Raw genomic sequence first — 71,089 nt, forward strand, 5'->3', positions numbered from 1 at the left:
TTCCGGGTGGGGCCCACGTGATTTCCGGGTGGGCCCCACGTGATTTCCGGGTGTGGCCCACGTGATTTCCGGGTGGGGCCCACGTGATTTCCGGGTGGGTCCCACGTGATTTCCGGGTGGGGCCCACGTGATTTCCGGGTGGGGCCCACGTGATTTCCCCGTGGGGCCCACGTGATTTCCGGGTGGGGCCCACGTGATTTCCGGGTGGGGCCCACGTGATTTCCGGGTGGGGCCCACGTGATTTCCGGGTGGGTTCCACGTGATTTCCGGGTGGGGCCCACGTGATTTCCGGGTGGGGCCCACGTGATTTCCGGGTGGGGCCCACGTGATTTTCGGGTGGGGCCCACGTGATTTCCGGGTGGGGCCCACGTGATTTCCGGGTGGGGCCCACGTGATTTCCGGGTGGGGCCCACGTGATTTCCGGGTGGGGCCCACGTGATTTCCGGGTGGGGCCCACGTGATTTCCCCGTGGGGCCCACGTGATTTCCGGGTGGGGCCCACGTGATTTCCGGGTGGGGCCCACGTGATTTCCGGGTGGGGCCCACGTGATTTCCGGGTGGGGCCCACGTGATTTCCCCGTGGGGCCCACGTGATTTCCGGGTGGGGCCCACGTGATTTCCCCGTGGGGCCCACGTGATTTCCGGGTGGGGCCCACGTGATTTCCCCGTGGGGCCCACGTGATTTCCGGGTGGGGCCCATGGGATTTCCCCGTGGGGCCCACGTGATTTCCGGGTGGGGCCCACGTGATTTCCCCGTGAGGCCCACGTGATTTCCCCGTGGGGCCCACGTGATTTCCGGGTGGGGCCCACGTGATTTCCGGGTGGGGCCCACGTGATTTCCGGGTGGGGCCCACGTGATTTCCGGGTGGGGCCCACGTGATTTCCGGCTGTGGCCCACGTGATTTCCGGGTGGGGCCCACGTGATTTCCGGGTGGGGCCCACGTGATTTCCGGGTGGGGCCCACGTGATTTCCGGGTGGGTCCCACGGGATTTCCGGGTGGGGCCCACGTGATTTCCGGGTGGGCCCCACTTGATTTCCGGGTGGGGCCCACGTGATTTCCGGGTGGGGCCCACGTGATTTCCGGGTGGGGCCCACGTGATTTCCGGGTGGGGCCCACGTGATTTCCGGGTGGGGCCCACGTGATTTCCCCGTGGGGCCCACGTGATTTCCGGGTGGGGCCCACGTGATTTCCGGGTGGGGCCCACGTGATTTCCGGGTGGGGCCCACGTGATTTCCGGGTGGGGCCCACGTGATTTCCGGGTGGGGCCCACGTGATTTCCCCGTGGGGCCCACGTGATTTCCGGGTGGGGCCCACGTGATTTCCGGGTGGGGCCCACGTGATTTCCGGGTGGGGCCCACGTGATTTCCCCGTGGGGCCAACGTGATTTCCCCGTGGGGCCCACGTGATTTCCGGGTGGGGCCCACGTGATTTCCGGGTGGGGCCCACGTGATTTACGGGTGGGGCCCACGTGATTTCCGGGTGGGGCCCACGTGATTTCCGGGTTGGCCCCACGTGATTTCCGGGTGGGGCCCACGTGATTTCCGGGTGGGGCCCACGTGATTTCCGGGTGGGGCCCACGTGATTTCCGGGTGGGGCCCACGTGATTTCCGGGTGGGGCCCACGTGATTTCCGCGTGGGGCCCACGTGATTTCCCCGTGGGGCCCACGTGATTTCCCCGTGGGGCCCACGTGATTTCCGGGTGGGGCCCACGTGATTTCCGGGTGGGGCCCACGTGATTTCCGGGTGGGGCCCACGTGATTTCCGGGTGGGGCCCACGTGATTTCCGGGTGGGGCCCACGTGATTTCCGGGTGGGCCCCACGTGATTTCCGTGTGGGGCCCACGAGATTTCCGGGTGGGGCCCACGTGATTTCCGGGTGGGGCCCACGTGATTTCCGGGTGGGCCCCACGTGATTTCCGGGTGGGGCCCACGTGATTTCCGGGTGGGGCCCACGTGATTTCCGGGTGGGGCCCACGTGATTTCCGGGTGGGGCCCACGTGATTTCCGGGTGGGGCCCACGTGATTTCCCCGTGGGGCCCACGTGATTTCCGGCTGGGGCCCACGTGATTTCCGGGTGGGGACCACGTGATTTCCCCGTGGGGCCCACGTAATTTCCCCGTGGGGCCCACGTGATTTCCGGGTGGGGCCCACGTGATTTCCGGGTGGGGCCCACGTGATTTCCCCGTGGGGCCCACGTGATTTCCCCGTGGGGCCCACGTGATTTCCGGGTGGGGCCCACGTGATTTCAGGGTGGGGCCCACGTGATTTCCCCGTGGGGCCCACGTGATTTCCCCGTTGGGCCCACGTGATTTCCCCCTGGGGCCCACGTGATTTCCGGGTGGGGCCCACGTGATTTCCCCGTGGGGCCCACGTGATTTCCGGGTGGGCCCCACGTGATTACCGGGTGGGGCCCACGTGATTTCCGGGTGGGGCCCACGTGATTTCCGGGTGGGGCCCACGTGATTTCCGGGTGGGGCCCACGTGATTTCCGGGTGGGGCCCACGTGATTTCCGGGTGGGGCCCACGTGATTTCCGGGTGGGGCCCACATGATTTCCCCGTGGGGCCCACGTGTTTTCCGGGTGGGGCCCACGTGATTTCCGGGTGGGGCCCACATGATTTCCGGGTGGGGCCCACGTGATTTCCCCGTGGGGCCCACGTGATTTCCGGGTGGGCCCCACGTGATTTCCGGGTGTGGCCCACGTGATTTCCGGGTGGGGCCCACGTGATTTCCGGGTGGGGCCCACGTGATTTCCGGGTGGGGCCCACGTGATTTCCGGGTGGGGCCCACGTGATTTCCTCGTGGGGCCCACGTGATTTCCGGCTGGGGCCCACGTGATTTCCGGGTGGGGACCACGTGATTTCCCCGTGGGGCCCACGTGATTTCCCCGTGGGGCCCACGTGATTTCCGGGTGGGGCCCACGTGATTTCCGGGTGGGGCCCACGTGATTTCCCCGTGGGGCCCACGTGATTTCCCCGTGGGGCCCACGTGATTTCCGGGTGGGGCCCACGTGATTTCAGGGTGGGGCCCACGTGATTTCCCCGTGGGGCCCACGTGATTTCCCCGTTGGGCCCACGTGATTTCCGGGTGGGGCCCACGTGATTTCCGGGTGGGGCCCACGTGATTTCCGGGTGGGGCCCACGTGATTTCCGGGTGGGGCTCACGTGATTTCCGGGTGGGGCCCACGTGATTTCCCCGTGGGGCCCACGTGATTTCCAGGTGGGGCCCACGTGATTTCCGGGTGGGGCCCACGTGATTTCCCCGTGGGGCCCACGTGATTTCCCCGTGGGGCCCACGTGATTTCCCCGTGGGGCCCACGTGATTTCCGGCTGGGGCCCACGTGATTTCCGGGTGGGGCCCACGTGATTTCCGGGTGGGGCCCACGTGATTTCCGGGTGGGGCCCACGTGATTTCCGGGTGGGGCCCACGTGATTTCCGGGTGGGGCCCACGTGATTTCCGGGTGGGGCCCACGTGATTTCCGCGTGGGGCCCACGTGATTTCCCCGTGGGGCCCACGTGATTTCCCCGTGGGGCCCACGTGATTTCCGGGTGGGGCCCACGTGATTTCCGGGTGGGGCCCACGTGATTTCCGGGTGGGGCCCACGTGATTTCCGGGTGGGGCCCACGTGATTTCCCCGTGGGGCCCACGTGATTTCCGGGTGGGCCCCACGTGATTTCCGTGTGGGGCCCACGTGATTTCCGGGTGGGGCCCACGTGATTTCCGGGTGGGGCCCACGTGATTTCCGGGTGGGCCCACGTGATTTCCGGGTGGGGCCCACGTGATTTCCGGGTGGGGCCCACGTGATTTCCGGGTGGGGCCCACGTGATTTCCGGGTGGGGCCCACGTGATTTCCGGGTGGGGCCCACGTGATTTCCTCGTGGGGCCCACGTGATTTCCGGCTGGGGCCCACGTGATTTCCGGGTGGGGACCACGTGATTTCCCCGTGGGGCCCACGTGATTTCCCCGTGGGGCCCACGTGATTTCCGGGTGGGGCCCACGTGATTTCCGGGTGGGGCCCACGTGATTTCCCCGTGGGGCCCACGTGATTTCCCCGTGGGGCCCACGTGATTTCCGGGTGGGGCCCACGTGATTTCAGGGTGGGGCCCACGTGATTTCCCCGTGGGGCCCACGTGATTTCCCCGTTGGGCCCACGTGATTTCCCCGTGGGGCCCACGTGATTTCCGGGTGGGGCCCACGTGATTTCCGGGTGGGGCCCACGTGATTTCCCCGTGGGGCCCACGTGATTTCCGGGTGGGCCCCACGTGATTACCGGGTGGGGCCCACGTGATTTCCGGGTGGGGCCCACGTGATTTCCCCGTGGGGCCCACGTGATTTCCCCGTGGGGCCCACGTGATTTCCGGGTGGGCCCCACGTGATTTCCGGGTGTGGCCCACGTGATTTCCGGGTGGGGCCCACGTGATTTCCGGGTGGGGCCCACGTGATTTCCGGGTGGGGCCCACGTGATTTCCGGGTGGGGCCCACGTGATTTCCCCGTGGGGCCCACGTGATTTCCCCGTGGGGCCCACGTGATGTCCGGGTGGGGCCCACGTGATTTCCGGGTGGGGCCCACGTGATTTCCGGGTGGGGTCCACGTGATTTCCAGGTGTGGCCCACGTGATTTCCCGGTGGGGCCCACGTGATTTCCGGGTGGGGCCTTCGTGATTTCCGGGTGGGGCCCACGTGATTTCCGGGTGGGGCCCACGTGATTTCCGGGTGGGGCCCACGTGATTTCCGGGTGGGGCCCACGTGATTTCCGGGTGGGGCCCACGTGATTTCCGGGTGGGGCCCACGTGATTTCCGGGTGGGGTCCACGTGATTTCCGGGTGGGGCCCACGTGATTTCCCGGTGGGGCCCACGTGATTTCCGGGTGGGGCCCACGTGATTTCCGGGTGGGGCCCACGTGATTTCCGAGTGGGGCCCACGTGATTTCCGGGTGGGCCCCACGTGATTTCCGGGTGGGGTCCACGTGATTTCCGGGTGGGGCCCACGTGATTTCCCCGTGGGGCCCACGTGATTTCCGGGTGGGGCCCACGTGATTTCCCCGTGAGGCCCACGTGATTTCCCCGTGGGGCCCACGTGATTTCCGGGTGGGGCCCACGTGATTTCCGGGTGGGGCCCACGTGATTTCCGGGTGGGGCCCACGTGATGTCCGGTTGGGGCCCACGTGATTTCCGGCTGTGGCCCACGTGATTTCCGGGTGGGGTCCACGTGATTTCCGGGTGGGGCCCACGTGATTTCCCGGTGGGGCCCACGTGATTTCCGGGTGGGGCCCACGTGATTTCCGGGTGGGGCCCACGTGATTTCCGGGTGGGGCCCACGTGATTTCCGGGTGGGTCCCACGTGATTTCCCGGTGGGGCCCACGTGATTTCCGGGTGGGGCCCACGTGATTTCCGGGTGGGGCCCACGTGATTTCCGGGTGGGGCCCACGTGATTTCCGGGTGGGGCCCACGTGATTTCCGGCTGGGGCCCACGTGATTTCCGGGTGGGGCCCACGTGATTTCCGGGTGGGGCCCACGTGATTTCCGGGTGGGGCCCACGTGATTTCCGGGTGGGGCCCACGTGATTTCCGGGTGGGGCCCACGTGATTTCCGGGTGGGGCCCACGTGATTTCCCCGTGGGGCCCACGTGATTTCCGGGTGGGGCCCACGTGATTTCCGGGTGGGGCCCACGTGATTTCCGGGTGGGGCCCACGTGATTTCCCCGTGGGGCCCACGTGATTTCCCCGTGGGGCCCACGTGATTTCCGGGTGGGGCCCACGTGATTTCCGGGTGGGGCCCACGTGATTTCCCGGTGGGGCCCACGTGATTTCCCCGTGGGGCCCACGTGATTTCCGGGTGGGGCCCACATGATTTCCGGGTGGGGCCCACGTGATTTCCCGGTGGGGCCCACGTGATTTCCGGGTGGGGCCCACGTGATTTCCGGGTGGGGCCCACGTGATTTCCGGGTGGGCCCCACGTGATTTCCATGTGGGGCCCACGTGATTTCCGGGTGGGGCCCACGTGATTTCCGGGTGGGGCCCACGTGATTTCCGGGTGGGGCCCACGTGATTTCCGGCTGGGGCCCACGTGATTTCCGGGTGGTGCCCACGTGATTTCCCCGTGGGGCCCACGTGATTTCCCCGTGGGGCCCACGTGATTTCCGGGTGGGCCCCACGTGATTTCCGGGTGGGGCCCACGTGATTTCCCCATGGGGCCCACGTGATTTCCCCATGGGGCCCACGTGATTTCCGGGTGGGGCCCACGTGATTTCCGGGTGGGGCCCACGTGATTTCCGGGTGGGGCCCACGTGATTTCCGTTTGGGCCCCACGTGATTTCCGTGTGGGGCCCACGTGATTTCCGGGTGGGGCCCACGTGATTTCCGGGTGGGGCCCACGTGATTTCCGGGTGGGGCCCACGTGATTTCCGGGTGGGGCCCACGTGATTTCCGGGTGGGGCCCACGTGATTTCCGGGTGGGGCCCACGTGATTTCCGGGTGGGGCCCACGTGATTTCCCCGTGGGGCCCACGTGATTTCCCCGTGGGGCCCACGTGATTTCCGGCTGGGGCCCACGTGATTTCCGGGTGGGGCCCACGTGATTTCCGGGTGGGGCCCACGTGATTTCCGGGTGGGGCCCACGTGATTTCCGGGTGGGGCCCACGTGATTTCCGGGTGGGGCCCACGTGATTTCCGGGTGGGGCCCACGTGATTTCCGGGTGGGGCCCACGTGATTTCCGGGTGGGCCCCACGTGATTTCCGTGTGGGGCCCACGTGATTTCCGGGTGGGGCCCACGTGATTTCCGGGTGGGGCCCACGTGATTTCCGGGTGGGGCCCACGTGATTTCCGGGTGGGGCCCACGTGATTTCCGGGTGGGGCCCACGTGATTTCCCCGTGGGGCCCACGTGATTTCCCCGTGGGGCCCACGTGATTTCCCCGTGGGGCCCACGTGATTTCCGGCTGGGGCCCACGTGATTTCCGGGTGGGGCCCACGTGATTTCCGGGTGGGGCCCACGTGATTTCCGGGTGGGCCCCACGTGATTTCCGGGTGGGGCCCACGTGATTTCCGGGTGGGGCCCACGTGATTTCCGGGTGGGGCCCACGTGATTTCCGGGTGGGGCCCACGTGATTTCCGGGTGGGGCCCACGTGATTTCCCCGTGGGGCCCACGTGATTTCCGGCTGGGGCCCACGTGATTTCCGGGTGGGGACCACGTGATTTCCCCGTGGGGCCCACGTAATTTCCCCGTGGGGCCCACGTGATTTCCGGGTGGGGCCCACGTGATTTCCGGGTGGGGCCCACGTGATTTCCCCGTGGGGCCCACGTGATTTCCCCGTGGGGCCCACGTGATTTCCGGGTGGGGCCCACGTGATTTCAGGGTGGGGCCCACGTGATTTCCCCGTGGGGCCCACGTGATTTCCCCGTTGGGCCCACGTGATTTCCCCGTGGGGCCCACGTGATTTCCGGGTGGGCCCCACGTGATTTCCGGGTGGGGCCCACGTGATTTCCCCATGGGGCCCACGTGATTTCCCCATGGGGCCCACGTGATTTCCGGGTGGGGCCCACGTGATTTCCGGGTGGGGCCCACGTGATTTCCGGGTGGGGCCCACGTGATTTCCGGTTGGGCCCCACGTGATTTCCGTGTGGGGCCCACGTGATTTCCGGGTGGGGCCCACGTGATTTCCGGGTGGGGCCCACGTGATTTCCGGGTGGGGCCCACGTGATTTCCGGGTGGGGCCCACGTGATTTCCGGGTGGGGCCCACGTGATTTCCGGGTGGGGCCCACGTGATTTCCGGGTGGGGCCCACGTGATTTCCCCGTGGGGCCCACGTGATTTCCCCGTGGGGCCCACGTGATTTCCGGGTGGGGCCCACGTGATTTCCGGGTGGGGCCCACGTGATTTCCGGGTGGGGCCCACGTGATTTCCGGGTGGGGCCCACGTGATTTCCGGGTGGGGCCCACGTGATTTCCGGGTGGGGCCCACGTGATTTCCGGGTGGGCCCCACGTGATTTCCGGGTGGGGCCCACGTGATTTCCGGGTGGGGCCCACGTGATTTCCCCGTGGGGCCCACGTGATTTCCCCGTGGGGCCCACGTGATTTCCGGGTGGGGCCCACGTGATTTCCGGGTGGGGCCCACGTGATTTCCCGGTGGGGCCCACGTGATTTCCCCGTAGGGCCCACGTGATTTCCGGGTGGGGCCCACGTGATTTCCGGGTGGGGCCCACGTGATTTCCCGGTGGGGCCCACGTGATTTCCGGGTGGGGCCCACGTGATTTCCGGGTGGGGCCCACGTGATTTCCGGGTGGGCCCCACGTGATTTCCATGTGGGGCCCACGTGATTTCCGGGTGGGGCCCACGTGATTTCCGGGTGGGGCCCACGTGATTTCCGGGTGGGGCCCACGTGATTTCCGGCTGGGGCCCACGTGATTTCCGGGTGGTGCCCACGTGATTTCCCCGTGGGGCCCACGTGATTTCCCCGTGGGGCCCACGTGATTTCCGGGTGGGCCCCACGTGATTTCCGGGTGGGGCCCACGTGATTTCCCCATGGGGCCCACGTGATTTCCCCATGGGGCCCACGTGATTTCCGGGTGGGGCCCACGTGATTTCCGGGTGGGGCCCACGTGATTTCCGGGTGGGGCCCACGTGATTTCCGGTTGGGCCCCACGTGATTTCCGTGTGGGGCCCACGTGATTTCCGGGTGGGGCCCACGTGATTTCCGGGTGGGGCCCACGTGATTTCCGGGTGGGGCCCACGTGATTTCCGGGTGGGGCCCACGTGATTTCCGGGTGGGGCCCACGTGATTTCCGGGTGGGGCCCACGTGATTTCCGGGTGGGGCCCACGTGATTTCCCCGTGGGGCCCACGTGATTTCCCCGTGGGGCCCACGTGATTTCCGGCTGGGGCCCACGTGATTTCCGGGTGGGGCCCACGTGATTTCCGGGTGGGGCCCACGTGATTTCCGGGTGGGGCCCACGTGATTTCCGGGTGGGGCCCACGTGATTTCCGGGTGGGGCCCACGTGATTTCCGGGTGGGGCCCACGTGATTTCCGGGTGGGGCCCACGTGATTTCCGGGTGGGCCCCACGTGATTTCCGTGTGGGGCCCACGTGATTTCCGGGTGGGGCCCACGTGATTTCCGGGTGGGGCCCACGTGATTTCCGGGTGGGGCCCACGTGATTTCCGGGTGGGGCCCACGTGATTTCCCCGTGGGGCCCACGTGATTTCCCCGTGGGGCCCACGTGATTTCCCCGTGGGGCCCACGTGATTTCCGGCTGGGGCCCACGTGATTTCCGGGTGGGGCCCACGTGATTTCCGGGTGGGGCCCACGTGATTTCCGGGTGGGCCCCACGTGATTTCCGGGTGGGGCCCACGTGATTTCCGGGTGGGGCCCACGTGATTTCCGGGTGGGGCCCACGTGATTTCCGGGTGGGGCCCACGTGATTTCCGGGTGGGGCCCACGTGATTTCCCCGTGGGGCCCACGTGATTTCCGGCTGGGGCCCACGTGATTTCCGGGTGGGGACCACGTGATTTCCCCGTGGGGCCCACGTAATTTCCCCGTGGGGCCCACGTGATTTCCGGGTGGGGCCCACGTGATTTCCGGGTGGGGCCCACGTGATTTCCCCGTGGGGCCCACGTGATTTCCCCGTGGGGCCCACGTGATTTCCGGGTGGGGCCCACGTGATTTCAGGGTGGGGCCCACGTGATTTCCCCGTGGGGCCCACGTGATTTCCCCGTTGGGCCCACGTGATTTCCCCGTGGGGCCCACGTGATTTCCGGGTGGGGCCCACGTGATTTCCGGGTGGGGCCCACGTGATTTCCCCGTGGGGCCCACGTGATTTCCGGGTGGGCCCCACGTGATTACCGGGTGGGGCCCACCTGATTTCCGGGTGGGGCCCACGTGATTTCCGGGTGGGGCCCACGTGATTTCCGGGTGGGGCCCACGTGATTTCCGGGTGGGGCCCACGTGATTTCCGGGTGGGGCCCACGTGATTTCCGGGTGGGGCCCACATGATTTCCCCGTGGGGCCCACGTGTTTTCCGGGTGGGGCCCACGTGATTTCCGGGTGGGGCCCACGTGATTTCCGGGTGGGGCCCACGTGATTTCCCCGTGGGGCCCACGTGATTTCCGGGTGGGCCCCACGTGATTTCCGGGTGTGGCCCACGTGATTTCCGGGTGGGGCCCACGTGATTTCCGGGTGGGGCCCACGTGATTTCCGGGTGTGGCCCACGTGATTTCCGGGTGGGGCCCACGTGATTTCCGGGTGGGGCCCACGTGATTTCCGGGTGGGCCCCACGTGATTTCCGGGTGGGGCCCACGTGATTTCCCCATGGGGCCCACGTGATTTCCCCATGGGGCCCACGTGATTTCCGGGTGGGGCCCACGTGATTTCCGGGTGGGGCCCACGTGATTTCCGGGTGGGGCCCACGTGATTTCTGGTTGGGCCCCACGTGATTTCCGTGTGGGGCCCACGTGATTTCCGGGTGGGGCCCACGTGATTTCCGGGTGGGGCCCACGTGATTTCCGGGTGGGGCCCACGTGATTTCCGGGTGGGGCCCACGTGATTTCCGGGTGGGGCCCACGTGATTTCCGGGTGGGGCCCACGTGATTTCCGGGTGGGGCCCACGTGATTTCCCCGTGGGGCCCACGTGATTTCCGGGTGGGGCCCACGTGATTTCCGGGTGGGGCCCACGTGATTTCCGGGTGGGGCCCACGTGATTTCCGGGTGGGGCCCACGTGATTTCCGGGTGGGGCCCACGTGATTTCCGGGTGGGGCCCACGTGATTTCCGGGTGGGCCCCACGTGATTTCCGGGTGGGGCCCACGTGATTTCCGGGTGGGGCCCACGTGATTTCCGGGTGGGGCCCACGTGATTTCCGGGTGGGGCCCACGTGATTTCCGGGTGGGGCCCACGTGATTTCCCCGTGGGGCCCACGTGATTTCCCCGTGGGGCCCACGTGATTTCCGGCTGGGGCCCACGTGATTTCCGGGTGGGGCCCACGTGATTTCCGGGTGGGGCCCACGTGATTTCCGGGTCGGGCCCACGTGATTTCCGGGTGGGGCCCACGTGATTTCCGGGTGGGGCCCACGTGATTTCCGGGTGGGGCCCACGTGATTTCCGGGTGGGGCCCACGTGATTTCCGGGTGGGGCCCACGTGATTTCCGGGTGGGGCCCACGTGATTTCCCCGTGGGGCCCACGTGATTTCCCCGTGGGGCCCACGTGATTTCCGGGTGGGGCCCACGTGATTTCCGGGTGGGGCCCACGTGATTTCCGGGTGGGGCCCACGTGATTTCCGGGTGGGGCCCACGTGATTTCCGGGTGGGGCCCACGTGATTTCCGGGTGGGCCCCACGTAATTTCCGTGTGGGGCCCACGTGATTTCCGGGTGGGGCCCACGTGATTTCCGGGTGGGGCCCACGTGATTTCCGGGTGGGCCCCACGTGATTTCCGGGTGGGGCCCACGTGATTTCCGGGTGGGGCCCACGTGATTTCCGGGTGGGGCCCACGTGATTTCCGGGTGGGGCCAACGTGATTTCCGGGTGGGGCCCACGTGATTTCCCCGTGGGGCCCACGTGATTTCCGGCTGGGGCCCACGTGATTTCCGGGTGGGGACCACGTGATTTCCCCGTGGGGCCCACGTAATTTCCCCGTGGGGCCCACGTGATTTCCGGGTGGGGCCCACGTGATTTCCGGGTGGGGCCTACGTGATTTCCCCGTGGGGCCCACGTGATTTCCGGGTGGGCCCCACGTGATTACCGGGTGGGGCCCACGTGATTTCCGGGTGGGGCCCACATGATTTCCGGGTGGGGCCCACGTGATTTCCGGGTGGGGCCCACGTGATTTCCGGGTGGGGCCCACGTGATTTCCGGGTGGGGCCCACGTGATTTCCGGGTGGGGCCCACATGATTTCCCCGTGGGGCCCACGTGTTTTCCGGGTGGGGCCCACGTGATTTCCGGGTGGGGCCCACGTGATTTCCGGGTGGGGCCCACGTGATTTCCGGGTGGGGCCCACGTGATTTCCGGGTGGGCCCCACGTGATTTCCGGGTGTGGCCCACGTGATTTCCGGGTGGGGCCCACGTGATTTCCGGGTGGGGCCCACGTGATTTCCGGGTGGGGCCCACGTGATTTCCCCGTGGGGCCCACGTGATTTCCGGCTGGGGCCCACGTGATTTCCGGGTGGGGACCACGTGATTTCCCCGTGGGGCCCACGTAATTTCCCCGTGGGGCCCACGTGATTTCCGGGTGGGGCCCACGTGATTTCCGGGTGGGGCCCACGTGATTTCCCCGTGGGGCCCACGTGATTTCCCCGTGGGGCCCACGTGATTTCCGGGTGGGGCCCACGTGATTTCAGGGTGGGGCCCACGTGATTTCCCCGTGGGGCCCACGTGATTTCCCCGTTGGGCCCACGTGATTTCCCCGTGGGGCCCACGTGATTTCCGGGTGGGGCCCACGTGATTTCCGGGTGGGGCCCACGTGATTTCCCCGTGGGGCCCACGTGATTTCCGGGTGGGCCCCACGTGATTACCGGGTGGGGCCCACGTGATTTCCGGGTGGGGCCCACGTGATTTCCGGGTGGGGCCCACGTGATTTCCGGGTGGGGCCCACGTGATTTCCGGGTGGGGCCCACGTGATTTCCGGGTGGGGCCCACGTGATTTCCGGGTGGGGCCCACATGATTTCCCCGTGGGGCCCACGTGTTTTCCGGGTGGGGCCCACGTGATTTCCGGGTGGGGCCCACGTGATTTCCGGGTGGGGCCCACGTGATTTCCCCGTGGGGCCCACGTGATTTCCGGGTGGGCCCCACGTGATTTCCGGGTGTGGCCCACGTGATTTCCGGGTGGGGCCCACGTGATTTCCGGGTGGGGCCCACGTGATTTCCGGGTGTGGCCCACGTGATTTCCGGGTGGGGCCCACGTGATTTCCGGGTGGGGCCCACGTGATTTCCGGGTGGGCCCCACGTGATTTCCGGGTGGGGCCCACGTGATTTCCCCATGGGGCCCACGTGATTTCCCCATGGGGCCCACGTGATTTCCGGGTGGGGCCCACGTGATTTCCGGGTGGGGCCCACGTGATTTCCGGGTGGGGCCCACGTGATTTCCGGTTGGGCCCCACGTGATTTCCGTGTGGGGCCCACGTGATTTCCGGGTGGGGCCCACGTGATTTCCGGGTGGGGCCCACGTGATTTCCGGGTGGGGCCCACGTGATTTCCGGGTGGGGCCCACGTGATTTCCGGGTGGGGCCCACGTGATTTCCGGGTGGGGCCCACGTGATTTCCGGGTGGGGCCCACGTGATTTCCCCGTGGGGCCCACGTGATTTCCCCGTGGGGCCCACGTGATTTCCGGGTGGGGCCCACGTGATTTCCGGGTGGGGCCCACGTGATTTCCGGGTGGGGCCCACGTGATTTCCGGGTGGGGCCCACGTGATTTCCGGGTGGGGCCCACGTGATTTCCGGGTGGGGCCCACGTGATTTCCGGGTGGGCCCCACGTGATTTCCGGGTGGGGCCCACGTGATTTCCGGGTGGGGCCCACGTGATTTCCGGGTGGGGCCCACGTGATTTCCGGGTGGGGCCCACGTGATTTCCGGGTGGGGCCCACGTGATTTCCGGGTGGGGCCCACGTGATTTCCCCGTGGGGCCCACGTGATTTCCCCGTGGGGCCCACGTGATTTCCGGCTGGGGCCCACGTGATTTCCGGGTGGGGCCCACGTGATTTCCGGGTGGGGCCCACGTGATTTCCGGGTGGGGCCCACGTGATTTCCGGGTGGGGCCCACGTGATTTCCGGGTGGGGCCCACGTGATTTCCGGGTGGGGCCCACGTGATTTCCGGGTGGGGCCCACGTGATTTCCGGGTGGGGCCCACGTGATTTCCGGGTGGGGCCCACGTGATTTCCCCGTGGGGCCCACGTGATTTCCCCGTGGGGCCCACGTGATTTCCGGGTGGGGCCCACGTGATTTCCGGGTGGGGCCCACGTGATTTCCGGGTGGGGCCCACGTGATTTCCGGGTGGGGCCCACGTGATTTCCGGGTGGGGCCCACGTGATTTCCGGGTGGGCCCCACGTAATTTCCGTGTGGGGCCCACGTGATTTCCGGGTGGGGCCCACGTGATTTCCGGGTGGGGCCCACGTGATTTCCGGGTGGGCCCCACGTGATTTCCGGGTGGGGCCCACGTGATTTCCGGGTGGGGCCCACGTGATTTCCGGGTGGGGCCCACGTGATTTCCGGGTGGGGCCAACGTGATTTCCGGGTGGGGCCCACGTGATTTCCCCGTGGGGCCCACGTGATTTCCGGCTGGGGCCCACGTGATTTCCGGGTGGGGACCACGTGATTTCCCCGTGGGGCCCACGTAATTTCCCCGTGGGGCCCACGTGATTTCCGGGTGGGGCCCACGTGATTTCCGGGTGGGGCCTACGTGATTTCCCCGTGGGGCCCACGTGATTTCCGGGTGGGCCCCACGTGATTACCGGGTGGGGCCCACGTGATTTCCGGGTGGGGCCCACATGATTTCCGGGTGGGGCCCACGTGATTTCCGGGTGGGGCCCACGTGATTTCCGGGTGGGGCCCACGTGATTTCCGGGTGGGGCCCACGTGATTTCCGGGTGGGGCCCACATGATTTCCCCGTGGGGCCCACGTGTTTTCCGGGTGGGGCCCACGTGATTTCCGGGTGGGGCCCACGTGATTTCCGGGTGGGGCCCACGTGATTTCCGGGTGGGGCCCACGTGATTTCCGGGTGGGCCCCACGTGATTTCCGGGTGTGGCCCACGTGATTTCCGGGTGGGGCCCACGTGATTTCCGGGTGGGTCCCACGTGATTTCCGGGTGGGGCCCACGTGATTTCCGGGTGGGGCCCACGTGATTTCCCCGTGGGGCCCACGTGATTTCCGGGTGGGGCCCACGTGATTTCCGGGTGGGGCCCACGTGATTTCCGGGTGGGGCCCACGTGATTTCCGGGTGGGTTCCACGTGATTTCCGGGTGGGGCCCACGTGATTTCCGGGTGGGGCCCACGTGATTTCCGGGTGGGGCCCACGTGATTTTCGGGTGGGGCCCACGTGATTTCCGGGTGGGGCCCACGTGATTTCCGGGTGGGGCCCACGTGATTTCCGGGTGGGGCCCACGTGATTTCCGGGTGGGGCCCACGTGATTTCCGGGTGGGGCCCACGTGATTTCCCCGTGGGGCCCACGTGATTTCCGGGTGGGGCCCACGTGATTTCCGGGTGGGGCCCACGTGATTTCCGGGTGGGGCCCACGTGATTTCCCCGTGGGGCCCACGTGATTTCCGGGTGGGGCCCACGTGATTTCCCCGTGGGGCCCACGTGATTTCCGGGTGGGGCCCACGTGATTTCCCCGTGGGGCCCACGTGATTTCCGGGTGGGGCCCATGGGATTTCCCCGTGGGGCCCACGTGATTTCCGGGTGGGGCCCACGTGATTTCCCCGTGAGGCCCACGTGATTTCCCCGTGGGGCCCACGTGATTTCCGGGTGGGGCCCACGTGATTTCCGGGTGGGGCCCACGTGATTTCCGGGTGGGGCCCACGTGATTTCCGGGTGGGGCCCACGTGATTTCCGGCTGTGGCCCACGTGATTTCCGGGTGGGGCCCACGTGATTTCCGGGTGGGGCCCACGTGATTTCCGGGTGGGGCCCACGTGATTTCCGGGTGGGTCCCACGGGATTTCCGGGTGGGGCCCACGTGATTTCCGGGTGGGCCCCACTTGATTTCCGGGTGGGGCCCACGTGATTTCCGGGTGGGGCCCACGTGATTTCCGGGTGGGGCCCACGTGATTTCCGGGTGGGGCCCACGTGATTTCCGGGTGGGGCCCACGTGATTTCCCCGTGGGGCCCACGTGATTTCCGGGTGGGGCCCACGTGATTTCCGGGTGGGGCCCACGTGATTTCCGGGTGGGGCCCACGTGATTTCCGGGTGGGGCCCACGTGATTTCCGGGTGGGGCCCACGTGATTTCCCCGTGGGGCCCACGTGATTTCCGGGTGGGGCCCACGTGATTTCCGGGTGGGGCCCACGTGATTTCCGGGTGGGGCCCACGTGATTTCCCCGTGGGGCCAACGTGATTTCCCCGTGGGGCCCACGTGATTTCCGGGTGGGGCCCACGTGATTTCCGGGTGGGGCCCACGTGATTTACGGGTGGGGCCCACGTGATTTCCGGGTGGGGCCCACGTGATTTCCGGGTTGGCCCCACGTGATTTCCGGGTGGGGCCCACGTGATTTCCGGGTGGGGCCCACGTGATTTCCGGGTGGGGCCCACGTGATTTCCGGGTGGGGCCCACGTGATTTCCGGGTGGGGCCCACGTGATTTCCGCGTGGGGCCCACGTGATTTCCCCGTGGGGCCCACGTGATTTCCCCGTGGGGCCCACGTGATTTCCGGGTGGGGCCCACGTGATTTCCGGGTGGGGCCCACGTGATTTCCGGGTGGGGCCCACGTGATTTCCGGGTGGGGCCCACGTGATTTCCGGGTGGGGCCCACGTGATTTCCGGGTGGGCCCCACGTGATTTCCGTGTGGGGCCCACGAGATTTCCGGGTGGGGCCCACGTGATTTCCGGGTGGGGCCCACGTGATTTCCGGGTGGGCCCCACGTGATTTCCGGGTGGGGCCCACGTGATTTCCGGGTGGGGCCCACGTGATTTCCGGGTGGGGCCCACGTGATTTCCGGGTGGGGCCCACGTGATTTCCGGGTGGGGCCCACGTGATTTCCCCGTGGGGCCCACGTGATTTCCGGCTGGGGCCCACGTGATTTCCGGGTGGGGACCACGTGATTTCCCCGTGGGGCCCACGTAATTTCCCCGTGGGGCCCACGTGATTTCCGGGTGGGGCCCACGTGATTTCCGGGTGGGGCCCACGTGATTTCCCCGTGGGGCCCACGTGATTTCCCCGTGGGGCCCACGTGATTTCCGGGTGGGGCCCACGTGATTTCAGGGTGTGGCCCACGTGATTTCCCCGTGGGGCCCACGTGATTTCCCCGTTGGGCCCACGTGATTTCCCCCTGGGGCCCACGTGATTTCCGGGTGGGGCCCACGTGATTTCCCCGTGGGGCCCACGTGATTTCCGGGTGGGCCCCACGTGATTACCGGGTGGGGCCCACGTGATTTCCGGGTGGGGCCCACGTGATTTCCGGGTGGGGCCCACGTGATTTCCGGGTGGGGCCCACGTGATTTCCGGGTGGGGCCCACGTGATTTCCGGGTGGGGCCCACGTGATTTCCGGGTGGGGCCCACATGATTTCCCCGTGGGGCCCACGTGTTTTCCGGGTGGGGCCCACGTGATTTCCGGGTGGGGCCCACATGATTTCCGGGTGGGGCCCACGTGATTTCCCCGTGGGGCCCACGTGATTTCCGGGTGGGCCCCACGTGATTTCCGGGTGTGGCCCACGTGATTTCCGGGTGGGGCCCACGTGATTTCCGGGTGGGGCCCACGTGATTTCCGGGTGGGGCCCACGTGATTTCCGGGTGGGGCCCACGTGATTTCCGGGTGGGGCCCACGTGATTTCCGGGTGGGGCCCACGTGATTTCCGGGTGGGTTCCACGTGATTTCCGGGTGGGGCCCACGTGATTTCCGGGTGGGGCCCACGTGATTTCCGGGTGGGGCCCACGTGATTTTCGGGTGGGGCCCACGTGATTTCCGGGTGGGGCCCACGTGATTTCCGGGTGGGGCCCACGTGATTTCCGGGTGGGGCCCACGTGATTTCCGGGTGGGGCCCACGTGATTTCCGGGTGGGGCCCACGTGATTTCCCCGTGGGGCCCACGTGATTTCCCCGTGGGGCCCACGTGATTTCCGGGTGGGGCCCACGTGATTTCCGGGTGGGGCCCACGTGATTTCCGGGTGGGGCCCACGTGATTTCCGGGTGGGGCCCACGTGATTTCCGGGTGGGGCCCACGTGATTTCCGGGTGGGGCCCACGTGATTTCCGGGTTGGCCCCACGTGATTTCCGGGTGGGGCCCACGTGATTTCCGGGTGGGGCCCACGTGATTTCCGGGTGGGGCCCACGTGATTTCCGGGTGGGGCCCACGTGATTTCCGCGTGGGGCCCACGTGATTTCCCCGTGGGGCCCACGTGATTTCCCCGTGGGGCCCACGTGATTTCCGGGTGGGGCCCACGTGATTTCCGGGTGGGGCCCACGTGATTTCCGGGTGGGGCCCACGTGATTTCCGGGTGGGGCCCACGTGATTTCCGGGTGGGCCCCACGTGATTTCCGTGTGGGGCCCACGTGATTTCCGGGTGGGGCCCACGTGATTTTCGGGTGGGGCCCACGTGATTTCCGGGTGGGGCCCACGTGATTTCCGGGTGGGGCCCACGTGATTTTTGGGTGGGGCCCACGTGATTTCCGGGTGGGGCCCACGTGATTTCCGGGTGGGGCCCACGTGATTTCCCCGTGGGGCCCACGTGATTTCCCCGTGGGGCCCACGTGATTTCCGGGTGGGGCCCACGTGATTTCCGGGTGGGGCCCACGTCATTTCCGGGTGGGGCCCACGTGATTTCCTCGTGGGGCCCACGTGATTTCCCCGTGGGGCCCACGTGATTTCCGGGTGGGGCCCACGTGATTTCCGGGTGGGGCCCACGTGATTTCCGGGTGGGGCCCACGTGATTTCCGGGTGGGGCCCACGTGATTTCCGGGTGGGGCCCACGTGATTTCCCCGTGGGGCCCACGTGATTTCCGGGTGGGGCCCACGTGATTTCCGGGTGGGGCCCACGTGATTTCCGGGTGGGGCCCACGTGATTTCCCCGTGGGGCCCACGTGATTTCCGGGTGGGGCCCACGTGATTTCCGGGTGGGGCCCATGTGATTTCCGGGTGGGGCCCACGTGATTTCCGGGTGGGGCCCACGTGATTTCCGGGTTGGCCCCACGTGATTTCCGGGTGGGGCCCACGTGATTTCCGGGTGGGGCCCACGTGATTTCCGGGTGGGGCCCACGTGATTTCCGGGTGGGGCCCACGTGATTTCCGGGTGGGGCCCACGTGATTTCCCCGTGGGGCCCACGTGATTTCCCGGTGGGGCCCACGTGATTTCCGGGTGGGGCCCACGTGATTTCCGGGTGGGGCCCACGTGATTTCCGGGTGGGGCCCACGTGATTTCCGGGTGGGGCCCACGTGATTTCCGGGTGGGGCCCACGTGATTTCCGGGTGGGGCCCACGTGATATCCCCGTGGGGCCCACGTGATTTCCGGGTGGGGCCCACGTGATTTCCCCGTGAGGCCCACGTGATTTCCCCATGGGGCCCACGTGATTTCCGGGTGGGGCCCACGTGATTTCCGGGTGGGGCCCACGTGATTTCCGGGTGGGGCCCACGTGATTTCCGGTTGGGGCCCACGTGATTTCCGGGTGGGGCCCACGTGATTTCCGGGTGGGGCCCACGTGATTTCCGGGTGGGGCCCACGTGATTTCCCCGTGGGGCCCACGTGATTTCCGGGTGGGGCCCACGTGATTTCCGGGTGGGGCCCACGTGATTTCCGGGTGGGGCCCACGTGATTTCCGGGTGGGGCCCACGTGATTTCCGGGTGGGGCCCACGTGATTTCCCCGTGGGGCCCACGTGATTTCCGGGTGGGGCCCACGTGATTTCCGGGTGGGGCCCACGTGATTTCCGGGTGGGGCCCACGTGATTTCCCCGTGGGGCCAACGTGATTTCCCCGTGGGGCCCACGTGATTTCCGGGTGGGGCCCACGTGATTTCCGGGTGGGGCCCACGTGATTTACGGGTGGGGCCCACGTGATTTCCGGGTGGGGCCCACGTGATTTCCGGGTTGGCCCCACGTGATTTCCGGGTGGGGCCCACGTGATTTCCGGGTGGGGCCCACGTGATTTCCGGGTGGGGCCCACGTGATTTCCGGGTGGGGCCCACGTGATTTCCGGGTGGGGCCCACGTGATTTCCGCGTGGGGCCCACGTGATTTCCCCGTGGGGCCCACGTGATTTCCCCGTGGGGCCCACGTGATTTCCGGGTGGGGCCCACGTGATTTCCGGGTGGGGCCCACGTGATTTCCGGGTGGGGCCCACGTGATTTCCGGGTGGGGCCCACGTGATTTCCGGGTGGGGCCCACGTGATTTCCGGGTGGGCCCCACGTGATTTCCGTGTGGGGCCCACGTGATTTCCGGGTGGGGCCCACGTGATTTCCGGGTGGGGCCCACGTGATTTCCGGGTGGGCCCCACGTGATTTCCGGGTGGGGCCCACGTGATTTCCGGGTGGGGCCCACGTGATTTCCGGGTGGGGCCCACGTGATTTCCGGGTGGGGCCCACGTGATTTCCGGGTGGGGCCCACGTGATTTCCCCGTGGGGCCCACGTGATTTCCGGCTGGGGCCCACGTGATTTCCGGGTGGGGACCACGTGATTTCCCCGTGGGGCCCACGTGATTTCCCCGTGGGGCCCACGTGATTTCCGGGTGGGGCCCACGTGATTTCCGGGTGGGGCCCACGTGATTTCCGGGTGGGGCCCACGTGATTTCCGGGTGGGGCCCACGTGATTTCCGGGTGGGGCCCACATGATTTCCCCGTGGGGCCCACGTGTTTTCCGGGTGGGGCCCACGTGATTTCCGGGTGGGGCCCACGTGATTTCCGGGTGGGGCCCACGTGATTTCCCCGTGGGGCCCACGTGATTTCCGGGTGGGCCCCACGTGATTTCCGGGTGTGGCCCACGTGATTTCCGGGTGGGGCCCACGTGATTTCCGGGTGGGGCCCACGTGATTTCCGGGTGGGGCCCACGTGATTTCCGGGTGGGGCCCACGTGATTTCCCCGTGGGGCCCACGTGATTTCCGGGTGGGGCCCACGTGATTTCCGGGTGGGGCCCACGTGATTTCCGGGTGGGGCCCACGTGATTTCCGGGTGGGTTCCACGTGATTTCCGGGTGGGGCCCACGTGATTTCCGGGTGGGGCCCACGTGATTTCCGGGTGGGGCCCACGTGATTTCCGGGTGGGGCCCACGTGATTTCCGGGTGGGGCCCACGTGATTTCCGGGTGGGGCCCACGTGATTTCCGGGTGGGGCCCACGTGATTTCCCCGTGGGGCCCACGTGATTTCCCCGTGGGGCCCACGTGATTTCCCCGTGGGGCCCACGTGATTTCCGGGTGGGACCCACGTGATTTCCGGGTGGGGCCCACGTGATTTCCGGGTGGGGCCCACGTGATTTCCGGGTGGGGCCCACGTGATTTCCGGGTGGGGCCCACGTGATTTCCGGGTGGGGCCCACGTGATTTCCGGGTGGGGCCCACGTGATTTCCGGGTGGGGCCCACGTGATTTCCGGGTGGGGCCCACGTGATTTCCGGGTGGGGCCCACGTGATTTCCGGGTGGGGCCCACGTGATTTCCCCGTGGGGCCCACGTGATTTCCGGGTGGGGCCCACGTGATTTCCGGGTGGGGCCCACGTGATTTCCGGGTGGGGCCCACGTGATTTCCGGGTGGGGCCCACGTGATTTCCGGGTGGGGCCCACGTGATTTCCGGGTGGGGCCCACGTGATTTCCGGGTGGGGCCCACGTGATTTCCGGGTGGGGCCCACGTGATATCCCCGTGGGGCCCACGTGATTTCCGGGTGGGGCCCACGTGATTTCCGGGTGGGGCCCACGTGATTTCCGGGTGGGGCCCACGTGATTTCCGGGTGGGGCCCACGTGATTTCCGGGTGGGGCCCACGTGATTTCCCCGTGGGGCCCACGTGATTTCCGGGTGGGGCCCACGTGATTTCCGGGTGGGGCCCACGTGATTTCCGGGTGGGGCCCACGTGATTTCCCCGTGGGGCCAACGTGATTTCCCCGTGGGGCCCACGTGATTTCCGGGTGGGGCCCACGTGATTTCCGGGTGGGGCCCACGTGATTTACGGGTGGGGCCCACGTGATTTCCGGGTGGGGCCCACGTGATTTCCGGGTTGGCCCCACGTGATTTCCGGGTGGGGCCCACGTGATTTCCGGGTGGGGCCCACGTGATTTCCGGGTGGGGCCCACGTGATTTCCGGGTGGGGCCCACGTGATTTCCGGGTGGGGCCCACGTGATTTCCGCGTGGGGCCCACGTGATTTCCCCGTGGGGCCCACGTGATTTCCCCGTGGGGCCCACGTGATTTCCGGGTGGGGCCCACGTGATTTCCGGGTGGGGCCCACGTGATTTCCGGGTGGGGCCCACGTGATTTCCGGGTGGGGCCCACGTGATTTCCGGGTGGGGCCCACGTGATTTCCGGGTGGGCCCCACGTGATTTCCGTGTGGGGCCCACGTGATTTCCGGGTGGGGCCCACGTGATTTCCGGGTGGGGCCCACGTGATTTCCGGGTGGGCCCCACGTGATTTCCGGGTGGGGCCCACGTGATTTCCGGGTGGGGCCCACGTGATTTCCGGGTGGGGCCCACGTGATTTCCGGGTGGGGCCCACGTGATTTCCGGGTGGGGCCCACGTGATTTCCCCGTGGGGCCCACGTGATTTCCGGCTGGGGCCCACGTGATTTCCGGGTGGGGACCACGTGATTTCCCCGTGGGGCCCACGTGATTTCCCCGTGGGGCCCACGTGATTTCCGGGTGGGGCCCACGTGATTTCCGGGTGGGGCCCACGTGATTTCCCCGTGGGGCCCACGTGATTTCCCCGTGGGGCCCACGTGATTTCCGGGTGGGGCCCACGTGATTTCAGGGTGGGGCCCACGTGATTTCCCCGTGGGGCCCACGTGATTTCCCCGTTGGGCCCACGTGATTTCCCCCTGGGGCCCACGTGATTTCCGGGTGGGGCCCACGTGATTTCCCCGTGGGGCCCACGTGATTTCCGGGTGGGCCCCACGTGATTACCGGGTGGGGCCCACGTGATTTCCGGGTGGGGCCCACGTGATTTCCGGGTGGGGCCCACGTGATTTCCGGGTGGGGCCCACGTGATTTCCGGGTGGGGCCCACGTGATTTCCGGGTGGGGCCCACGTGATTTCCGGGTGGGGCCCACATGATTTCCCCGTGGGGCCCACGTGTTTTCCGGGTGGGGCCCACGTGATTTCCGGGTGGGGCCCACGTGATTTCCGGGTGGGGCCCACGTGATTTCCCCGTGGGGCCCACGTGATTTCCGGGTGGGCCCCACGTGATTTCCGGGTGTGGCCCACGTGATTTCCGGGTGGGGCCCACGTGATTTCCGGGTGGGGCCCACGTGATTTCCGGGTGGGGCCCACGTGATTTCCGGGTGGGGCCCACGTGATTTCCCCGTGGGGCCCACGTGATTTCCGGGTGGGGCCCACGTGATTTCCGGGTGGGGCCCACGTGATTTCCGGGTGGGGCCCACGTGATTTCCGGGTGGGTTCCACGTGATTTCCGGGTGGGGCCCACGTGATTTCCGGGTGGGGCCCACGTGATTTCCGGGTGGGGCCCACGTGATTTCCGGGTGGGGCCCACGTGATTTCCGGGTGGGGCCCACGTGATTTCCGGGTGGGGCCCACGTGATTTCCGGGTGGGGCCCACGTGATTTCCGGGTGGGGCCCACGTGATTTCCGGGTGGGGCCCACGTGATTTCCCCGTGGGGCCCACGTGATTTCCCCGTGGGGCCCACGTGATTTCCGGGTGGGGCCCACGTGATTTCCGGGTGGGGCCCACGTGATTTCCGGGTGGGGCCCACGTGATTTCCGGGTGGGGCCCACGTGATTTCCGGGTGGGGCCCACGTGATTTCCCCGTGGGGCCCACGTGATTTCCGGGTGGGGCCCACGTGATTTCCGGGTGGGGCCCACGTGATTTCCCCGTGGGGCCCACGTGATTTCCGGGTGGGGCCCACGTGATTTCCGGGTGGGGCCCACGTGATTTCCGGGTGGGGCCCACGTGATTTCCCCGTGGGGCCCACGTGATTTCCGGCTGGGGCCCACGTGATTTCCGGGTGGGGCCCACGTGATTTCCGGGTGGGGCCCACGTGATTTCCGGGTCGGGCCCACGTGATTTCCGGGTGGGGCCCACGTGATTTCCGGGTGGGGCCCACGTGATTTCCGGGTGGGGCCCACGTGATTTCCGGGTGGGGCCCACGTGATTTCCGGGTGGGGCCCACGTGATTTCCGGGTGGGGCCCACGTGATTTCCCCGTGGGGCCCACGTGATTTCCCCGTGGGGCCCACGTGATTTCCGGGTGGGGCCCACGTGATTTCCGGGTGGGGCCCACGTGATTTCCGGGTGGGGCCCACGTGATTTCCGGGTGGGGCCCACGTGATTTCCGGGTGGGGCCCACGTGATTTCCGGGTGGGCCCCACGTAATTTCCGTGTGGGGCCCACGTGATTTCCGGGTGGGGCCCACGTGATTTCCGGGTGGGGCCCACGTGATTTCCGGGTGGGCCCCACGTGATTTCCGGGTGGGGCCCACGTGATTTCCGGGTGGGGCCCACGTGATTTCCGGGTGGGGCCCACGTGATTTCCGGGTGGGGCCAACGTGATTTCCGGGTGGGGCCCACGTGATTTCCCCGTGGGCCCCACGTGATTTCCGGCTGGGGCCCACGTGATTTCCGGGTGGGGACCACGTGATTTCCCCGTGGGGCCCACGTAATTTCCCCGTGGGGCCCACGTGATTTCCGGGTGGGGCCCACGTGATTTCCGGGTGGGGCCTACGTGATTTCCCCGTGGGGCCCACGTGATTTCCGGGTGGGCCCCACGTGATTACCGGGTGGGGCCCACGTGATTTCCGGGTGGGGCCCACATGATTTCCGGGTGGGGCCCACGGGATGTCCGGGTGGGGCCCACGTGATTTCCGGGTGGGGCCCACGTGATTTCCGGGTGGGGCCCACGTGATTTCCGGGTGGGGCCCACATGATTTCCCCGTGGGGCCCACGTGTTTTCCGGGTGGGGCCCACGTGATTTCCGGGTGGGGCCCACGTGATTTCCGGGTGGGGCCCACGTGATTTCCGGGTGGGGCCCACGTGATTTCCGGGTGGGCCCCACGTGATTTCCGGGTGTGGCCCACGTGATTTCCGGGTGGGGCCCACGTGATTTCCGGGTGGGGCCCACGTGATTTCCGGGTGGGGCCCACGTGATTTCCCCGTGGGGCCCACGTGATTTCCGGCTGGGGCCCACGTGATTTCCGGGTGGGGACCACGTGATTTCCCCGTGGGGCCCACGTAATTTCCCCGTGGGGCCCACGTGATTTCCGGGTGGGGCCCACGTGATTTCCGGGTGGGGCCCACGTGATTTCCCCGTGGGGCCCACGTGATTTCCCCGTGGGGCCCACGTGATTTCCGGGTGGGGCCCACGTGATTTCCGGGTGGGGCCCACGTGATTTCCGGGTGGGGCCCACGTGATTTCCCCGTGGGGCCCACGTGATTTCCGGGTGGGCCCCACGTGATTACCGGGTGGGGCCCACGTGATTTCCGGGTGGGGCCCACGTGATTTCCGGGTGGGGCCCACGTGATTTCCGGGTGGGGCCCACGTGATTTCCGGGTGGGGCCCACGTGATTTCCGGGTGGGGCCCACGTGATTTCCGGGTGGGGCCCACATGATTTCCCCGTGGGGCCCACGTGTTTTCCGGGTGGGGCCCACGTGATTTCCGGGTGGGGCCCACGTGATTTCCGGGTGGGGCCCACGTGATTTCCCCGTGGGGCCCACGTGATTTCCGGGTGGGCCCCACGTGATTTCCGGGTGTGGCCCACGTGATTTCCGGGTGGGGCCCACGTGATTTCCGGGTGGGGCCCACGTGATTTCCGGGTGTGGCCCACGTGATTTCCGGGTGGGGCCCACGTGATTTCCGGGTGGGGCCCACGTGATTTCCGGGTGGGCCCCACGTGATTTCCGGGTGGGGCCCACGTGATTTCCCCATGGGGCCCACGTGATTTCCCCATGGGGCCCACGTGATTTCCGGGTGGGGCCCACGTGATTTCCGGGTGGGGCCCACGTGATTTCCGGGTGGGGCCCACGTGATTTCCGGTTGGGCCCCACGTGATTTCCGTGTGGGGCCCACGTGATTTCCGGGTGGGGCCCACGTGATTTCCGGGTGGGGCCCACGTGATTTCCGGGTGGGGCCCACGTGATTTCCGGGTGGGGCCCACGTGATTTCCGGGTGGGGCCCACGTGATTTCCGGGTGGGGCCCACGTGATTTCCGGGTGGGGCCCACGTGATTTCCCCGTGGGGCCCACGTGATTTCCCCGTGGGGCCCACGTGATTTCCGGGTGGGGCCCACGTGATTTCCGGGTGGGGCCCACGTGATTTCCGGGTGGGGCCCACGTGATTTCCGGGTGGGGCCCACGTGATTTCCGGGTGGGGCCCACGTGATTTCCGGGTGGGGCCCACGTGATTTCCGGGTGGGCCCCACGTGATTTCCGGGTGGGGCCCACGTGATTTCCGGGTGGGGCCCACGTGATTTCCGGGTGGGGCCCACGTGATTTCCGGGTGGGGCCCACGTGATTTCCGGGTGGGGCCCACGTGATTTCCGGGTGGGGCCCACGTGATTTCCCCGTGGGGCCCACGTGATTTCCCCGTGGGGCCCACGTGATTTCCGGCTGGGGCCCACGTGATTTCCGGGTGGGGCCCACGTGATTTCCGGGTGGGGCCCACGTGATTTCCGGGTGGGGCCCACGTGATTTCCGGGTGGGGCCCACGTGATTTCCGGGTGGGGCCCACGTGATTTCCGGGTGGGGCCCACGTGATTTCCGGGTGGGGCCCACGTGATTTCCGGGTGGGGCCCACGTGATTTCCGGGTGGGGCCCACGTGATTTCCCCGTGGGGCCCACGTGATTTCCCCGTGGGGCCCACGTGATTTCCGGGTGGGGCCCACGTGATTTCCGGGTGGGGCCCACGTGATTTCCGGGTGGGGCCCACGTGATTTCCGGGTGGGGCCCACGTGATTTCCGGGTGGGGCCCACGTGATTTCCGGGTGGGCCCCACGTAATTTCCGTGTGGGGCCCACGTGATTTCCGGGTGGGGCCCACGTGATTTCCGGGTGGGGCCCACGTGATTTCCGGGTGGGCCCCACGTGATTTCCGGGTGGGGCCCACGTGATTTCCGGGTGGGGCCCACGTGATTTCCGGGTGGGGCCCACGTGATTTCCGGGTGGGGCCAACGTGATTTCCGGGTGGGGCCCACGTGATTTCCCCGTGGGGCCCACGTGATTTCCGGCTGGGGCCCACGTGATTTCCGGGTGGGGACCACGTGATTTCCCCGTGGGGCCCACGTAATTTCCCCGTGGGGCCCACGTGATTTCCGGGTGGGGCCCACGTGATTTCCGGGTGGGGCCTACGTGATTTCCCCGTGGGGCCCACGTGATTTCCGGGTGGGCCCCACGTGATTACCGGGTGGGGCCCACGTGATTTCCGGGTGGGGCCCACATGATTTCCGGGTGGGGCCCACGTGATTTCCGGGTGGGGCCCACGTGATTTCCGGGTGGGGCCCACGTGATTTCCGGGTGGGGCCCACGTGATTTCCGGGTGGGGCCCACGTGTTTTCCGGGTGGGGCCCACGTGATTTCCGGGTGGGGCCCACGTGATTTCCGGGTGGGGCCCACGTGATTTCCGGGTGGGGCCCACGTGATTTCCGGGTGGGCCCCACGTGATTTCCGGGTGTGGCCCACGTGATTTCCGGGTGGGGCCCACGTGATTTCCGGGTGGGTCCCACGTGATTTCCGGGTGGGGCCCACGTGATTTCCGGGTGGGGCCCACGTGATTTCCCCGTGGGGCCCACGTGATTTCCGGGTGGGGCCCACGTGATTTCCGGGTGGGGCCCACGTGATTTCCGGGTGGGGCCCACGTGATTTCCGGGTGGGTTCCACGTGATTTCCGGGTGGGGCCCACGTGATTTCCGGGTGGGGCCCACGTGATTTCCGGGTGGGGCCCACGTGATTTTCGGGTGGGGCCCACGTGATTTCCGGGTGGGGCCCACGTGATTTCCGGGTGGGGCCCACGTGATTTCCGGGTGGGGCCCACGTGATTTCCGGGTGGGGCCCACGTGATTTCCGGGTGGGGCCCACGTGATTTCCCCGTGGGGCCCACGTGATTTCCGGGTGGGGCCCACGTGATTTCCGGGTGGGGCCCACGTGATTTCCGGGTGGGGCCCACGTGATTTCCCCGTGGGGCCCACGTGATTTCCGGGTGGGGCCCACGTGATTTCCCCGTGGGGCCCACGTGATTTCCGGGTGGGGCCCACGTGATTTCCCCGTGGGGCCCACGTGATTTCCGGGTGGGGCCCATGGGATTTCCCCGTGGGGCCCACGTGATTTCCGGGTGGGGCCCACGTGATTTCCCCGTGAGGCCCACGTGATTTCCCCGTGGGGCCCACGTGATTTCCGGGTGGGGCCCACGTGATTTCCGGGTGGGGCCCACGTGATTTCCGGGTGGGGCCCACGTGATTTCCGGGTGGGGCCCACGTGATTTCCGGCTGTGGCCCACGTGATTTCCGGGTGGGGCCCACGTGATTTCCGGGGGGGGCCCACGTGATTTCCGGGTGGGGCCCACGTGATTTCCGGGTGGGTCCCACGGGATTTCCGGGTGGGGCCCACGTGATTTCCGGGTGGGCCCCACTTGATTTCCGGGTGGGGCCCACGTGATTTCCGGGTGGGGCCCACGTGATTTCCGGGTGGGGCCCACGTGATTTCCGGGTGGGGCGCACGTGATTTCCGGGTGGGGCCCACGTGATTTCCCCGTGGGGCCCACGTGATTTCCGGGTGGGGCCCACGTGATTTCCGGGTGGGGCCCACGTGATTTCCGGGTGGGGCCCACGTGATTTCCGGGTGGGGCCCACGTGATTTCCGGGTGTGGCCCACGTGATTTCCCCGTGGGGCCCACGTGATTTCCGGGTGGGGCCCACGTGATTTCCGGGTGGGGCCCACGTGATTTCCGGGTGGGGCCCACGTGATTTCCCCGTGGGGCCAACGTGATTTCCCCGTGGGGCCCACGTGATTTCCGGGTGGGGCCCACGTGATTTCCGGGTGGGGCCCACGTGATTTACGGGTGGGGCCCACGTGATTTCCGGGTGGGGCCCACGTGATTTCCGGGTTGGCCCCACGTGATTTCCGGGTGGGGCCCACGTGATTTCCGGGTGGGGCCCACGTGATTTCCGGGGGGGGCCCACGTGATTTCCGGGGGGGGCCCACGTGATTTCCGGGTGGGGCCCACGTGATTTCCGCGTGGGGCCCACGTGATTTCCCCGTGGGGCCCACGTGATTTCCCCGTGGGGCCCACGTGATTTCCGGGTGGGGCCCACGTGATTTCCGGGTGGGGCCCACGTGATTTCCGGGTGGGGCCCACGTGATTTCCGGGTGGGGCCCACGTGATTTCCGGGTGGGGCCCACGTGATTTCCGGGTGGGCCCCACGTGATTTCCGTGTGGGGCCCACGAGATTTCCGGGTGGGGCCCACGTGATTTCCGGGTGGGGCCCACGTGATTTCCGGGTGGGCCCCACGTGATTTCCGGGTGGGGCCCACGTGATTTCCGGGTGGGGCCCACGTGATTTCCGGGTGGGGCCCACGTGATTTCCGGGTGGGGCCCACGTGATTTCCGGGTGGGGCCCACGTGATTTCCCCGTGGGGCCCACGTGATTTCCGGCTGGGGCCCACGTGATTTCCGGGTGGGGACCACGTGATTTCCCCGTGGGGCCCACGTAATTTCCCCGTGGGGCCCACGTGATTTCCGGGTGGGGCCCACGTGATTTCCGGGTGGGGCCCAAGTGATTTCCCCGTGGGGCCCACGTGATTTCCCCGTGGGGCCCACGTGATTTCCGGGTGGGGCCCACGTGATTTCAGGGTGGGGCCCACGTGATTTCCCCGTGGGGCCCACGTGAGTTCCCCGTTGGGCCCACGTGATTTCCCCCTGGGGCCCACGTGATTTCCGGGTGGGGCCCACGTGATTTCCCCGTGGGGCCCACGTGATTTCCGGGTGGGCCCCACGTGATTACCGGGTGGGGCCCACGTGATTTCCGGGTGGGGCCCACGTGATTTCCGGGTGGGGCCCACGTGATTTCCGGGTGGGGCCCACGTGATTTCCGGGTGGGGCCCACGTGATTTCCGGGTGGGGCCCACGTGATTTCCGGGTGGGGCCCACATGATTTCCCCGTGGGGCCCACGTGTTTTCCGGGTGGGGCCCACGTGATTTCCGGGTGGGGCCCACATGATTTCCGGGTGGGGCCCACGTGATTTCCCCGTGGGGCCCACGTGATTTCCGGGTGGGCCCCACGTGATTTCCGGGTGTGGCCCACGTGATTTCCGGGTGGGGCCCACGTGATTTCCGGGTGGGGCCCACGTGATTTCCGGGTGGGGCCCACGTGATTTCCGGGTGGGGCCCACGTGATTTCCGGGTGGGGCCCACGTGATTTCCGGGTGGGGCCCACGTGATTTCCGGGTGGGTTCCACGTGATTTCCGGGTGGGGCCCACGTGATTTCCGGGTGGGGCCCACGTGATTTCCGGGTGGGGCCCACGTGATTTTCGGGTGGGGCCCACGTGATTTCCGGGTGGGGCCCACGTGATTTCCGGGTGGGGCCCACGTGATTTCCGGGTGGGGCCCACGTGATTTCCGGGTGGGGCCCACGTGATTTCCGGGTGGGGCCCACGTGATTTCCCCGTGGGGCCCACGTGATTTCCCCGTGGGGCCCACGTGATTTCCGGGTGGGGCCCACGTGATTTCCGGGTGGGGCCCACGTGATTTCCGGGTGGGGCCCACGTGATTTCCGGGTGGGGCCCACGTGATTTCCGGGTGGGGCCCACGTGATTTCCGGGTGGGGCCCACGTGATTTCCGCGTGGGGCCCACGTGATTTCCCCGTGGGGCCCACGTGATTTCCCCGTGGGGCCCACGTGATTTCCGGGTGGGGCCCACGTGATTTCCGGGTGGGGCCCACGTGATTTCCGGGTGGGGCCCACGTGATTTCCGGGTGGGGCCCACGTGATTTCCGGGTGGGCCCCACGTGATTTCCGTGTGGGGCCCACGTGATTTCCGGGTGGGGCCCACGTGATTTTCGGGTGGGGCCCACGTGATTTCCGGGTGGGGCCCACGTGATTTCCGGGTGGGGCCCACGTGATTTTTGGGTGGGGCCCACGTGATTTCCGGGTGGGGCCCACGTGATTTCCGGGTGGGGCCCACGTGATTTCCCCGTGGGGCCCACGTGATTTCCCCGTGGGGCCCACGTGATTTCCGGGTGGGGCCCACGTGATTTCCGGGTGGGGCCCACGTCATTTCCGGGTGGGGCCCACGTGATTTCCTCGTGGGGCCCACGTGATTTCCCCGTGGGGCCCACGTGATTTCCGGGTGGGGCCCACGTGATTTCCGGGTGGGGCCCACGTGATTTCCGGGTGGGGCCCACGTGATTTCCGGGTGGGGCCCACGTGATTTCCGGGTGGGGCCCACGTGATTTCCCCGTGGGGCCCACGTGATTTCCGGGTGGGGCCCACGTGATTTCCGGGTGGGGCCCACGTGATTTCCGGGTGGGGCCCACGTGATTTCCCCGTGGGGCCCACGTGATTTCCGGGTGGGGCCCACGTGATTTCCGGGTGGGGCCCATGTGATTTCCGGGTGGGGCCCACGTGATTTCCGGGTGGGGCCCACGTGATTTCCGGGTTGGCCCCACGTGATTTCCGGGTGGGGCCCACGTGATTTCCGGGTGGGGCCCACGTGATTTCCGGGTGGGGCCCACGTGATTTCCGGGTGGGGCCCACGTGATTTCCGGGTGGGGCCCACGTGATTTCCCCGTGGGGCCCACGTGATTTCCCGGTGGGGCCCACGTGATTTCCGGGTGGGGCCCACGTGATTTCCGGGTGGGGCCCACGTGATTTCCGGGTGGGGCCCACGTGATTTCCGGGTGGGGCCCACGTGATTTCCGGGTGGGGCCCACGTGATTTCCGGGTGGGGCCCACGTGATATCCCCGTGGGGCCCACGTGATTTCCGGGTGGGGCCCACGTGATTTCCCCGTGAGGCCCACGTGATTTCCCCATGGGGCCCACGTGATTTCCGGGTGGGGCCCACGTGATTTCCGGGTGGGGCCCACGTGATTTCCGGGTGGGGCCCACGTGATTTCCGGTTGGGGCCCACGTGATTTCCGGGTGGGGCCCACGTGATTTCCGGGTGGGGCCCACGTGATTTCCGGGTGGGGCCCACGTGATTTCCCCGTGGGGCCCACGTGATTTCCGGGTGGGGCCCACGTGATTTCCGGGTGGGGCCCACGTGATTTCCGGGTGGGGCCCACGTGATTTCCGGGTGGGGCCCACGTGATTTCCGGGTGGGGCCCACGTGATTTCCCCGTGGGGCCCACGTGATTTCCGGGTGGGGCCCACGTGATTTCCGGGTGGGGCCCACGTGATTTCCGGGTGGGGCCCACGTGATTTCCCCGTGGGGCCAACGTGATTTCCCCGTGGGGCCCACGTGATTTCCGGGTGGGGCCCACGTGATTTCCGGGTGGGGCCCACGTGATTTACGGGTGGGGCCCACGTGATTTCCGGGTGGGGCCCACGTGATTTCCGGGTTGGGCCCACGTGATTTCCGGGTGGGGCCCACGTGATTTCCGGGGGGGGCCCACGGGATTTCCGGGTGGGGCCCACGGGATTTCCGGGTGGGGCCCACGTGATTTCCGGGTGGGGCCCACGTGATTTCCGCGTGGGGCCCACGTGATTTCCCCGGGGGGCCCACGTGATTTCCCCGTGGGGCCCACGTGATTTCCGGGTGGGGCCCACGTGATTTCCGGGTGGGGCCCACGTGATTTCCGGGTGGGGCCCACGTGATTTCCGGGTGGGGCCCACGTGATTTCCGGGTGGGGCCCACGTGATTTCCGGGTGGGCCCCACGTGATTTCCGTGTGGGGCCCACGTGATTTCCGGGTGGGGCCCACGTGATTTCCGGGTGGGGCCCACGTGATTTCCGGGTGGGCCCCACGTGATTTCCGGGTGGGGCCCACGTGATTTCCGGGTGGGGCCCACGTGATTTCCGGGTGGGGCCCACGTGATTTCCGGGTGGGGCCCACGTGATTTCCGGGTGGGGCCCACGTGATTTCCCCGTGGGGCCCACGTGATTTCCGGCTGGGGCCCACGTGATTTCCGGGTGGGGACCACGTGATTTCCCCGTGGGGCCCACGTGATTTCCCCGTGGGGCCCACGTGATTTCCGGGTGGGGCCCACGTGATTTCCGGGTGGGGCCCACGTGATTTCCGGGTGGGGCCCACGTGATTTCCGGGTGGGGCCCACGTGATTTCCGGGTGGGGCCCACATGATTTCCCCGTGGGGCCCACGTGTTTTCCGGGTGGGGCCCACGTGATTTCCGGGTGGGGCCCACGTGATTTCCGGGTGGGGCCCACGTGATTTCCCCGTGGGGCCCACGTGATTTCCGGGTGGGCCCCACGTGATTTCCGGGTGTGGCCCACGTGATTTCCGGGTGGGGCCCACGTGATTTCCGGGTGGGGCCCACGTGATTTCCGGGTGGGGCCCACGTGATTTCCGGGTGGGGCCCACGTGATTTCCCCGTGGGGCCCACGTGATTTCCGGGTGGGGCCCACGTGATTTCCGGGTGGGGCCCACGTGATTTCCGGGTGGGGCCCACGTGATTTCCGGGTGGGTTCCACGTGATTTCCGGGTGGGGCCCACGTGATTTCCGGGTGGGGCCCACGTGATTTCCGGGTGGGGCCCACGTGATTTCCGGGTGGGGCCCACGTGATTTCCGGGTGGGGCCCACGTGATTTCCGGGTGGGGCCCACGTGATTTCCGGGTGGGGCCCACGTGATTTCCGGGTGGGGCCCACGTGATTTCCCCGTGGGGCCCACGTGATTTCCCCGTGGGGCCCACGTGATTTCCCCGTGGGGCCCACGTGATTTCCGGGTGGGACCCACGTGATTTCCGGGTGGGGCCCACGTGATTTCCGGGTGGGGCCCACGTGATTTCCGGGTGGGGCCCACGTGATTTCCGGGTGGGGCCCACGTGATTTCCGGGTGGGGCCCACGTGATTTCCGGGTGGGGCCCACGTGATTTCCGGGTGGGGCCCACGTGATTTCCGGGTGGGGCCCACGTGATTTCCGGGTGGGGCCCACGTGATTTCCGGGTGGGGCCCACGTGATTTCCCCGTGGGGCCCACGTGATTTCCGGGTGGGGCCCACGTGATTTCCGGGTGGGGCCCACGTGATTTCCGGGTGGGGCCCACGTGATTTCCGGGTGGGGCCCACGTGATTTCCGGGTGGGGCCCACGTGATTTCCGGGTGGGGCCCACGTGATTTCCGGGTGGGGCCCACGTGATTTCCGGGTGGGGCCCACGTGATATCCCCGTGGGGCCCACGTGATTTCCGGGTGGGGCCCACGTGATTTCCGGGTGGGGCCCACGTGATTTCCGGGTGGGGCCCACGTGATTTCCGGGTGGGGCCCACGTGATTTCCGGGTGAGGCCCACGTGATTTCCCCGTGGGGCCCACGTGATTTCCGGGTGGGGCCCACGTGATTTCCGGGTGGGGCCCACGTGATTTCCGGGTGGGGCCCACGTGATTTCCCCGTGGGGCCAACGTGATTTCCCCGTGGGGCCCACGTGATTTCCGGGTGGGGCCCACGTGATTTCCGGGTGGGGCCCACGTGATTTACGGGTGGGGCCCACGTGATTTCCGGGTGGGGCCCACGTGATTTCCGGGTTGGGCCCACGTGATTTCCGGGTGGGGCCCACGTGATTTCCGGGGGGGGCCCACGTGATTTCCGGGTGGGTCCCACGTGATTTCCGGGTGGGGCCCACGTGATTTCCGGGTGGGGCCCACGTGATTTCCGCGTGGGGCCCACGTGATTTCCCCGTGGGGCCCACGTGATTTCCCCGTGGGGCCCACGTGATTTCCGGGTGGGGCCCACGTGATTTCCGGGTGGGGCCCACGTGATTTCCGGGTGGGGCCCACGTGATTTCCGGGTGGGGCCCACGTGATTTCCGGGTGGGGCCCACGTGATTTCCGGGTGGGCCCCACGTGATTTCCGTGTGGGGCCCACGTGATTTCCGGGTGGGGCCCACGTGATTTCCGGGTGGGGCCCACGTGATTTCCGGGTGGGCCCCACGTGATTTCCGGGTGGGGCCCACGTGATTTCCGGGTGGGGCCCACGTGATTTCCGGGTGGGGCCCACGTGATTTCCGGGTGGGGCCCACGTGATTTCCGGGTGGGGCCCACGTGATTTCCCCGTGGGGCCCACGTGATTTCCGGCTGGGGCCCACGTGATTTCCGGGTGGGGACCACGTGATTTCCCCGTGGGGCCCACGTGATTTCCCCGTGGGGCCCACGTGATTTCCGGGTGGGGCCCACGTGATTTCCGGGTGGGGCCCACGTGATTTCCCCGTGGGGCCCACGTGATTTCCCCGTGGGGCCCACGTGATTTCCGGGTGGGGCCCACGTGATTTCAGGGTGGGGCCCACGTGATTTCCCCGTGGGGCCCACGTGATTTCCCCGTTGGGCCCACGTGATTTCCCCCTGGGGCCCACGTGATTTCCGGGTGGGGCCCACGTGATTTCCCCGTGGGGCCCACGTGATTTCCGGGTGGGCCCCACGTGATTACCGGGTGGGGCCCACGTGATTTCCGGGTGGGGCCCACGTGATTTCCGGGTGGGGCCCACGTGATTTCCGGGTGGGGCCCACGTGATTTCCGGGTGGGGCCCACGTGATTTCCCCGTGGGGCCCACGTGATTTCCCCGTGGGGCCCACGTGATTTCCGGGTGGGGCCCACGTGATTTCCGGGTGGGGCCCACGTGATTTCCGGGTGGGGCCCACGTGATTTCCGGGTGGGGCCCACGTGATTTCCCCGTGGGGCCCACGTGATTTCCGGGTGGGGCCCACGTGATTTCCGGTTGGGGCCCACGTGATTTCCGGGTGGGGCCCACGTGATTTCCGGGTGGGGCCCACGTGATTTCCGGGTGGGGCCCACGTGATTTCCGGGTGGGGCCCACGTGATTTCCGGGTGGGGCCCACGTGATTTCCGGGTGGGGCCCACGTGATTTCCGGCTGGGGCCCACGTGATTTCCGGGTGGGGCCCACGTGATTTCCGGCTGGGGCCCACGTGATTTCCGGGTGGGGCCGACGTGATTTCCGGGTGGGGCCCACGTGATTTCCGGGTGGGGCCCACGTGATTTCCGGGTGGGGCCCACGTGATTTCCGGTTGGGGCCCACGTGATTTCCGGGTGGGGCCCACGTGATTTCCGGGTGGGGCCCACGTGATTTCCCCGTGGGGCCCACGTGATTTCCGGGTGGGGCCCACGTGATTTCCGGGTGGGGCCCACGTGATTTCCGGGAGGGGCCCACGTGATTTCCGGGTGGGGCCCACGTGATTTCCCCGTGGGGCCCACGTGATTTCCCCGTGGGGCCCACGTGATTTCCGGGTGGGGCCCACGTGATTTCCGGGTGGGGCCCACGTGATTTCCGGGTGGGGCCCACGTGATTTCCGGGTGGGGCCCACGTGATTTCCCCGTGGGGCCCACGTGATTTCCGGGTGGGGCCCACGTGATTTCCGGGTGGGGCCCACGTGATTTCCGGGTGGGGCCCACGTGATTTCCCCGTGGGGCCAACGTGATTTCCCCGTGGGGCCCACGTGATTTCCGGGTGGGGCCCACGTGATTTCCGGGTGGGGCCCACGTGATTTACGGGTGGGGCCCACGTGATTTCCGGGTGGGGCCCACGTGATTTCCGGGTTGGCGCCACGTGATTTCCGGGTGGGGCCCACGTGATTTCCGGGTGGGGCCCACGTGATTTCCGGGTGGGGCCCACGTGATTTCCGGGTGGGGCCCACGTGATTTCCGGGTGGGGCCCACGTGATTTCCGCGTGGGGCCCACGTGATTTCCCCGTGGGGCCCACGTGATTTCCCCGTGGGGCCCACGTGATTTCCGGGTGGGGCCCACGTGATTTCCGGGTGGGGCCCACGTGATTTCCGGGTGGGGCCCACGTGATTTCCGGGTGGGGCCCACGTGATTTCCGGGTGGGGCCCACGTGATTTCCGGGTGGGCCCCACGTGATTTCCGTGTGGGGCCCACGTGATTTCCGGGTTGGGCCCACGTGATTTCCGGGTGGGGCCCACGTGATTTCCGGGTGGGCCCCACGTGATTTCCGGGTGGGGCCCACGTGATTTCCGGGTGGGGCCCACGTGATTTCCGGGTGGGGCCCACGTGATTTCCGGGTGGGGCCCACGTGATTTCCGGGTGGGGCCCACGTGATTTCCCCGTGGGGCCCACGTGATTTCCGGCTGGGGCCCACGTGATTTCCGGGTGGGGACCACGTGATTTCCCCGTGGGGCCCACGTAATTTCCCCGTGGGGCCCACGTGATTTCCGGGTGGGGCCCACGTGATTTCCGGGTGGGGCCCACGTGATTTCCCCGTGGGGCCCACGTGATTTCCCCGTGGGGCCCACGTGATTTCCGGGTGGGGCCCACGTGATTTCAGGGTGGGGCCCACGTGATTTCCCCGTGGGGCCCACGTGATTTCCCCGTTGGGCCCACGTGATTTCCGCCTGGGGCCCACGTGATTTCCGGGTGGGGCCCACGTGATTTCCCCGTGGGGCCCACGTGATTTCCGGGTGGGCCCCACGTGATTACCGGGTGGGGCCCACGTGATTTCCGGGTGGGGCCCCCGTGATTTCCGGGTGGGGCCCACGTGATTTCCGGGTGGGGCCCACGTGATTTCCGGGTGGGGCCCACGTGATTTCCGGGTGGGGCCCACGTGATTTCCGGGTGGGGCCCACATGATTTCCCCGTGGGGCCCACGTGTTTTCCGGGTGGGGCCCACGTGATTTCCGGGTGGGGCCCACGTGATTTCCCCGTGGGGCCCACGTGATTTCCCCGTTGGGCCCACGTGATTTCCGCCTGGGGCCCACGTGATTTCCGGGTGGGGCCCACGTGATTTCCCCGTGGGGCCCACGTGATTTCCGGGTGGGCCCCACGTGATTACCGGGTGGGGCCCACGTGATTTCCGGGTGGGGCCCACGTGATTTCCGGGTGGGGCCCACGTGATTTCCGGGTGGGGCCCACGTGATTTCCGGGTGGGGCCCACGTGATTTCCGGGTGGGGCCCACGTGATTTCCGGGTGGGGCCCACATGATTTCCCCGTGGGGCCCACGTGTTTTCCGGGTGGGGCCCACGTGATTTCCGGGTGGGGCCCACGTGATTTCCGGGTGGGGCCCACGTGATTTCCCCGTGGGGCCCACGTGATTTCCGGGTGGGCCCCACGTGATTTCCGGGTGTGGCCCACGTGATTTCCGGGTGGGGCCCACGTGATTTCCGGGTGGGGCCCACGTGATTTCCGGGTGGGGCCCACGTGATTTCCGGGTGGGGCCCACGTGATTTCCCCGTGGGGCCCACGTGATTTCCGGGTGGGGCCCACGTGATTTCCGGGTGGGGCCCACGTGATTTCCGGGTGGGGCCCACGTGATTTCCGGGTGGGTTCCACGTGATTTCCGGGTGGGGCCCACGTGATTTCCGGGTGGGGCCCACGTGATTTCCGGGTGGGGCCCACGTGATTTCCGGGTGGGGCCCACGTGATTTCCGGGTGGGGCCCACGTGATTTCCGGGTGGGGCCCACGTGATTTCCGGGTGGGGCCCACGTGATTTCCGGGTGGGGCCCACGTGATTTCCCCGTGGGGCCCACGTGATTTCCCCGTGGGGCCCACGTGATTTCCGGGTGGGGCCCACGTGATTTCCGGGTGGGGCCCACGTGATTTCCGGGTGGGGCCCACGTGATTTCCGGGTGGGGCCCACGTGATTTCCGGGTGGGGCCCACGTGATTTCCCCGTGGGGCCCACGTGATTTCCGGGTGGGGCCCACGTGATTTCCGGGTGGGGCCCACGTGATTTCCGGGTGGGGCCCACGTGATTTCCGGGTGGGGCCCACGTGATTTCCGGGTGGGGCCCACGTGATTTCCCCGTGGGGCCCACGTGATTTCCGGGTGGGGCCCACGTGATTTCCGGGTGGGGCCCACGTGATTTCCGGGTGGGGCCCACGTGATTTCCCCGTGGGGCCAACGTGATTTCCCCGTGGGGCCCACGTGATTTCCGGGTGGGGCCCACGTGATTTCCGGGTGGGGCCCACGTGATTTCCGGGTGGGGCCCATGTGATTTCCGGGTGGGGCCCACGTGATTTCCGGGTTGGCCCCACGTGATTTCCGGGTGGGGCCCACGTGATTTCCGGGTGGGGCCCACGTGATTTCCGGGTGGGGCCCACGTGATTTCCGGGTGGGGCCCATGTGATTTCCGGGTGGGGCCCACGTGATTTCCCCGTGGGGCCCACGTGATTTCCCGGTGGGGCCCACGTGATTTCCGGGTGGGGCCCACGTGATTTCCGGGTGGGGCCCACGTGATTTCCGGGTGGGGCCCACGTGATTTCCGGGTGGGGCCCACGTGATTTCCGGGTGGGGCCCACGTGATTTCCGGGTGGGGCCCACGTGATTTCCGGGTGGGGCCCACGTGATTTCCGGGTGGGGCCCACGTGATTTCCCCGTGGGGCCCACGTGATTTCCGGGTGGGGCCCACGTGATTTCCCCGTGAGGCCCACGTGATTTCCCCGTGGGGCCCACGTGATTTCCGGGTGGGGCCCACGTGATTTCCGGGTGGGGCCCACGTGATTTCCGGGTGGGGCCCACGTGATTTCCGGTTGGGGCCCACGTGATTTCCGGCTGTGGCCCACGTGATTTCCGGGTGGGGTCCACGTGATTTCCGGGTGGGGCCCACGTGATTTCCCCGTGGGGCCCACGTGATTTCCGGGTGGGGCCCACGTGATTTCCGGGTGGGGCCCACGTGATTTCCGGGTGGGGCCCACGTGATTTCCGGGTGGGGCCCACGTGATTTCCGGGTGGGGCCCACGTGATTTCCGGGTGGGGCCCACGTGATTTCCGGGTGGGGCCCACGTGATTTCCGGGTGGGGCCCACGTGATTTCCGGGTGGGGCCCACGTGATTTCCGGGTGGGGCCCACGTGATTTCCGGCTGGGGCCCACGTGATTTCCGGGTGGGGCCCACGTGATTTCCGGCTGGGGCCCACGTGATTTCCGGGTGGGGCCGACGTGATTTCCGGGTGGGGCCCACGTGATTTCCGGGTGGGGCCCACGTGATTTCCGGGTGGGGCCCACGTGATTTCCGGGTGGGGCCCACGTGATTTCCGGGTGGGGCCCACGTGATTTCCGGGTGGGGCCCACGTGATTTCCCCGTGGGGCCCACGTGATTTCCCCGTGGGGCCCACGGGATTTCCCCGTGGGGCCCACGTGATTTCCGGGTGGGACCCACGTGATTTCCGGGTGGGGCCCACGTGATTTCCGGGTGGGGCCCACGTGATTTCCGGGTGGGGCCCACGTGATTTCCGGGTGGGGCCCACGTGATTTCCGGGTGGGGCCCACGTGATTTCCGGGTGGGGCCCACGTGATTTCCGGGTGGGGCCCACGTGATTTCCGGGTGGGGCCCACGTGATTTCCGGGTGGGGCCCACGTGATTTCCGGGTGGGGCCCACGTGATTTCCCCGTGGGGCCCACGTGATTTCCGGGTGGGGCCCACGTGATTTCCGGGTGGGGCCCACGTGATTTCCGGGTGGGGCCCACGTGATTTCCGGGTGGGGCCCACGTGATTTCCGGGTGGGGCCCACGTGATTTCCGGGTGGGGCCCACGTGATTTCCGGGTGGGGCCCACGTGATTTCCGGGTGGGGCCCACGTGATATCCCCGTGGGGCCCACGTGATTTCCGGGTGGGGCCCACGTGATTTCCGGGTGGGGCCCACGTGATTTCCGGGTGGGGCCCACGTGATTTCCGGGTGGGGCCCACGTGATTTCCGGGTGGGGCCCACGTGATTTCCCCGTGGGGCCCACGTGATTTCCGGGTGGGGCCCACGTGATTTCCGGGTGGGGCCCACGTGATTTCCGGGTGGGGCCCACGTGATTTCCCCGTGGGGCCAACGTGATTTCCCCGTGGGGCCCACGTGATTTCCGGGTGGGGCCCACGTGATTTCCGGGTGGGGCCCACGTGATTTACGGGTGGGGCCCACGTGATTTCCGGGTGGGGCCCACGTGATTTCCGGGTTGGCCCCACGTGATTTCCGGGTGGGGCCCACGTGATTTCCGGGTGGGGCCCACGTGCTTTCCGGGTGGGGCCCACGGGATTTCCGGGGGGGGCCCACGTGATTTCCGGGTGGGGCCCACGTGATTTCCGCGTGGGGCCCACGTGATTTCCCCGTGGGGCCCACGTGATTTCCCCGTGGGGCCCACGTGATTTCCGGGTGGGGCCCACGTGATTTCCGGGTGGGGCCCACGTGATTTCCGGGTGGGGCCCACGTGATTTCCGGGTGGGGCCCACGTGATTTCCGGGTGGGGCCCACGTGATTTCCGGGTGGGCCCCACGTGATTTCCGTGTGGGGCCCACGTGATTTCCGGGTGGGGCCCACGTGATTTCCGGGTGGGGCCCACGTGATTTCCGGGTGGGCCCCACGTGATTTCCGGGTGGGGCCCACGTGATTTCCGGGTGGGGCCCACGTGATTTCCGGGTGGGGCCCACGTGATTTCCGGGTGGGGCCCACGTGATTTCCGGGTGGGGCCCACGTGATTTCCCCGTGGGGCCCACGTGATTTCCGGCTGGGGCCCACGTGATTTCCGGGTGGGGACCACGTGATTTCCCCGTGGGGCCCACGTGATTTCCCCGTGGGGCCCACGTGATTTCCGGGTGGGGCCCACGTGATTTCCGGGTGGGGCCCACGTGATTTCCCCGTGGGGCCCACGTGATTTCCCCGTGGGGCCCACGTGATTTCCGGGTGGGGCCCACGTGATTTCAGGGTGGGGCCCACGTGATTTCCCCGTGGGGCCCACGTGATTTCCCCGTTGGGCCCACGTGATTTCCCCCTGGGGCCCACGTGATTTCCGGGTGGGGCCCACGTGATTTCCCCGTGGGGCCCACGTGATTTCCGGGTGGGCCCCACGTGATTACCGGGTGGGGCCCACGTGATTTCCGGGTGGGGCCCACGTGATTTCCGGGTGGGGCCCACGTGATTTCCGGGTGGGGCCCACGTGATTTCCGGGTGGGGCCCACGTGATTTCCGGGTGGGGCCCACGTGATTTCCGGGTGGGGCCCACATGATTTCCCCGTGGGGCCCACGTGTTTTCCGGGTGGGGCCCACGTGATTTCCGGGTGGGGCCCACGTGATTTCCGGGTGGGGCCCACGTGATTTCCCCGTGGGGCCCACGTGATTTCCGGGTGGGCCCCACGTGATTTCCGGGTGTGGCCCACGTGATTTCCGGGTGGGGCCCACGTGATTTCCGGGTGGGGCCCACGTGATTTCCGGGTGGGGCCCACGTGATTTCCGGGTGGGGCCCACGTGATTTCCCCGTGGGGCCCACGTGATTTCCGGGTGGGGCCCACGTGATTTCCGGGTGGGGCCCACGTGATTTCCGGGTGGGGCCCACGTGATTTCCGGGTGGGTTCCACGTGATTTCCGGGTGGGGCCCACGTGATTTCCGGGTGGGGCCCACGTGATTTCCGGGTGGGGCCCACGTGATTTCCGGGTGGGGCCCACGTGATTTCCGGGTGGGGCCCACGTGATTTCCGGGTGGGGCCCACGTGATTTCCGGGTGGGGCCCACGTGATTTCCGGGTGGGGCCCACGTGATTTCCCCGTGGGGCCCACGTGATTTCCCCGTGGGGCCCACGTGATTTCCGGGTGGGGCCCACGTGATTTCCGGGTGGGGCCCACGTGATTTCCGGGTGGGGCCCACGTGATTTCCGGGTGGGGCCCACGTGATTTCCGGGTGGGGCCCACGTGATTTCCCCGTGGGGCCCACGTGATTTCCGGGTGGGGCCCACGTGATTTCCGGGTGGGGCCCACGTGATTTCCCCGTGGGGCCCACGTGATTTCCGGGTGGGGCCCACGTGATTTCCGGGTGGGGCCCACGTGATTTCCGGGTGGGGCCCACGTGATTTCCCCGTGGGGCCCACGTGATTTCCGGCTGGGGCCCACGTGATTTCCGGGTGGGGCCCACGTGATTTCCGGGTGGGGCCCACGTGATTTCCGGGTCGGGCCCACGTGATTTCCGGGTGGGGCCCACGTGATTTCCGGGTGGGGCCCACGTGATTTCCGGGTGGGGCCCACGTGATTTCCGGGTGGGGCCCACGTGATTTCCGGGTGGGGCCCACGTGATTTCCGGGTGGGGCCCACGTGATTTCCCCGTGGGGCCCACGTGATTTCCCCGTGGGGCCCACGTGATTTCCGGGTGGGGCCCACGTGATTTCCGGGTGGGGCCCACGTGATTTCCGGGTGGGGCCCACGTGATTTCCGGGTGGGGCCCACGTGATTTCCGGGTGGGGCCCACGTGATTTCCGGGTGGGCCCCACGTAATTTCCGTGTGGGGCCCACGTGATTTCCGGGTGGGGCCCACGTGATTTCCGGGTGGGGCCCACGTGATTTCCGGGTGGGCCCCACGTGATTTCCGGGTGGGGCCCACGTGATTTCCGGGTGGGGCCCACGTGATTTCCGGGTGGGGCCCACGTGATTTCCGGGTGGGGCCAACGTGATTTCCGGGTGGGGCCCACGTGATTTCCCCGTGGGGCCCACGTGATTTCCGGCTGGGGCCCACGTGATTTCCGGGTGGGGACCACGTGATTTCCCCGTGGGGCCCACGTAATTTCCCCGTGGGGCCCACGTGATTTCCGGGTGGGGCCCACGTGATTTCCGGGTGGGGCCTACGTGATTTCCCCGTGGGGCCCACGTGATTTCCGGGTGGGCCCCACGTGATTACCGGGTGGGGCCCACGTGATTTCCGGGTGGGGCCCACATGATTTCCGGGTGGGGCCCACGTGATTTCCGGGTGGGGCCCACGTGATTTCCGGGTGGGGCCCACGTGATTTCCGGGTGGGGCCCACGTGATTTCCGGGTGGGGCCCACATGATTTCCCCGTGGGGCCCACGTGTTTTCCGGGTGGGGCCCACGTGATTTCCGGGTGGGGCCCACGTGATTTCCGGGTGGGGCCCACGTGATTTCCGGGTGGGGCCCACGTGATTTCCGGGTGGGCCCCACGTGATTTCCGGGTGTGGCCCACGTGATTTCCGGGTGGGGCCCACGTGATTTCCGGGTGGGGCCCACGTGATTTCCGGGTGGGGCCCACGTGATTTCCCCGTGGGGCCCACGTGATTTCCGGCTGGGGCCCACGTGATTTCCGGGTGGGGACCACGTGATTTCCCCGTGGGGCCCACGTAATTTCCCCGTGGGGCCCACGTGATTTCCGGGTGGGGCCCACGTGATTTCCGGGTGGGGCCCACGTGATTTCCCCGTGGGGCCCACGTGATTTCCCCGTGGGGCCCACGTGATTTCCGGGTGGGGCCCACGTGATTTCAGGGTGGGGCCCACGTGATTTCCCCGTGGGGCCCACGTGATTTCCCCGTTGGGCCCACGTGATTTCCCCGTGGGGCCCACGTGATTTCCGGGTGGGGCCCACGTGATTTCCGGGTGGGGCCCACGTGATTTCCCCGTGGGGCCCACGTGATTTCCGGGTGGGCCCCACGTGATTACCGGGTGGGGCCCACGTGATTTCCGGGTGGGGCCCACGTGATTTCCGGGTGGGGCCCACGTGATTTCCGGGTGGGGCCCACGTGATTTCCGGGTGGGGCCCACGTGATTTCCGGGTGGGGCCCACGTGATTTCCGGGTGGGGCCCACATGATTTCCCCGTGGGGCCCACGTGTTTTCCGGGTGGGGCCCACGTGATTTCCGGGTGGGGCCCACGTGATTTCCGGGTGGGGCCCACGTGATTTCCCCGTGGGGCCCACGTGATTTCCGGGTGGGCCCCACGTGATTTCCGGGTGTGGCCCACGTGATTTCCGGGTGGGGCCCACGTGATTTCCGGGTGGGGCCCACGTGATTTCCGGGTGTGGCCCACGTGATTTCCGGGTGGGGCCCACGTGATTTCCGGGTGGGGCCCACGTGATTTCCGGGTGGGCCCCACGTGATTTCCGGGTGGGGCCCACGTGATTTCCCCATGGGGCCCACGTGATTTCCCCATGGGGCCCACGTGATTTCCGGGTGGGGCCCACGTGATTTCCGGGTGGGGCCCACGTGATTTCCGGGTGGGGCCCACGTGATTTCCGGTTGGGCCCCACGTGATTTCCGTGTGGGGCCCACGTGATTTCCGGGTGGGGCCCACGTGATTTCCGGGTGGGGCCCACGTGATTTCCGGGTGGGGCCCACGTGATTTCCGGGTGGGGCCCACGTGATTTCCGGGTGGGGCCCACGTGATTTCCGGGTGGGGCCCACGTGATTTCCGGGTGGGGCCCACGTGATTTCCCCGTGGGGCCCACGTGATTTCCCCGTGGGGCCCACGTGATTTCCGGGTGGGGCCCACGTGATTTCCGGGTGGGGCCCACGTGATTTCCGGGTGGGGCCCACGTGATTTCCGGGTGGGGCCCACGTGATTTCCGGGTGGGGCCCACGTGATTTCCGGGTGGGGCCCACGTGATTTCCGGGTGGGCCCCACGTGATTTCCGGGTGGGGCCCACGTGATTTCCGGGTGGGGCCCACGTGATTTCCGGGTGGGGCCCACGTGATTTCCGGGTGGGGCCCACGTGATTTCCGGGTGGGGCCCACGTGATTTCCGGGTGGGGCCCACGTGATTTCCCCGTGGGGCCCACGTGATTTCCCCGTGGGGCCCACGTGATTTCCGGCTGGGGCCCACGTGATTTCCGGGTGGGGCCCACGTGATTTCCGGGTGGGGCCCACGTGATTTCCGGGTGGGGCCCACGTGATTTCCGGGTGGGGCCCACGTGATTTCCGGGTGGGGCCCACGTGATTTCCGGGTGGGGCCCACGTGATTTCCGGGTGGGGCCCACGTGATTTCCGGGTGGGGCCCACGTGATTTCCGGGTGGGGCCCACGTGATTTCCCCGTGGGGCCCACGTGATTTCCCCGTGGGGCCCACGTGATTTCCGGGTGGGGCCCACGTGATTTCCGGGTGGGGCCCACGTGATTTCCGGGTGGGGCCCACGTGATTTCCGGGTGGGGCCCACGTGATTTCCGGGTGGGGCCCACGTGATTTCCGGGTGGGCCCCACGTAATTTCCGTGTGGGGCCCACGTGATTTCCGGGTGGGGCCCACGTGATTTCCGGGTGGGGCCCACGTGATTTCCGGGTGGGCCCCACGTGATTTCCGGGTGGGGCCCACGTGATTTCCGGGTGGGGCCCACGTGATTTCCGGGTGGGGCCCACGTGATTTCCGGGTGGGGCCAACGTGATTTCCGGGTGGGGCCCACGTGATTTCCCCGTGGGGCCCACGTGATTTCCGGCTGGGGCCCACGTGATTTCCGGGTGGGGACCACGTGATTTCCCCGTGGGGCCCACGTAATTTCCCCGTGGGGCCCACGTGATTTCCGGGTGGGGCCCACGTGATTTCCGGGTGGGGCCTACGTGATTTCCCCGTGGGGCCCACGTGATTTCCGGGTGGGCCCCACGTGATTACCGGGTGGGGCCCACGTGATTTCCGGGTGGGGCCCACATGATTTCCGGGTGGGGCCCACGTGATTTCCGGGTGGGGCCCACGTGATTTCCGGGTGGGGCCCACGTGATTTCCGGGTGGGGCCCACGTGATTTCCGGGTGGGGCCCACATGATTTCCCCGTGGGGCCCACGTGTTTTCCGGGTGGGGCCCACGTGATTTCCGGGTGGGGCCCACGTGATTTCCGGGTGGGGCCCACGTGATTTCCGGGTGGGGCCCACGTGATTTCCGGGTGGGCCCCACGTGATTTCCGGGTGTGGCCCACGTGATTTCCGGGTGGGGCCCACGTGATTTCCGGGTGGGTCCCACGTGATTTCCGGGTGGGGCCCACGTGATTTCCGGGTGGGGCCCACGTGATTTCCCCGTGGGGCCCACGTGATTTCCGGGTGGGGCCCACGTGATTTCCGGGTGGGGCCCACGTGATTTCCGGGTGGGGCCCACGTGATTTCCGGGTGGGTTCCACGTGATTTCCGGGTGGGGCCCACGTGATTTCCGGGTGGGGCCCACGTGATTTCCGGGTGGGGCCCACGTGATTTTCGGGTGGGGCCCACGTGATTTCCGGGTGGGGCCCACGTGATTTCCGGGTGGGGCCCACGTGATTTCCGGGTGGGGCCCACGTGATTTCCGGGTGGGGCCCACGTGATTTCCGGGTGGGGCCCACGTGATTTCCCCGTGGGGCCCACGTGATTTCCGGGTGGGGCCCACGTGATTTCCGGGTGGGGCCCACGTGATTTCCGGGTGGGGCCCACGTGATTTCCCCGTGGGGCCCACGTGATTTCCGGGTGGGGCCCACGTGATTTCCCCGTGGGGCCCACGTGATTTCCGGGTGGGGCCCACGTGATTTCCCCGTGGGGCCCACGTGATTTCCGGGTGGGGCCCATGGGATTTCCCCGTGGGGCCCACGTGATTTCCGGGTGGGGCCCACGTGATTTCCCCGTGAGGCCCACGTGATTTCCCCGTGGGGCCCACGTGATTTCCGGGTGGGGCCCACGTGATTTCCGGGTGGGGCCCACGTGATTTCCGGGTGGGGCCCACGTGATTTCCGGGTGGGGCCCACGTGATTTCCGGCTGTGGCCCACGTGATTTCCGGGTGGGGCCCACGAGATTTCCGGGTGGGGCCCACTTGATTTCCGGGTGGGGCCCACGTGATTTCCGGGTGGGTCCCACGGGATTTCCGGGTGGGGCCCACGTGATTTCCGGGTGGGCCCCACTTGATTTCCGGGTGGGGCCCACGTGATTTACGGGTGGGGCCCACGTGATTTCCGGGTGGGGCCCACGTGATTTACCGGTGGGGCCCACGTGATTTCCGGGTGGGGCCCACGTGATTTCCCCGTGGGGCCCACGTGATTTCCGGGTGGGGCCCACGTGATTTCCGGGTGGGGCCCACGTGATTTCCGGGTGGGGCCCACGTGATTTCCGGGTGGGGCCCACGTGATTTCCGGGTGTGGCCCACGTGATTTCCCCGTGGGGCCCACGTGATTTCCGGGTGGGGCCCACGTGATTTCCGGGTGGGGCCCACGTGATTTCCGGGTGGGGCCCACGTGATTTCCCCGTGGGGCCAACGTGATTTCCCCGTGGGGCCCACGTGATGTCCGGGTGGGGCCCACGTGATTTCCGGGTGGGGCCCACGTGATTTACGGGTGGGGCCCACGTGATTTCCGGGTGGGGCCCACGTGATTTCCGGGTTGGCCCCACGTGATTTCCGGGTGGGGCCCACGTGATTTCCGGGTGGGGCCCACGTGATTTCCGGGTGGGGCCCACGTGATTTCCGGGTGGGGCCCACGTGATTTCCGGGTGGGGCCCACGTGATTTCCGCGTGGGGCCCACGTGATTTCCCCGTGGGGCCCACGTGATTTCCCCGTGGGGCCCACGTGATTTCCGGGTGGGGCCCACGTGATTTCCGGGTGGGGCCCACGTGATTTCCGGGTGGGGCCCACGTGATTTCCGGGTGGGGCCCACGTGATTTCCGGGTGGGGCCCACGTGATTTCCGGGTGGGCCCCACGTGATTTCCGTGTGGGGCCCACGAGATTTCCGGGTGGGGCCCACGTGATTTCCGGGTGGGGCCCACGTGATTTCCGGGTGGGCCCCACGTGATTTCCGGGTGGGGCCCACGTGATTTCCGGGTGGGGCCCACGTGATTTCCGGGTGGGGCCCACGTGATTTCCGGGTGGGGCCCACGTGATTTCCGGGTGGGGCCCACGTGATTTCCCCGTGGGGCCCACGTGATTTCCGGCTGGGGCCCACGTGATTTCCGGGTGGGGACCACGTGATTTCCCCGTGGGGCCCACGTAATTTCCCCGTGGGGCCCACGTGATTTCCGGGTGGGGCCCACGTGATTTCCGGGTGGGGCCCAAGTGATTTCCCCGTGGGGCCCACGTGATTTCCCCGTGGGGCCCACGTGATTTCCGGGTGGGGCCCACGTGATTTCAGGGTGGGGCCCACGTGATTTCCCCGTGGGGCCCACGTGATTTCCCCGTTGGGCCCACGTGATTTCCCCCTGGGGCCCACGTGATTTCCGGGTGGGGCCCACGTGATTTCCCCGTGGGGCCCACGTGATTTCCGGGTGGGCCCCACGTGATTACCGGGTGGGGCCCACGTGATTTCCGGGTGGGGCCCACGTGATTTCCGGGTGGGGCCCACGTGATTTCCGGGTGGGGCCCACGTGATTTCCGGGTGGGGCCCACGTGATTTCCGGGTGGGGCCCACGTGATTTCCGGGTGGGGCCCACATGATTTCCCCGTGGGGCCCACGTGTTTTCCGGGTGGGGCCCACGTGATTTCCGGGTGGGGCCCACATGATTTCCGGGTGGGGCCCACGTGATTTCCCCGTGGGGCCCACGTGATTTCCGGGTGGGCCCCACGTGATTTCCGGGTGTGGCCCACGTGATTTCCGGGTGGGGCCCACGTGATTTCCGGGTGGGGCCCACGTGATTTCCGGGTGGGGCCCACGTGATTTCCGGGTGGGGCCCACGTGATTTCCGGGTGGGGCCCACGTGATTTCCGGGTGGGGCCCACGTGATTTCCGGGTGGGTTCCACGTGATTTCCGGGTGGGGCCCACGTGATTTCCGGGTGGGGCCCACGTGATTTCCGGGTGGGGCCCACGTGATTTTCGGGTGGGGCCCACGTGATTTCCGGGTGGGGCCCACGTGATTTCCGGGTGGGGCCCACGTGATTTCCGGGTGGGGCCCACGTGATTTCCGGGTGGGGCCCACGTGATTTCCGGGTGGGGCCCACGTGATTTCCCCGTGGGGCCCACGTGATTTCCCCGTGGGGCCCACGTGATTTCCGGGTGGGGCCCACGTGATTTCCGGGTGGGGCCCACGTGATTTCCGGGTGGGGCCCACGTGATTTCCGGGTGGGGCCCACGTGATTTCCGGGTGGGGCCCACGTGATTTCCGGGTGGGGCCCACGTGATTTCCGCGTGGGGCCCACGTGATTTCCCCGTGGGGCCCACGTGATTTCCCCGTGGGGCCCACGTGATTTCCGGGTGGGGCCCACGTGATTTCCGGGTGGGGCCCACGTGATTTCCGGGTGGGGCCCACGTGATTTCCGGGTGGGGCCCACGTGATTTCCGGGTGGGCCCCACGTGATTTCCGTGTGGGGCCCACGTGATTTCCGGGTGGGGCCCACGTGATTTTCGGGTGGGGCCCACGTGATTTCCGGGTGGGGCCCACGTGATTTCCGGGTGGGGCCCACGTGATTTTTGGGTGGGGCCCACGTGATTTCCGGGTGGGGCCCACGTGATTTCCGGGTGGGGCCCACGTGATTTCCCCGTGGGGCCCACGTGATTTCCCCGTGGGGCCCACGTGATTTCCGGGTGGGGCCCACGTGATTTCCGGGTGGGGCCCACGTCATTTCCGGGTGGGGCCCACGTGATTTCCTCGTGGGGCCCACGTGATTTCCCCGTGGGGCCCACGTGATTTCCGGGTGGGGCCCACGTGATTTCCGGGTGGGGCCCACGTGATTTCCGGGTGGGGCCCACGTGATTTCCGGGTGGGGCCCACGTGATTTCCGGGTGGGGCCCACGTGATTTCCCCGTGGGGCCCACGTGATTTCCGGGTGGGGCCCACGTGATTTCCGGGTGGGGCCCACGTGATTTCCGGGTGGGGCCCACGTGATTTCCCCGTGGGGCCCACGTGATTTCCGGGTGGGGCCCACGTGATTTCCGGGTGGGGCCCATGTGATTTCCGGGTGGGGCCCACGTGATTTCCGGGTGGGGCCCACGTGATTTCCGGGTTGGCCCCACGTGATTTCCGGGTGGGGCCCACGTGATTTCCGGGTGGGGCCCACGTGATTTCCGGGTGGGGCCCACGTGATTTCCGGGTGGGGCCCACGTGATTTCCGGGTGGGGCCCACGTGATTTCCCCGTGGGGCCCACGTGATTTCCCGGTGGGGCCCACGTGATTTCCGGGTGGGGCCCACGTGATTTCCGGGTGGGGCCCACGTGATTTCCGGGTGGGGCCCACGTGATTTCCGGGTGGGGCCCACGTGATTTCCGGGTGGGGCCCACGTGATTTCCGGGTGGGGCCCACGTGATATCCCCGTGGGGCCCACGTGATTTCCGGGTGGGGCCCACGTGATTTCCCCGTGAGGCCCACGTGATTTCCCCATGGGGCCCACGTGATTTCCGGGTGGGGCCCACGTGATTTCCGGGTGGGGCCCACGTGATTTCCGGGTGGGGCCCACGTGATTTCCGGTTGGGGCCCACGTGATTTCCGGGTGGGGCCCACGTGATTTCCGGGTGGGGCCCACGTGATTTCCGGGTGGGGCCCACGTGATTTCCCCGTGGGGCCCACGTGATTTCCGGGTGGGGCCCACGTGATTTCCGGGTGGGGCCCACGTGATTTCCGGGTGGGGCCCACGTGATTTCCGGGTGGGGCCCACGTGATTTCCGGGTGGGGCCCACGTGATTTCCCCGTGGGGCCCACGTGATTTCCGGGTGGGGCCCACGTGATTTCCGGGTGGGGCCCACGTGATTTCCGGGTGGGGCCCACGTGATTTCCCCGTGGGGCCAACGTGATTTCCCCGTGGGGCCCACGTGATTTCCGGGTGGGGCCCACGTGATTTCCGGGTGGGGCCCACGTGATTTACGGGTGGGGCCCACGTGATTTCCGGGTGGGGCCCACGTGATTTCCGGGTTGGCCCCACGTGATTTCCGGGTGGGGCCCACGTGATTTCCGGGTGGGGCCCACGTGATTTCCGGGTGGGGCCCACGTGATTTCCGGGTGGGGCCCACGTGATTTCCGGGTGGGGCCCACGTGATTTCCGCGTGGGGCCCACGTGATTTCCCCGTGGGGCCCACGTGATTTCCCCGTGGGGCCCACGTGATTTCCGGGTGGGGCCCACGTGATTTCCGGGTGGGGCCCACGTGATTTCCGGGTGGGGCCCACGTGATTTCCGGGTGGGGCCCACGTGATTTCCGGGTGGGGCCCACGTGATTTCCGGGTGGGCCCCACGTGATTTCCGTGTGGGGCCCACGTGATTTCCGGGTGGGGCCCACGTGATTTCCGGGTGGGGCCCACGTGATTTCCGGGTGGGCCCCACGTGATTTCCGGGTGGGGCCCACGTGATTTCCGGGTGGGGCCCACGTGATTTCCGGGTGGGGCCCACGTGATTTCCGGGTGGGGCCCACGTGATTTCCGGGTGGGGCCCACGTGATTTCCCCGTGGGGCCCACGTGATTTCCGGCTGGGGCCCACGTGATTTCCGGGTGGGGACCACGTGATTTCCCCGTGGGGCCCACGTGATTTCCCCGTGGGGCCCACGTGATTTCCGGGTGGGGCCCACGTGATTTCCGGGTGGGGCCCACGTGATTTCCGGGTGGGGCCCACGTGATTTCCGGGTGGGGCCCACGTGATTTCCGGGTGGGGCCCACATGATTTCCCCGTGGGGCCCACGTGTTTTCCGGGTGGGGCCCACGTGATTTCCGGGTGGGGCCCACGTGATTTCCGGGTGGGGCCCACGTGATTTCCCCGTGGGGCCCACGTGATTTCCGGGTGGGCCCCACGTGATTTCCGGGTGTGGCCCACGTGATTTCCGGGTGGGGCCCACGTGATTTCCGGGTGGGGCCCACGTGATTTCCGGGTGGGGCCCACGTGATTTCCGGGTGGGGCCCACGTGATTTCCCCGTGGGGCCCACGTGATTTCCGGGTGGGGCCCACGTGATTTCCGGGTGGGGCCCACGTGATTTCCGGGTGGGGCCCACGTGATTTCCGGGTGGGTTCCACGTGATTTCCGGGTGGGGCCCACGTGATTTCCGGGTGGGGCCCACGTGATTTCCGGGTGGGGCCCACGTGATTTCCGGGTGGGGCCCACGTGATTTCCGGGTGGGGCCCACGTGATTTCCGGGTGGGGCCCACGTGATTTCCGGGTGGGGCCCACGTGATTTCCGGGTGGGGCCCACGTGATTTCCCCGTGGGGCCCACGTGATTTCCCCGTGGGGCCCACGTGATTTCCCCGTGGGGCCCACGTGATTTCCGGGTGGGACCCACGTGATTTCCGGGTGGGGCCCACGTGATTTCCGGGTGGGGCCCACGTGATTTCCGGGTGGGGCCCACGTGATTTCCGGGTGGGGCCCACGTGATTTCCGGGTGGGGCCCACGTGATTTCCGGGTGGGGCCCACGTGATTTCCGGGTGGGGCCCACGTGATTTCCGGGTGGGGCCCACGTGATTTCCGGGTGGGGCCCACGTGATTTCCGGGTGGGGCCCACGTGATTTCCCCGTGGGGCCCACGTGATTTCCGGGTGGGGCCCACGTGATTTCCGGGTGGGGCCCACGTGATTTCCGGGTGGGGCCCACGTGATTTCCGGGTGGGGCCCACGTGATTTCCGGGTGGGGCCCACGTGATTTCCGGGTGGGGCCCACGTGATTTCCGGGTGGGGCCCACGTGATTTCCGGGTGGGGCCCACGTGATATCCCCGTGGGGCCCACGTGATTTCCGGGTGGGGCCCACGTGATTTCCGGGTGGGGCCCACGTGATTTCCGGGTGGGGCCCACGTGATTTCCGGGTGGGGCCCACGTGATTTCCGGGTGAGGCCCACGTGATTTCCCCGTGGGGCCCACGTGATTTCCGGGTGGGGCCCACGTGATTTCCGGGTGGGGCCCACGTGATTTCCGGGTGGGGCCCACGTGATTTCCCCGTGGGGCCAACGTGATTTCCCCGTGGGGCCCACGTGATTTCCGGGTGGGGCCCACGTGATTTCCGGGTGGGGCCCACGTGATTTACGGGTGGGGCCCACGTGATTTCCGGGTGGGGCCCACGTGATTTCCGGGTTGGCCCCACGTGATTTCCGGGTGGGGCCCACGTGATTTCCGGGTGGGGCCCACGTGATTTCCGGGTGGGGCCCACGTGATTTCCGGGTGGGGCCCACGTGATTTCCGGGTGGGGCCCACGTGATTTCCGCGTGGGGCCCACGTGATTTCCCCGTGGGGCCCACGTGATTTCCCCGTGGGGCCCACGTGATTTCCGGGTGGGGCCCACGTGATTTCCGGGTGGGGCCCACGTGATTTCCGGGTGGGGCCCACGTGATTTCCGGGTGGGGCCCACGTGATTTCCGGGTGGGGCCCACGTGATTTCCGGGTGGGCCCCACGTGATTTCCGTGTGGGGCCCACGTGATTTCCGGGTGGGGCCCACGTGATTTCCGGGTGGGGCCCACGTGATTTCCGGGTGGGCCCCACGTGATTTCCGGGTGGGGCCCACGTGATTTCCGGGTGGGGCCCACGTGATTTCCGGGTGGGGCCCACGTGATTTCCGGGTGGGGCCCACGTGATTTCCGGGTGGGGCCCACGTGATTTCCCCGTGGGGCCCACGTGATTTCCGGCTGGGGCCCACGTGATTTCCGGGTGGGGACCACGTGATTTCCCCGTGGGGCCCACGTGATTTCCCCGTGGGGCCCACGTGATTTCCGGGTGGGGCCCACGTGATTTCCGGGTGGGGCCCACGTGATTTCCCCGTGGGGCCCACGTGATTTCCCCGTGGGGCCCACGTGATTTCCGGGTGGGGCCCACGTGATTTCAGGGTGGGGCCCACGTGATTTCCCCGTGGGGCCCACGTGATTTCCCCGTTGGGCCCACGTGATTTCCCCCTGGGGCCCACGTGATTTCCGGGTGGGGCCCACGTGATTTCCCCGTGGGGCCCACGTGATTTCCGGGTGGGCCCCACGTGATTACCGGGTGGGGCCCACGTGATTTCCGGGTGGGGCCCACGTGATTTCCGGGTGGGGCCCACGTGATTTCCGGGTGGGGCCCACGTGATTTCCGGGTGGGGCCCACGTGATTTCCGGGTGGGGCCCACGTGATTTCCGGGTGGGGCCCACATGATTTCCCCGTGGGGCCCACGTGTTTTCCGGGTGGGGCCCACGTGATTTCCGGGTGGGGCCCACGTGATTTCCGGGTGGGGCCCACGTGATTTCCCCGTGGGGCCCACGTGATTTCCGGGTGGGCCCCACGTGATTTCCGGGTGTGGCCCACGTGATTTCCGGGTGGGGCCCACGTGATTTCCGGGTGGGGCCCACGTGATTTCCGGGTGGGGCCCACGTGATTTCCGGGTGGGGCCCACGTGATTTCCCCGTGGGGCCCACGTGATTTCCGGGTGGGGCCCACGTGATTTCCGGGTGGGGCCCACGTGATTTCCGGGTGGGGCCCACGTGATTTCCGGGTGGGTTCCACGTGATTTCCGGGTGGGGCCCACGTGATTTCCGGGTGGGGCCCACGTGATTTCCGGGTGGGGCCCACGTGATTTCCGGGTGGGGCCCACGTGATTTCCGGGTGGGGCCCACGTGATTTCCGGGTGGGGCCCACGTGATTTCCGGGTGGGGCCCACGTGATTTCCGGGTGGGGCCCACGTGATTTCCGGGTGGGGCCCACGTGATTTCCCCGTGGGGCCCACGTGATTTCCCCGTGGGGCCCACGTGATTTCCGGGTGGGGCCCACGTGATTTCCGGGTGGGGCCCACGTGATTTCCGGGTGGGGCCCACGTGATTTCCGGGTGGGGCCCACGTGATTTCCGGGTGGGGCCCACGTGATTTCCCCGTGGGGCCCACGTGATTTCCGGGTGGGGCCCACGTGATTTCCGGGTGGGGCCCACGTGATTTCCGGGTGGGGCCCACGTGATTTCCGGGTGGGGCCCACGTGATTTCCGGGTGGGGCCCACGTGATTTCCCCGTGGGGCCCACGTGATTTCCGGGTGGGGCCCACGTGATTTCCGGGTGGGGCCCACGTGATTTCCGGGTGGGGCCCACGTGATTTCCCCGTGGGGCCAACGTGATTTCCCCGTGGGGCCCACGTGATTTCCGGGTGGGGCCCACGTGATTTCCGGGTGGGGCCCACGTGATTTCCGGGTGGGGCCCATGTGATTTCCGGGTGGGGCCCACGTGATTTCCGGGTTGGCCCCACGTGATTTCCGGGTGGGGCCCACGTGATTTCCGGGTGGGGCCCACGTGATTTCCGGGTGGGGCCCACGTGATTTCCGGGTGGGGCCCACGTGATTTCCGGGTGGAGCCCACGTGATTTCCCCGTGGGGCCCACGTGATTTCCCGGTGGGGCCCACGTGATTTCCGGGTGGGGCCCACGTGATTTCCGGGTGGGGCCCACGTGATTTCCGGGTGGGGCCCACGTGATTTCCGGGTGGGGCCCACGTGATTTCCGGGTGGGGCCCACGTGATTTCCGGGTGGGGCCCACGTGATTTCCGGGTGGGGCCCACGTGATTTCCGGGTGGGGCCCACGTGATTTCCCCGTGGGGCCCACGTGATTTCCGGGTGGGGCCCACGTGATTTCCCCGTGAGGCCCACGTGATTTCCCCGTGGGGCCCACGTGATTTCCGGGTGGGGCCCACGTGATTTCCGGGTGGGGCCCACGTGATTTCCGGGTGGGGCCCACGTGATTTCCGGTTGGGGCCCACGTGATTTCCGGCTGTGGCCCACGTGATTTCCGGGTGGGGTCCACGTGATTTCCGGGTGGGGCCCACGTGATTTCCCCGTGTGGCCCACGTGATTTCCGGGTGGGGCCCACGTGATTTCCGGGTGGGGCCCACGTGATTTCCGGGTGGGGCCCACGTGATTTCCGGGTGGGGCCCACGTGATTTCCCCGTGGGGCCCACGTGATTTCCGGGTGGGGCCCACGTGATTTCCGGTTGGGGCCCACGTGATTTCCGGGTGGGGCCCACGTGATTTCCGGGTGGGGCCCACGTGATTTCCGGGTGGGGCCCACGTGATTTCCGGGTGGGGCCCACGTGATTTCCGGGTGGGGCCCACGTGATTTCCGGGTGGGGCCCACGTGATTTCCGGCTGGGGCCCACGTGATTTCCGGGTGGGGCCCACGTGATTTCCGGCTGGGGCCCACGTGATTTCCGGGTGGGGCCGACGTGATTTCCGGGTGGGGCCCACGTGATTTCCGGGTGGGGCCCACGTGATTTCCGGGTGGGGCCCACGTGATTTCCGGTTGGGGCCCACGTGATTTCCGGGTGGGGCCCACGTGATTTCCGGGTGGGGCCCACGTGATTTCCCCGTGGGGCCCACGTGATTTCCGGGTGGGGCCCACGTGATTTCCGGGTGGGGCCCACGTGATTTCCGGGAGGGGCCCACGTGATTTCCGGGTGGGGCCCACGTGATTTCCCCGTGGGGCCCACGTGATTTCCCCGTGGGGCCCACGTGATTTCCGGGTGGGGCCCACGTGATTTCCGGGTGGGGCCCACGTGATTTCCGGGTGGGGCCCACGTGATTTCCGGGTGGGGCCCACGTGATTTCCCCGTGGGGCCCACGTGATTTCCGGGTGGGGCCCACGTGATTTCCGGGTGGGGCCCACGTGATTTCCGGGTGGGGCCCACGTGATTTCCCCGTGGGGCCAACGTGATTTCCCCGTGGGGCCCACGTGATTTCCGGGTGGGGCCCACGTGATTTCCGGGTGGGGCCCACGTGATTTACGGGTGGGGCCCACGTGATTTCCCCGTGGGGCCCACGTGATTTCCGGGTTGGCGCCACGTGATTTCCGGGTGGGGCCCACGTGATTTCCGGGTGGGGCCCACGTGATTTCCGGGTGGGGCCCACGTGATTTCCGGGTGGGGCCCACGTGATTTCCGGGTGGGGCCCACGTGATTTCCGCGTGGGGCCCACGTGATTTCCCCGTGGGGCCCACGTGATTTCCCCGTGGGGCCCACGTGATTTCCGGGTGGGGCCCACGTGATTTCCGGGTGGGGCCCACGTGATTTCCGGGTGGGGCCCACGTGATTTCCGGGTGGGGCCCACGTGATTTCCGGGTGGGGCCCACGTGATTTCCGGGTGGGCCCCACGTGATTTCCGTGTGGGGCCCACGTGATTTCCGGGTTGGGCCCACGTGATTTCCGGGTGGGGCCCACGTGATTTCCGGGTGGGCCCCACGTGATTTCCGGGTGGGGCCCACGTGATTTCCGGGTGGGGCCCACGTGATTTCCGGGTGGGGCCCACGTGATTTCCGGGTGGGGCCCACGTGATTTCCGGGTGGGGCCCACGTGATTTCCCCGTGGGGCCCACGTGATTTCCGGCTGGGGCCCACGTGATTTCCGGGTGGGGACCACGTGATTTCCCCGTGGGGCCCACGTAATTTCCCCGTGGGGCCCACGTGATTTCCGGGTGGGGCCCACGTGATTTCCGGGTGGGGCCCACGTGATTTCCCCGTGGGGCCCACGTGATTTCCCCGTGGGGCCCACGTGATTTCCGGGTGGGGCCCACGTGATTTCAGGGTGGGGCCCACGTGATTTCCCCGTGGGGCCCACGTGATTTCCCCGTTGGGCCCACGTGATTTCCGCCTGGGGCCCACGTGATTTCCGGGTGGGGCCCACGTGATTTCCCCGTGGGGCCCACGTGATTTCCGGGTGGGCCCCACGTGATTACCGGGTGGGGCCCACGTGATTTCCGGGTGGGGCCCACGTGATTTCCGGGTGGGGCCCACGTGATTTCCGGGTGGGGCCCACGTGATTTCCGGGTGGGGCCCACGTGATTTCCGGGTGGGGCCCACGTGATTTCCGGGTGGGGCCCACATGATTTCCCCGTGGGGCCCACGTGTTTTCCGGGTGGGGCCCACGTGATTTCCGGGTGGGGCCCACGTGATTTCCCCGTGGGGCCCCCGTGATTTCCCCGTTGGGCCCACGTGATTTCCGCCTGGGGCCCACGTGATTTCCGGGTGGGGCCCACGTGATTACCCCGTGGGGCCCACGTGATTTCCGGGTGGGCCCCACGTGATTACCGGGTGGGGCCCACGTGATTTCCGGGTGGGGCCCACGTGATTTCCGGGTGGGGCCCACGTGATTTCCGGGTGGGGCCCACGTGATTTCCGGGTGGGGCCCACGTGATTTCCGGGTGGGGCCCACGTGATTTCCGGGTGGGGCCCACATGATTTCCCCGTGGGGCCCACGTGTTTTCCGGGTGGGGCCCACGTGATTTCCGGGTGGGGCCCACGTGATTTCCGGGTGGGGCCCACGTGATTTCCCCGTGGGGCCCACGTGATTTCCGGGTGGGCCCCACGTGATTTCCGGGTGTGGCCCACGTGATTTCCGGGTGGGGCCCACGTGATTTCCGGGTGGGGCCCACGTGATTTCCGGGTGGGGCCCACGTGATTTCCGGGTGGGGCCCACGTGATTTCCCCGTGGGGCCCACGTGATTTCCGGGTGGGGCCCACGTGATTTCCGGGTGGGGCCCACGTGATTTCCGGGTGGGGCCCACGTGATTTCCGGGTGGGTTCCACGTGATTTCCGGGTGGGGCCCACGTGATTTCCGGGTGGGGCCCACGTGATTTCCGGGTGGGGCCCACGTGATTTCCGGGTGGGGCCCACGTGATTTCCGGGTGGGGCCCACGTGATTTCCGGGTGGGGCCCACGTGATTTCCGGGTGGGGCCCACGTGATTTCCGGGTGGGGCCCACGTGATTTCCCCGTGGGGCCCACGTGATTTCCCCGTGGGGCCCACGTGATTTCCGGGTGGGGCCCACGTGATTTCCGGGTGGGGCCCACGTGATTTCCGGGTGGGGCCCACGTGATTTCCGGGTGGGGCCCACGTGATTTCCGGGTGGGGCCCACGTGATTTCCCCGTGGGGCCCACGTGATTTCCGGGTGGGGCCCACGTGATTTCCGGGTGGGGCCCACGTGATTTCCGGGTGGGGCCCACGTGATTTCCGGGTGGGGCCCACGTGATTTCCGGGTGGGGCCCACGTGATTTCCCCGTGGGGCCCACGTGATTTCCGGGTGGGGCCCACGTGATTTCCGGGTGGGGCCCACGTGATTTCCGGGTGGGGCCCACGTGATTTCCCCGTGGGGCCAACGTGATTTCCCCGTGGGGCCCACGTGATTTCCGGGTGGGGCCCACGTGATTTCCGGGTGGGGCCCACGTGATTTCCGGGTGGGGCCCATGTGATTTCCGGGTGGGGCCCACGTGATTTCCGGGTTGGCCCCACGTGATTTCCGGGTGGGGCCCACGTGATTTCCGGGTGGGGCCCACGTGATTTCCGGGTGGGGCCCACGTGATTTCCGGGTGGGGCCCATGTGATTTCCGGGTGGGGCCCACGTGATTTCCCCGTGGGGCCCACGTGATTTCCCGGTGGGGCCCACGTGATTTCCGGGTGGGGCCCACGTGATTTCCGGGTGGGGCCCACGTGATTTCCGGGTGGGGCCCACGTGATTTCCGGGTGGGGCCCACGTGATTTCCGGGTGGGGCCCACGTGATTTCCGGGTGGGGCCCACGTGATTTCCGGGTGGGGCCCACGTGATTTCCGGGTGGGGCCCACGTGATTTCCCCGTGGGGCCCACGTGATTTCCGGGTGGGGCCCACGTGATTTCCCCGTGAGGCCCACGTGATTTCCCCGTGGGGCCCACGTGATTTCCGGGTGGGGCCCACGTGATTTCCGGGTGGGGCCCACGTGATTTCCGGGTGGGGCCCACGTGATTTCCGGTTGGGGCCCACGTGATTTCCGGCTGTGGCCCACGTGATTTCCGGGTGGGGTCCACGTGATTTCCGGGTGGGGCCCACGTGATTTCCCCGTGGGGCCCACGTGATTTCCGGGTGGGGCCCACGTGATTTCCGGGTGGGGCCCACGTGATTTCCGGGTGGGGCCCACGTGATTTCCGGGTGGGGCCCACGTGATTTCCGGGTGGGGCCCACGTGATTTCCGGGTGGGGCCCACGTGATTTCCGGGTGGGGCCCACGTGATTTCCGGGTGGGGCCCACGTGATTTCCGGGTGGGGCCCACGTGATTTCCGGGTGGGGCCCACGTGATTTCCGGCTGGGGCCCACGTGATTTCCGGGTGGGGCCCACGTGATTTCCGGCTGGGGCCCACGTGATTTCCGGGTGGGGCCGACGTGATTTCCGGGTGGGGCCCACGTGATTTCCGGGTGGGGCCCACGTGATTTCCGGGTGGGGCCCACGTGATTTCCGGGTGGGGCCCACGTGATTTCCGGGTGGGGCCCACGTGATTTCCGGGTGGGGCCCACGTGATTTCCCCGTGGGGCCCACGTGATTTCCGGGTGGGGCCCACGTGATTTCCGGGTGGGGCCCACGTGATTTCCGGGAGGGGCCCACGTGATTTCCGGGTGGGGCCCACGTGATTTCCCCGTGGGGCCCACGTGATTTCCGGGTGGGGCCCACGTGATTTCCGGGTGGGGCCCACGTGATTTCCGGGTGGGGCCACGTGATTTCCCGGTGGGGCCCGCGTGATTTCCGGGTGGGGCCCGCGTGATTTCCGGGTGGGGCCCACGTGATTTCCGGGTGGGCCCCACGTGATTTCCGTGTGGGGCCCACGTGATTTCCGGGTGGGGCCCACGTGATTTCCCCGTGGGGCCCACGTGATTTCCGGGTGGGCCCCACGTGATTTCCGGGTGGGGCCCACGTGATTTCCCCGTGGGGCCCACGTGATTTCCACATGGGGCCCACGTGATTTCCGGGTGGGGCCCACGTGATTTCCGGTTGGGCCCCACGTGATTTCCGTGTGGGGCCCACGTGATTTCCGGGTGGGGCCCACGTGATTTCCGGGTGGGGCCCACGTGATTTCCGGGTGGGGCCCACGTGATTTCCGGGTGGGGCCCACGTGATTTCCGGGTGGGGCCCACGTGATTTCCGGGTGGGGCCCACGTGATTTCCCCGTGGGGCCCACGTGATTTCCCCGTGGGGCCCACGTGATTTCCGGCTGGGGCCCACGTGATTTCCGGGTGAGGCCCCCGTGATTTCCGGGTGGGGCCCACGTGATTTCCGGGTGGGGCCCACGTGATTTCCGGGTGGGGCCCACGTGATTTCCGGGTGGGGCCCACGTGATTTCCGGGTGGGGCCCACGTGATTTCCGGGTGGGGCCCACGTGATTTCCGGGTGGGCCCCACGTGATTTCCGGGTGGGGCCCACGTGATTTCCGGGTGGGGCCCACGTGATTTCCGGGTGGGGCCCACGTGATTTCCGGGTGGGGCCCACGTGATTTCCGCGTGGGGCCCACGTGATTTCCCCGTGGGGCCCACGTGATTTCCCCGTGGGGCCCACGTGATTTCCGGGTGGGGCCCACGTGATTTCCGGGTGGGGCCCACGTGATTTCCGGGTGGGGCCCACGTGATTTCCGGGTGGGGCCCACGTGATTTCCCCGTGGGGCCCACGTGATTTCCGGGTGGGCCCCACGTGATTTCCGTGTGGGGCCCACGTGATTTCCGGGTGGGGCCCACGTGATTTCCGGGTGGGGCCCACGTGATTTCCGGGTGGGCCCCACGTGATTTCCGGGTGGGGCCCACGTGATTTCCGGGTGGGGCCCACGTGATTTCCGGGTGGGGCCCACGTGATTTCCGGGTGGGGCCCACGTGATTTCCGGGTGGGGCCCACGTGATTTCCCCGTGGGGCCCACGTGATTTCCGGCTGGGGCCCACGTGATTTCCGGGTGGGGACCACGTGATTTCCCCGTGGGGCCCACGTGATTTCCCCGTGGGGCCCACGTGATTTCCGGGTGGGGCCCACGTGATTTCCGGGTGGGGCCCACGTGATTTCCCCGTGGGGCCCACGTGATTTCCCCGTTGGGCCCACGTGATTTCCGGGTGGGGCCCACGTGATTTCAGGGTGGGGCCCACGTGATTTCCCCGTGGGGCCCACGTGATTTCCCCGTTGGGCCCACGTGATTTCCCCGTGGGGCCCACGTGATTTCCGGGTGGGGCCCACGTGATTTCCGGGTGGGGCCCACGTGATTTCCCCGTGGGGCCCACGTGATTTCCGGGTGGGCCCCACGTGATTACCGGGTGGGGCCCACGTGATTTCCGGGTGGGGCCCACGTGATTTCCGGGTGGGGCCCACGTGATTTCCGGGTGGGGCCCACGTGATTTCCGGGTGTGGCCCACGTGATTTCCGGGTGGGGCCCACGTGATTTCCGGGTGGGGCCCACGTGATTTCCGGGTGGGGCCCACGTGATTTCCGGGTGGGGCCCACGTGATTTCCCCGTGGGGCCCACGTGATTTCCGGGTGGGGCCCACGTGATTTCCGGGTGGGGCCCACGTGATTTCCGGGTGGGGCCCACGTGATTTCCGGGTGGGTTCCACGTGATTTCCGGGTGGGGCCCACGTGATTTCCGGGTGGGGCCCACGTGATTTCCGGGTGGGGCCCACGTGATTTCCGGGTGGGGCCCACGTGATTTCCGGGTGGGGCCCACGTGATTTCCGGGTGGGGCCCACGTGATTTCCGGGTGGGGCCCACGTGATTTCCGGGTGGGGCCCACGTGATTTCCGGGTGGGGCCCACGTGATTTCCCCGTGGGGCCCACGTGATTTCCCCGTGGGGCCCACGTGATTTCCGGGTGGGGCCCACGTGATTTCCGGGTGGGGCCCACGTGATTTCCGGGTGGGGCCCACGTGATTTCCGGGTGGGGCCCACGTGATTTCCGGGTGGGGCCCACGTGATTTCCCCGTGGGGCCCACGTGATTTCCGGGTGGGGCCCACGTGATTTCCGGGTGGGGCCCACGTGATTTCCGGGTGGGGCCCACGTGATTTCCGGGTGGGGCCCACGTGATTTCCGGGTGGGGCCCACGTGATTTCCCCGTGGGGCCCACGTGATTTCCGGGTGGGGCCCACGTGATTTCCGGGTGGGGCCCACGTGATTTCCGGGTGGGGCCCACGTGATTTCCCCGTGGGGCCAACGTGATTTCCCCGTGGGGCCCACGTGATTTCCGGGTGGGGCCCACGTGATTTCCGGGTGGGGCCCACGTGATTTCCGGGTGGGGCCCATGTGATTTCCGGGTGGGGCCCACGTGATTTCCGGGTTGGCCCCACGTGATTTCCGGGTGGGGCCCACGTGATTTCCGGGTGGGGCCCACGTGATTTCCGGGTGGGGCCCACGTGATTTCCGGGTGGGGCCCATGTGATTTCCGGGTGGGGCCCACGTGATTTCCCCGTGGGGCCCACGTGATTTCCCGGTGGGGCCCACGTGATTTCCGGGTGGGGCCCACGTGATTTCCGGGTGGGGCCCACGTGATTTCCGGGTGGGGCCCACGTGATTTCCGGGTGGGGCCCACGTGATTTCCGGGTGGGGCCCACGTGATTTCCGGGTGGGGCCCACGTGATTTCCGGGTGGGGCCCACGTGATTTCCGGGTGGGGCCCACGTGATTTCCCCGTGGGGCCCACGTGATTTCCGGGTGGGGCCCACGTGATTTCCCCGTGAGGCCCACGTGATTTCCCCGTGGGGCCCACGTGATTTCCGGGTGGGGCCCACGTGATTTCCGGGTGGGGCCCACGTGATTTCCGGGTGGGGCCCACGTGATTTCCGGTTGGGGCCCACGTGATTTCCGGCTGTGGCCCACGTGATTTCCGGGTGGGGTCCACGTGATTTCCGGGTGGGGCCCACGTGATTTCCGGGTGGGGCCCACGTGATTTCCGGGTGGGGCCCACGTGATTTCCGGGTGGGGCCCACGTGATTTCCGGGTGGGGCCCACGTGATTTCCGGGTGGGGCCCACGTGATTTCCGGGTGGGGCCCACGTGATTTCCGGGTGGGGCCCACGTGATTTCCGGGTGGGGCCCACGTGATTTCCGGGTGGGGCCCACGTGATTTCCGGGTGGGGCCCACGTGATTTCCGGGTGGGGCCCACGTGATTTCCGGGTGGGGCCCACGTGATTTCCGGCTGGGGCCCACGTGATTTCCGGGTGGGGCCCACGTGATTTCCGGCTGGGGCCCACGTGATTTCCGGGTGGGGCCGACGTGATTTCCGGGTGGGGCCGACGTGATTTCCGGGTGGGGCCCACGTGATTTCCGGGTGGGGCCCACGTGATTTCCGGGTGGGGCCCACGTGATTTCCGGGTGGGGCCCACGTGATTTCCGGGTGGGGCCCACGTGATTTCCCCGTGGGGCCCACGTGATTTCCGGGTGGGGCCCACGTGATTTCCGGGTGGGGCCCACGTGATTTCCGGGAGGGGCCCACGTGATTTCCGGGTGGGGCCCACGTGATTTCCCCGTGGGGCCCACGTGATTTCCGGGTGGGGCCCACGTGATTTCCGGGTGGGGCCCACGTGATTTCCGGGTGGGGCCCACGTGATTTCCCGGTGGGGCCCGCGTGATTTCCGGGTGGGGCCCGCGTGATTTCCGGGTGGGGCCCACGTGATTTCCGGGTGGGCCCCACGTGATTTCCGTGTGGGGCCCACGTGATTTCCGGGTGGGGCCCACGTGATTTCCCCGTGGGGCCCACGTGATTTCCGGGTGGGCCCCACGTGATTTCCGGGTGGGGCCCACGTGATTTCCCCGTGGGGCCCACGTGATTTCCACATGGGGCCCACGTGATTTCCGGGTGGGGCCCACGTGATTTCCGGTTGGGCCCCACGTGATTTCCGTGTGGGGCCCACGTGATTTCCGGGTGGGGCCCACGTGATTTCCGGGTGGGGCCCACGTGATTTCCGGGTGGGGCCCACGTGATTTCCGGGTGGGGCCCACGTGATTTCCGGGTGGGGCTCACGTGATTTCCGGGTGGGGCCCACGTGATTTCCCCGTGGGGCCCACGTGATTTCCCCGTGGGGCCCACGTGATTTCCGGCTGGGGCCCACGTGATTTCCGGGTGAGGCCCCCGTGATTTCCGGGTGGGGCCCACGTGATTTCCGGGTGGGGCCCACGTGATTTCCGGGTGGGGCCCACGTGATTTCCGGGTGGGGCCCACGTGATTTCCGGGTGGGGCCCACGTGATTTCCGGGTGGGGCCCACGTGATTTCCGGGTGGGCCCCACGTGATTTCCGGGTGGGGCCCACGTGATTTCCGGGTGGGGCCCACGTGATTTCCGGGTGGGGCCCACGTGATTTCCGGGTGGGGCCCACGTGATTTCCGCGTGGGGCCCACGTGATTTCCCCGTGGGGCCCACGTGATTTCCCCGTGGGGCCCACGTGATTTCCGGGTGGGGCCCACGTGATTTCCGGGTGGGGCCCACGTGATTTCCGGGTGGGGCCCACGTGATTTCCGGGTGGGGCCCACGTGATTTCCCCGTGGGGCCCACGTGATTTCCGGGTGGGCCCCACGTGATTTCCGTGTGGGGCCCACGTGATTTCCGGGTGGGGCCCACGTGATTTCCGGGTGGGGCCCACGTGATTTCCGGGTGGGCCCCACGTGATTTCCGGGTGGGGCCCACGTGATTTCCGGGTGGGGCCCACGTGATTTCCGGGTGGGGCCCACGTGATTTCCGGGTGGGGCCCACGTGATTTCCGGGTGGGGCCCACGTGATTTCCCCGTGGGGCCCACGTGATTTCCGGCGGGGGCCCACGTGATTTCCGGGTGGGGACCACGTGATTTCCCCGTGGGGCCCACGTGATTTCCCCGTGGGGCCCACGTGATTTCCGGGTGGGGCCCACGTGATTTCCGGGTGGGGCCCACGTGATTTCCCCGTGGGGCCCACGTGATTTCCCCGTGGGGCCCACGTGATTTCCGGGTGGGGCCCACGTGATTTCAGGGTGGGGCCCACGTGATTTCCCCGTGGGGCCCACGTGATTTCCCCGTTGGGCCCACGTGATTTCCCCGTGGGGCCCACGTGATTTCCGGGTGGGGCCCACGTGATTTCCGGGTGGGGCCCACGTGATTTCCCCGTGGGGCCCACGTGATTTCCGGGTGGGCCCCACGTGATTACCGGGTGGGGCCCACGTGATTTCCGGGTGGGGCCCACGTGATTTCCGGGTGGGGCCCACGTGATTTCCGGGTGGGGCCCACGTGATTTCCGGGTGGGGCCCACGTGATTTCCGGGTGGGGCCCACATGATTTCCCCGTGGGGCCCACGTGTTTTCCGGGTGGGGCCCACGTGATTTCCGGGTGGGGCCCACGTGATTTCCCCGTGGGGCCCACGTGATTTCCGGGTGGGCCCCACGTGATTTCCGGGTGTGGCCCACGTGATTTCCGGGTGGGGCCCACGTGATTTCCCGGTGGGGCCCACGTGATTTCCGGGTGGGGCCCACGTGATTTCCCCGTGGGGCCCACGTGATTTCCGGGTGGGGCCCACCTGATTTCCGGGTGGGGCCCACGTGATTTCCGGGTGGGGCCCACGTGATTTCCGGGTGGGGCCCACGTGATTTCCGGGTGGGGCACACGTGATTTCCGGGTGGGGCCCACGTGATTTCCGGGTGGGGCCCACGTGATTTCCGGGTGGGGCCCACGTGATTTCGGGTGGGGCCCACGTGATTTCCCCGTGGGGCCCACGTGATTTCCCCATGGGGCCCACGTGATTTCCGGCTGGGGCCCACGTGATTTCCGGGTGGGGTCCACGTGATTTCCGGGTGGGGCCCACGTGATTTCCCAGTGGGGCCCACGTGATTTCCGGGTGGGGCCCACGTGATTTCCGGGTGGGGCCCACGTGATTTCCGGGTGGGGCCCACGTGATTTCCGGGTGGGGCCCACGTGATTTCCGGATGTGGCCCACGTGTTTTCCGGGTGGGGCCCACGTGATTTCCGGGTGGGGCCCACGTGATTTCCGGGTGGGCCCCACGTGATTTCCGGGTGGGGCCCACGTGATTTCCGGGTGGGGCCCACGTGATTTCCGGGTGGGGCCCACGTGATTTCCGGGTGGGGCCCACGTGATTTCCGGCTGGGGCCCACGTGATTTCCGGGTGGGGCCCACGTGATTTCCGGGTGGGGCCCACGTGATTTCCGGGTGGGGCCCACGTGATTTCCGGGTGGGTCCCACGTGATTTCCCGGTGGGGCCCACGTGATTTCCGGGTGGGGCCCACGTGATTTCCGGGTGGGGCCCACGTGATTTCCGGCTGGGGCCCACGTGATTTCCGGGTGGGGCCCACGTGATTTCCGGCTGGGGCCCACGTGATTTCCGGGTGGGGCCCACGTGATTTCCGGGTGGGGCCCACGTGATTTCCGGGTGGGGCCCACGTGATTTCCGGGTGGGGCCCACGTGATTTCCGGGTGGGGCCCACGTGATTTCCCCGTGGGGCCCACGTGATTTCCCCGTGGGGCCCACGTGATTTCCGGGTGGGGCCCACGTGATTTCCGGGTGGGGCCCACGTGATTTCCGGGTGGGGCCCACGTGATTTCCCCGTGGGGCCCACGTGATTTCCCCGTGGGGCCCACGTGATTTCCCCGTGGGGCCCACGTGATTTCCGGGTGGGGCCCACGTGATTTCCGGGTGGGGCCCACGTGATTTCCCGGTGGGGCCCACGTGATTTCCCCGTGGGGCCCACGTGATTTCCGGGTGGGGCCCACGTGATTTCCGGGTGGGGCCCACGTGATTTCCCGGTGGGGCCCACGTGATTTCCGGGTGGGGCCCACGTGATTTCCGGGTGGGGCCCACGTGATTTCCGGGTGGGCCCCACGTGATTTCCGTGTGGGGCCCACGTGATTTCCGGGTGGGGCCCACGTGATTTCCGGGTGGGGCCCACGTGATTTCCGGGTGGGGCCCACGTGATTTCCGGCTGGGGCCCACGTGATTTCCGGGTGGTGCCCACGTGATTTCCCCGTGGGGCCCACGTGATTTCCCCGTGGGGCCCACGTGATTTCCGGGTGGGCCCCACGTGATTTCCGGGTGGGGCCCACGTGATTTCCCCATGGGGCCCACGTGATTTCCCCATGGGGCCCACGTGATTTCCGGGTGGGGCCCACGTGATTTCCGGGTGGGGCCCACGTGATTTCCGGGTGGGGCCCACGTGATTTCCGGTTGGGCCCCACGTGATTTCCGTGTGGGGCCCACGTGATTTCCGGGTGGGGCCCACGTGATTTCCGGGTGGGGCCCACGTGATTTCCGGGTGGGGCCCACGTGATTTCCGGGTGGGGCCCACGTGATTTCCGGGTGGGGCCCACGTGATTTCCGGGTGGGGCCCACGTGATTTCCGGGTGGGGCCCACGTGATTTCCGGGTGGGGCCCACGTGATTTCCGGGTGGGGCCCACGTGATTTCCCCGTGGGGCCCACGTGATTTCCCCGTGGGGCCCACGTGATTTCCGGGTGGGGCCCACGTGATTTCCGGGTGGGGCCCACGTGATTTCCGGGTGGGGCCCACGTGATTTCCCCGTGGGGCCCACGTGATTTCCCCGTGGGGCCCACGTGATTTCCGGCTGGGGCCCACGTGATTTCCGGGTGGGGCCCACGTGATTTCCGGGTGGGGCCCACGTGATTTCCGGGTGGGGCCCACGTGATTTCCGGGTGGGGCCCACGTGATTTCCGGGTGGGGCCCACGTGATTTCCGGGTGGGGCCCACGTGATTTCCGGGTGGGGCCCACGTGATTTCCGGGTGGGGCCCACGTGATTTCCGGGTGGGGCCCACGTGATTTCCGGGTGGGGCCCACGTGATTTCCCCGTGGGGCCCACGTGATTTCCGGCTGGGGCCCACGTGATTTCCGGGTGGGGACCACGTGATTTCCCCGTGGGGCCCACGTGATTTCCCCGTGGGGCCCACGTGATTTCCGGGTGGGGCCCACGTGATTTCCGGGTGGGGCCCACGTGATTTCCCCGTGGGGCCCACGTGATTTCCCCGTGGGGCCCACGTGATTTCCGGGTGGGGCCCACGTGATTTCAGGGTGGGGCCCACGTGATTTCCCCGTGGGGCCCACGTGATTTCCCCGTTGGGCCCACGTGATTTCCCCGTGGGGCCCACGTGATTTCCGGGTGGGGCCCACGTGATTTCCGGGTGGGGCCCACGTGATTTCCCCGTGGGGCCCACGTGATTTCCGGGTGGGCCCCACGTGATTACCGGGTGGGGCCCACGTGATTTCCGGGTGGGGCCCACGTGATTTCCGGGTGGGGCCCACGTGATTTCCGGGTGGGGCCCACGTGATTTCCGGGTGGGGCCCACGTGATTTCCGGGTGGGGCCCACATGATTTCCCCGTGGGGCCCACGTGTTTTCCGGGTGGGGCCCACGTGATTTCCGGGTGGGGCCCACGTGATTTCCGGCTGGGGCCCACGTGATTTCCCCGTGGGGCCCACGTGATTTCCCCGTGGGGCCCACGTGATTTCCCCGTGGGGCCCACGTGATTTCCGGGTGGGGCCCACGTGATTTCCGGGTGGGGCCCACGTGATTTCCCGGTGGGGCCCACGTGATTTCCCCGTGGGGCCCACGTGATTTCCGGGTGGGGCCCACGTGATTTCCGGGTGGGGCCCACGTGATTTCCCGGTGGGGCCCACGTGATTTCCGGGTGGGGCCCACGTGATTTCCGGGTGGGGCCCACGTGATTTCCGGGTGGGCCCCACGTGATTTCCGTGTGGGGCCCACGTGATTTCCGGGTGGGGCCCACGTGATTTCCGGGTGGGGCCCACGTGATTTCCGGGTGGGGCCCACGTGATTTCCGGCTGGGGCCCACGTGATTTCCGGGTGGTGCCCACGTGATTTCCCCGTGGGGCCCACGTGATTTCCCCGTGGGGCCCACGTGATTTCCGGGTGGGCCCCACGTGATTTCTGGGTGGGGCCCACGTGATTTCCCCATGGGGCCCACGTGATTTCCCCGTGGGGCCCACGTGATTTCCGGGTGGGGCCCACGTGATTTCCGGGTGGGGCCCACGTGATTTCCGGGTGGGGCCCACGTGATTTCCGGTTGGGCCCCACGTGATTTCCGTGTGGGGCCCACGTGATTTCCGGGTGGGGCCCACGTGATTTCCGGGTGGGGCCCACGTGATTTCCGGGTGGGGCCCACGTGATTTCCGGGTGGGGCCCACGTGATTTCCGGGTGGGGCCCACGTGATTTCCGGGTGGGGCCCACGTGATTTCCCCGTGGGGCCCACGTGATTTCCCCGTGGGGCCCACGTGATTTCCGGGTGGGGCCCACGTGATTTCCGGGTGGGGCCCACGTGATTTCCGGGTGGGGCCCACGTGATTTCCCCGTGGGGCCCACGTGATTTCCGGCTGGGGCCCACGTGATTTCCGGGTGGGGCCCACGTGATTTCCGGGTGGGGCCCACGTGATTTCCGGGTGGGGCCCACGTGATTTCCGGGTGGGGCCCACGTGATTTCCGGGTGGGGCCCACGTGATTTCCGGGTGGGGCCCACGTGATTTCCGGGTGGGGCCCACGTGATTTCCGGGTGGGGCCCACGTGATTTCCGGGTGGGGCCCACGTGATTTCCCCGTGGGGCCCACGTGATTTCCGGCTGGGGCCCACGTGATTTCCGGGTGGGGACCACGTGATTTCCCCGTGGGGCCCACGTGATTTCCCCGTGGGGCCCACGTGATTTCCGGGTGGGGCCCACGTGATTTCCGGGTGGGGCCCACGTGATTTCCCCGTGGGGCCCACGTGATTTCCCCGTGGGGCCCACGTGATTTCCGGGTGGGGCCCACGTGATTTCAGGGTGGGGCCCACGTGATTTCCCCGTGGGGCCCACGTGATTTCCCCGTTGGGCCCACGTGATTTCCCCGTGGGGCCCACGTGATTTCCGGGTGG

Source organism: Ovis canadensis, chromosome 6, assembly GCF_042477335.2.
Source record: "Ovis canadensis isolate MfBH-ARS-UI-01 breed Bighorn chromosome 6, ARS-UI_OviCan_v2, whole genome shotgun sequence".
Lineage (NCBI taxonomy): Eukaryota > Metazoa > Chordata > Mammalia > Artiodactyla > Bovidae > Ovis > Ovis canadensis.